The sequence below is a fragment of the Ranitomeya imitator genome, chromosome 3, assembly GCF_032444005.1.
Source record: "Ranitomeya imitator isolate aRanImi1 chromosome 3, aRanImi1.pri, whole genome shotgun sequence".
NCBI lineage: Eukaryota > Metazoa > Chordata > Amphibia > Anura > Dendrobatidae > Ranitomeya > Ranitomeya imitator.
The window spans coordinates 686,515,485-686,587,573 of NC_091284.1; the positions used below are offsets into that span (position 1 = coordinate 686,515,485).

A 72,089-nucleotide genomic window follows, 5' to 3' on the forward strand; every position below is an offset into this window, starting at 1 on the left:
ATGCGAGACATCAGCAGCAGCTGAAGAGACATGCCCTTTTGGTTAAGTTGCCATGATCAGTATTAGGTAAGTTTTTGATGTTGCAGATTTTCTGCAACATTTCTACACCTTTTAGCTAAATTAGGTTACATGTCTATTTTTCATTATTCACTTTATAGATAGCCAGGCTCGGACTGGGCCATAGGGGCACAGGGGAATCCCCAGGTGGGTCCCTGTCCAGATCTGGGCCCCTGTCCAGATATGAGTCCCAACCCCACTATATGGACAGTATTTGGCTTAATCACTTTATTCACTCTGTACAGAAAAAAGAAGCAGCTCATCATTCATTAACCAAGCTACCCAGTTAATTATTATATAGAGATATAGGTCAATTTGTGAGCAAGGGTAGTGTAATATATGTATACAGGTGAAAAGTGGGCCCCCCCTAAAGTCAATGTTACTGGTGGGCCCTTTGCAACCCAGTCCTGCACTGGACACAGTCACGTGTGGATTAATTTTAGACGCATGCACTATAAATGCACTATTACTGTATATATATATATATATATATATATATATATATATATATATACAGTCATGGCCGAAAGTGTACTAGAAAATGAAGTATTTTTCCCAGAAAATTATTACACATGTTTGTGCAAAAGAACTGTAACAAGTCCTAGACCAATTTCTCCATTAGAATTCTTCCATGTAAAAAGACGGCCTCATATCTTATAATTGTGAAGCTAGCAATTCTGCAGATCAGGGATATTCTGGGACTCAACTCATCTGTGAAAGATAAAAAAAAGACATTGTAAACATATTATATATCATATAATGCTATACATGTAATATATTAGTTCTGGGAGCAGTTAGACATCTTTCACACAATTTCCTGATGTTTCAAACTGCATGAAAAACATGTAAAAATGGCGACATTTTTACTTCTAACATTCAAATTTACATCATTTTTTCATGTGTTCTGAATGGTGGTTTTTATGCATTTTCTACATGTAGTTTTCTTGTTTGTTTTTTTTTTAGCATGCGGAAAAATGCTAGAAAAAAATTGAGGTAAACTTGATTCATTCCAAACCGTGTTTTATAAGTCACTAAAGACGTTCAACTGATAACGACCCAGTGCTATTGGTCGTAAAGGCCCTTGGGTACGGGCTTTAATGCTGCGTCATTGTAAATTTACAGTATGGGGTAAGGGCTACTTCTCCAGTCTAGCAGGAGTAGGGTGAGTCTCTGGTGACTCCAAAGAGAAGACAGAATCGGTTTATTATCACTTCTGTCTTCACTTGTCAGCCACATAACATTCATTTGGCCGCCACAGCAGAGATGCCGAGTCCTAGCATACCCAGAGCAGCTGTGCTATTAACTTATGTTTTTCACTGTAACATGGAATCTTAATGTGAAACATTAACAGTACAAAAATAATAATTTTCAGTCGCAGGGGTGGCACTAAATGAGTTCAGTCGCTGCTATGCGTATAGAGAGCAGTGGCTGTATCCGCACCCTGACACTGACTGACAGCCGGGTCTAATGCTGATCCTGTATGCCGGTGATGCGGTTACCGCTGCTGTTCTCTGTACACAGAGTGGGGACTGGACCCGCATTGGCACCGCCCCATGACTGAAACTCCAGTAATGACGGGAGGTATAAAGTCAATTTCCTTCTGGCTGCGGGGCACTTACTGTCGGCACCAGGCAGATTCAAAGCTCTATAAACGTGCAGATTAACCCCATATCTGCAGGTTAATAGCGTTATTTCACCTGTCATGTTCCCTTTAAGTAGTTTATTATTCATACATATAATACATGGAAAGATAAACTACTTAATGTCTGTACTGTTTTCTCTTGTGGAGGCTCATCCTAGTTCAGTAGCGCAGCATTTTAAGGTACCTTCACACTAAACGATATCGCTAGTGATCCGTGACGTTGCAGCGTCCTGGCTAGCGATATCGTTCAGTTTGACATGCAGCAGCGATCAGAATCCTGCTGTGATGTCGTTGGTCGGGGCTAGAAGGCCAGAACTTTCTTTGGTCGCTGGCTCTCCCGCTGACATCGCTGAATCGGCGTGTGTGACACCGATTCAGCGATGTCTTCGCTGGTAACCAGTGTAAATATCGGGTTACTACGCGCAGGGCCGCGCTTAGTAACCCGATGTTTACCCTGGTTACCATCCTAAAGGTAAAAAAAACAAACGCTTCATACTTACCTTCCGCTGTCTGTCCTCCGGCGCTGTGCTTTCCTGCACTCACTGTGAGCACAGCGGTCACCGCTCTGCTTTCCGGCCGCTGTGCTCACAGCCAGTACAGAGAAGCAGAGCGCCGGGGACAGACAGCGGAAGGTAAGTATGAAGCGTTTGTTTTTTTTACTTTTAGGATGGTATCCAGGGTAAACATCGGGTTACTAAGCGCGGCCCTGCGCTTAGTAACCCGATGTTTACCCTGGTTACTGGCATCGTTGGTCGCTGGAGAGCGAACTGTGTGACAGCTCTCCAGCGACCAAACAGCGACGCTGCAGCGATCCGGATCGTTGTCTGGATCGCTGCAGCGTCGTTTAGTGTGAAGGTACCTTTAGCCTTGGAAATCCATCTTCATTCATCTTGCTGAGGATCTCCTATCCTTCTGCACATGGAGCCACTGCAGCTGATATCTACATGCCTTCAGGCGAGTAGTGCATTATGCAAATAAGAGGGCGTGAAGGTGTAGAAGGCATAGGTCAGGCCAAGGGTGTACTCAACACCCTCATTTGCATATCAAACACAAGCTGATTTTTAATTGAATATAAAGTTATACTTGTCTAGTAAGATTTAAATAAGGGTTAGGTGCCTTGTATAAATGTTTAGGCAGCTTAATTGCCATTTTGGTTGCAACAGACTGCCTTAAAAAATAACATTTGGCAGCAAAGAAATCTAGCAGAGTAAAATGCAACAAAACCCTGTGTGTGAATACAGCCTTAGACAAACTAGAAATTGAGCCAGATATAAATATGTTCAGAATATCCAAGGAGCATTCCTAGCATAAGCAAGAAGAGATTTCCATTAAAAGGGCTCATTGACACGACAGTACTACAACCAGTGGCGTAACTATAAAGTTATGGGCCCTGATGCGAACTTTCAAATGGGCCCCCCCCAACCATGCAAAAATATTTTCCACACAAATTCAGATTTTCCCTATTCATTTTGCACACTATAGCTTTATTGCAAAGTTGTATAGTGTGACCTCAGTGGTGTAACTATCCGGTGCCCCATCCTGGTATATATCTGTCCCCCGTACTGCCATTGTTATGTAATTTATAAAAGAAAATAAACCATTATACTCATCAGGGGCTTACATAGAAGTCATGGGGATCCATATAAGAAGTATAATGCACCCCCATAGTACTCCTTATAATATAATGCACCCCCATAGTCCTCTATATAATATACTGCACAGTTCATAGTCATCTATATAGTATAATACACGCTCCATAGTCATCCATATAGTATAATACACTCCCCATAGTCCTCCATATAATACAATATTATAATACACTCCCCATAGTCCTCCATATAGTATTATAGACTCCTCAGTCCTCCATATAGTATAATACACTCCTTATAGTCCTCCATATATTAAAATACACTCATAGTGCTCCAGTGTAATACACTGCTCAGTCCTCCATATAGTATACTACACTCTTCTGTCCTCCATATAGTATAATACACTGCTCATAGTGCTCCATATAGTATAATGCACCCCTCATAGTCCTCCACATAGTATAATACTCTCCTCAGTCCTCCATATAGTATTATACACTCCTCATAGTCCTCCATATATTAAAATACACTGCTCAGTCCTCCATATAGTATAATGCACCGCCATCGTCATCCATGTCGTACAATTCACTTCTCATAGTATAATGCACCCTATAGTTCTTCATATATTATAATGTATTCCCCATAGTCCTCGATACAGTATAACGCAGCCCACTTATAGTATCATGCAGCCACCCCACGGAGTATAATGCAGCCGCCACACAAAAGAATAATGCAGCTCCACCATACAATATAATGTAACCCCCATAGAATATAATGCATCCCCCCTCATAGTATAATGCAGCCCCTCCATACAGGTGCAGTGAGAAAGACACGGGCAAATGGTGACTATGGGGCAGGGGAGAAGGACACAAGGGGGCTAGAGGAGACAGGCACAATGGTGACACAGGGGGGCTAGGGAGCAAGGAAGACAGGCACAAGTGGACACATGCGGGCTAGGAGGCAGGGTAGAAGGGGACTAGTGGGCAAAGGAGACTGACAAGGGGACACACGGGGACAAGGGACACAAGCACAAGGGGACAAAGCAGACAGGCACAAGAGGACACACAGGGACTAGTGGGCAAGGGAGACTGACACAAGGCTACACACGGGAACAAAGGAAACAAGCACAAGGGGGCACAAGGGGAATCATGGGGACCAGGAAGAAGAGGAGAATGGCACATGGGGACACATGGGGACTAGGGGGCAAGGAAGACAGGCACAAGAGGACACAAGGGGACTCCGAGAGCAGAGTAGATAGGAACGCAAGTAGACAGAGTTTCAAGGGGACAGGGGAAGATGGGGAGACTTGGGAGCAGGGAAGAAGGGGGCACAGGGATTACGAGGACAGGGTAGATGGGGAAAACACGGTGAGAAAGGGGACGGGGGAGACTTGAGAGCAGGGCAGACGGGTCACATGGGGACAAGGGGCTGGGAATGCATGGGGGGAGCAGGAGGACTCAAGGCATGGGAGATGGGGAGCATTGGGGGACCAGGGGAGGAGTGACAAGGTGCATACGGAGGCCTGGAGGAGCTCAATGACCTGAACCTGGGGACCTACGAGGACATGGGGTATGGGAGAGCAGGGAGGAAATGGGTCTGGTGTCACAGGGGGCCGGTGACGCTGGGGGCTGAAGACGGCGACACACGGGCAGCAGACACACCTCACTGCCGCTGGTCCTGTACACCTCCATGTTCATCCCTGGATCCTCCACATGGCTGAGTGGCTGCGGCATGCCCCTCCTAGGCGGATCGGCCCACGTGCCCCCTGTCAGATCCGGAGCCCAATGTTCCTCAGACTCAGCAGCCACCACAGGCTCTGCCAATATGGCGGCCGCCATGACCTGTGCAGATGCTGCACTGCCTGGGTCCTGCAGAGAGCAGGTTCGCGATGAAGTGATGTCATCATGCACCCACAGTGTCAGAGGTGTTATGACCTGGTGTTTAGGACAATAATGGACAATAATGGACCTGGTGGTTAAGAGCACACGGAATGACCTGATAGTTACTAATAATATAGGATGAGCTCTGAGACATGGGAACTCTTCTGACCGCAATCCCTAATCCTATCACACACACTAGAAATAGCCGTGGATTGCTCCTAACGCTCCCTATGCAACTCGACACAGCCTAAGAAACTAGCTAGCCCTGAAGATAGAAAAATAAAGCCTACCTTGCCTCAGAGAAATTCCCCAAAGGAAAAGGCAGCCCCCCACATATAATGACTGTGAGTAAAGATGAAAATTACAAACACAGAGATGAAATAGATTTAGCAAAGTGAGGCCCGACTTACTGAACAGACTGAGGATAGGAAAGGCAACTTTGCGGTCAGCACAAAAAACTACAAAAGACCACGCAGAGGGCGCAAAAAGACCCTCCGCACCGACTCACGGTGCGGAGGCGCTCCCTCTGCGTCCCAGAGCTTCCAGCAAGCAAGACAAAAATCAAAATAGCAAGCTGCACAGAAAAACAGCAAACAAAGAAAAACAAGCAGGAACTTAGCTTCTGCTGGGAAGACAGGTCACATGAACGATCCAGGAGTGAACAAGACCAATACTGGAACATTGATAGGTGGCATGGAGCAATGATCTAAGTGGAGTTAAATAGAGCAGCCAGCTAACGAATTAACCTCGTCACCTGTGGAAGGAAACTCAGAAGCCGCAGCCCCACTCACAACCACCAGAGGAAGCCCATGGATTGAACCAGCCGAAGTACCACAGGAGGGAGCTTGACAACAGAATTCACAACACAGAGGCAGAGGGGAATGATGGGAGAGGGAGCGTTAGCTGACGCTCTCTCCTCCATCATTGCTTCGAACTCTACCGGCGTCATATAGTTCAATACGGCGGTGGGGAGCCGGGCCCCTGACCTGCCAGGCCCAGTGGTAGTTACGCCCCTGCCTCACACACACACACACACACATTACAGATCACACGCACACACTACAGATCACACACATGGACACACTACAGATCACACACACATACTACAGATCACACACACACTACAGATCACACACTACAGATATCACACACACACACACACACACACACACGATACCAGCTCATACACACATCTCACACTCTCCTCTCTGGTACTGGGGAGGCTGATATAAACGTGCAGCTCCTCAGCTTCTCCTGACTACAGCAGCTCTGTCCTGTCCCGCACCTCCTCCGCTCTCGCCCTCTGTCCTGGGGCTGCAGAGCAGGAGAAGCGGTCTCATCGTGCTGACTGGAGCTGCTTCCTGTCTCTCACATGCCCCGGCTGCTCCCTCCCCCTAGATACCCCTCTCACTGTTGCTGTGAGGAGAAATCTCCTGCACTGCAACTTGGTGTCGGGTGCCTCGGACCTTCCGGGCCCCTGACCCGCCAGGCCCTGTCACAGTGGCGACCGCTGCAACCGTGGTAATTATGCCCCTGACTACAACGGTTAGATTTTCTCTCTGGTTGTGTGACCTGAACTATAATTTGGGGCAGGAATCAGTGTATAATATGGACAAGAACATGCTGATGCCGTACAGTTAGCTGTGTTAATCTTAAAGGGAATTTTTCACAAGGTTTGAACTACGCCATCTGAGAGCAGCATGATGTAGAGTCAGACATCCTGATTCCAGCAATGTGTCAATTACTGGGCTGCTTGCTCTCATTTTGATACAATCAGTGTTTTCTCTTCTGCAGATCTAGGGGTTCTCTGAATGCTGAGTTCTGTATAACGCCACCCACCCCTCTGATTGGCAGTACACTGTGTACACTGTGCATAGGCCAAAAGCTGCCAATCAGTGGTGGGGGTGGGATTATACAAACCTCATGAATATGTACGACTACATGACAGCAGGTTTACTAGCCCTCTGGTGATAGTCTCCTGCTGATAAAACATTGACTTTAACAAAGCTACAGTAAGTGGCCTAGTAGGCGACACATCACTAGAATCAGGGTCTCTGTCTCAAATTAGGTAGTAAATACCTGGTAACAGATTTCCATTAAGAAAAATGATTGTGCAGCGACCTACAAGTTGCATTTTGGTGCGGTTGCCGCACCGTCAAAACGACGCATGCGGAGGCATCCGCATACATTGGCATGGCCTGCGTACTTAATGGTAAAGATAGGATATGCACGCCGCATGCCAGCGTAGTCAGAGCTGACCGGAGGAGGTGCGGCGGTTAGTCAGAGCTGACCGGAGGAGGTGCGGCGGTGGGCGTAGCTTCATGGAGGACGTACGCAGCTCTCCGCAGCACCTCCATCCGCAAATGAGAAACCAGCCTTATTGTGATCAGATTCTCTTGCGTGAGAGCATCACAGCACAGGTATGGAGACGATGGAGAACTTAATTTCTCCATCTTCTCCATGGTCTGTGTCTGCGGTAATTGGACTGCCCTTGGATGCAGTCTCATTTAGACTTGTATGGGCGCGTGATCAAATTATCAGATGCACTCACTCCATGCTGATATTGTTCTTTCAAGACGAATCAGCATAAGAAAAAAAATGCAGATCTTCAGTGCCCCATAGTATAAGATACGGCCTAGTGCTGTCCGATAAAACAACAGATAGCGTGTTACGCGCTTGTGTGAGAGAGCCCTAACAGTCAGTTGAGCCTGACGGGTTTTGCCGAAAGGCTCATTTCATATAAATACAAATTCCAATGTGATTCATTGATATTTACACAGGATACACATGACATTATTGCACAAACTTAAAAGGAACATGTGTGTGGATATTGTCAGAAAGTTTCCACCATCACCAATAACGTCTGCAAAAACATCTATACTTAATAAAGGTCAGCAGCCATACCACGGTTTCTTGTTGCATGCAAATGATACACAGAAAATCAGGGCTGAAAAATCAAACACTAACATTATTCCTATCTTCCTAGATGGATATTGTTGGATAGTGTTTGTAAAAATAACCAATTTTGCAATTTACTTCTTATTGAACTTTGCAACTGTTTCTGAGAAATCAACACTTTCCTTTAGCCTATAAATTGTTAAAAGACCGACCACTGCTGCTGTCTAGCTTGTAAGCAGTGCAATGAAGCTGTCAGGAGGTAACAGCGCTCACCAGCAATCCTGACCAGCTTCAAAACTGTGCTTACAAGCTCAGAAGGACAGAGCTTGTAAGTACATTATACGTTCTGCTGCCTTCAAGGCAATCAGCTGTAAACAAAAGAGAAGTATTAGAATCTCAAAAACAGCTTAAAATGTTCATAATAATTAAATGGATCATGCTTGTAAATTTGCAAAAATTACTAAATTTCTGTTTTTTTTTTAGTCAAGATGGGGTGGAGAGTGTACATTAATGAGAAAAAAATGAACTTTTTTGAATTTACCAAATGGCTGCGATGAATCAAAGACTGAAAAATGTAAAGGGGTCTCAATACTTTCCGTACCCACTGTATATTAGTGAAGATTGCTGAATGGGTCCCAGGACAAGAAGGGACCCTGGTTGGTGCGGCCCTGACACATAATGTCTGATTTCACTAGAGAGGGTTTGTATGTTACATATCAGAATGGCAGACACCTCGTGTCCAGAGTAGTCAGTATTTCCTCTACTTGTACTAATCTGAAGGTTCTCAAACAGCTCATAGAAATAGTGCATCAGTGTTAGTAATAAGAAAAAAAAGACATAAATTGTATTTTTATGGAGCTAGACAAGTTTTTGAAGGTCACATGGATTGGAATGAACATTTTACTGGTCACAGTAAAAGGAAAAATTGGGGTCATCAACACCGCGTTAACAGGTATTTGTGGACTAGGCTTTTACACATACCTAGAGAGCGTTGATTTTCACCCACCTCATGTATGTTATCCTGTGCATCACTTAATTCTTTGAGCAGGTTTTGGTGCTTTCAGTGATGCCAAGTAGTCCATAATAAATGTTGGAAAGTAGGAAAGGGGGATGTAGAATAGTTTTGCATCCCACCCAGCAGAGTATCTTGTCCAGGGATGGCAGGCGGTCAGTGCATGCTCTATACAGTTTGTTACCCTGTAGTTCTTGGCAGAACTTGTTGTCACCATTTGCTCCATATTTTGTCGGACTGCATACATACAATGAAAATAATTATTAATGGAAACTGTGCAGCATCTCATCTAAATGAGTCAAGATCTTGGAAATGTTATATATTAAAGGTTATGTCCAGCTTTATGATGTTGATAACGGGGTAGAGATGAGGGGATTGATCAATGGAGGTTTGAGATTGAGCTGAATTGCTTGAAATTCGCAGTTTCAAGCAAATTCTAACATTAAAACAGTTACCCGGCACCATTTTGAATACTGTTGAAGCATCTGAGAGCTGACTAACATTACTTTGCATTGCCACATGTGCCACTCCATAATGCCGTGCAACTATGATAGCTTATGGAATATCATACCTTGTACAGTGGTGGTCAATACCTGGGCCATCACAGATCAAAAATTCCCAGTGGAGCACAGTTTTTACACTAGTCGTTTTCCATCTCCAAAGTCACTGGGTAAGTCTCTCTCTTTTCGAGTATAAGCTCTTATGATCTGTGGGATTCCCTCTCTCTTCCACCTGGAGGGTGTAAGTTCTTACGGTCAGTGGGGTCCTCTATCTCCCGCCTGTAAAGTGCAAGCTCTTATGGTCAGCGGGATTCACTCTCTATGTCCCACGTGTATTTTCTGACCAATGGCAAGTGTTCCAGTATTGAGATTTACACAAATGTTAATGCCACAAACAGAAGTCCTCGGAAAAATTTGGTAAATTAAAATTTTAAAATATCTCCTCATCTCTAATCCTAAGAGGAGTTCATCAATGTCAGATCGTTGGGTGTCCGACACTCGGTTCTCCCACCAATAAACTGTTTACAGCTGCTGCAAGATGTAATCAGTTGGAATAGCATGTCTCCAATAGCTGTGTAGTATGGCCGTTGACGAAAACTGCATGTCTCATCAATAGCCGATAGATAAGGTACACAGCCATGCTATTCTGGCTCCATTCACTGTTTACATCCAGCTGGAGCTGAGAACAATTGATTGGTGATTCCAAGTATAAGATATGAATATAATAAAGCTGGACAATGCCTTTATTTACAGAGCTCAGCATAAATGAGTACATCCTCTTTCAAAAGTAAGATGTTAATCAATCTCTTACTGAATACAAGAACAATTTCCAAAATTTTTACAAGATTGAGTTTTATAGAATTTCTTTTTTTTACCCATAACATGAAAGTAAGATTAATAATATAATATTTATTACAAAATTTTCAGTTTTACTCAAATTAGTTGATGCAAAAATGAATACACTCCACATAAAAAATACTTGTATTTTGTATGATTTTTAAGAACCACTCCAAGCTTTCTAGGCATGGAATTTACAAGCTGACAACAATATTACAACATCTATTTTTTTTTCTATTATTTAAATTATTTAACCCATTCACAACATGTGCTGTATATATAGCACAAGAGATCAGAAGACTGCATCATCAAGTCTGTTATGGAGACTATTGACACATATAAAAAGTAAAAAAAAAAGTTTTAAAAAATACAAAACAAAAAATAAAATTTAAAAACTGAAAATGAAAACTAAATCTCCGAGCACTAACAAATACTCGGAGACCATCCGAGCGTGCTGGGGAAAACCCGAGCAACGAGTATACTCGCTCATCACTAATCACCACCCTTTGGCCCCATTCTAAATAAAGCAATAAGAAATATGAAAAATACAAATATTTGGTATGGCCGCATTCAGAAACACCGGATCTATCAAAATATAAAAAAATTAATCAGATTGATAGACAACGTAATGAGAAAAATGTTATGTTTTTTTGGTCATATATATGGCACATGTCGTGTCTCCCCTTTCATGTGGGCTACGACGCTGAGCCCACATCTTTTCTGGCACTTGACTGCTGATTTGATCTGCTGAAGTGTGCCCCTAACAGCCGCCGGTGGAATCGTGATCCACCCATGGCTGTTAACATGCTAAATGCAGCTGTCAATCCCTGACAGCAGCATATAACATGCACAAGCCAGAAGAGCATTACAAACCATGCCGATCGGTGTCCCAGACACATGATCACGGGGCACCAATGGGTTGATATGACGACGCTGCTCAGTGGCTGGCATTCATAGCAGAAGAGCATTTCTGCTACACAGAGCAGGGCAAAAGCGCTTTTTTAATCAAACTTTGGCGTTTTTTTCACCACTTAAATAAAAAAACAACCTATACATGTTTGGCACCTACGAACTCGTAATGACCTGGAGACTCATAATGGCAAGTCAGTTTTAGCATTTGGCTAAAATGTTAAAAAGAAAATTGTGGAATTGCACTTTTTTTTTGCAATTTTACCGCATTTGGATTTTTTCTCAATGTTCCACTACATTACAGGTCCTTCTCAAAAAATTAGCATATAGTGTTAAATTTCATAATTTACCATAATGTAATGATTACAATTAAACTTTCATATATTATAGATTCATTATCCACCAACTGAAATTTGTCAGGTCTTTTATTGTTTTAATACTGATGATTTTGGCATACAACTCCTGATAACCCAAAAAACCTGTCTCAATAAATTAGCATATTTCACCCATCCAATCAAATAAAAGTGTTTTTTAATAACAAACAAAAAAACCATCAAATAATAATGTTCAGTTATGCACTCAATACTTGGTCGGGAATCCTTTGGCAGAAATGACTGCTTCAATGCGGCGTGGCATGGAGGCAATCAGCCTGTGACACTGCTGAGATGTTATGGAGGCCCAGGATGCTTCAATAGCGGCCTTAAGCTCATCCAGAGTGTTGGGTCTTGCGTCTCTCAACTTTCTCTTCACAATATCCCACAGATTCTCTATGGGGTTCAGGTCAGGAGAGTTGGCAGGCCAATTGAGCACAGTAATACCATGGTCAGTAAACCATTTACCAGTGGTTTTGGCACTGTGAGCAGGTGCCAGGTCGTGCTGAAAAATGAAATCTTCATCTCCATAAAGCATTTCAGCCGATGGAAGCATGAAGTGCTCCAAAATCTCCTGATAGCTAGCTGCATTTACCCTGCCCTTGATGAAACACAGTGGACCAACACCAGCAGCTGACATGGCACCCCACACCATCACTGACTGTGGGTACTTGACACTGGACTTCAGGCATTTTGGCATTTCCTTCTCCCCAGTCTTCCTCCAGACTCTGGCACCTTGATTTCCGAATGACATGCAAAATTTGCTTTCATCAGAAAAAAGTACTTGGGACCACTTAGCAACAGTCCAGTGCTGCTTCTCTGTAGCCCAGGTCAGGCGCCTCTGCCGCTGTTTATGGTTCAAAAGTGGCTTTACCTGGGGAATGCGGCACCTGTAGCCCATTTCCTGCACACGCCTGTGCACGGTGGCTCTGGATGTTTCCACACCAGACTCAGTCCACTGCTTCCTCAGGTTCCCCAAGGTCTGGAATCGGTCCTTCTCCACAATCTTCCTCAGGGTCCGGTCTCCTCTTCTCGTTGTACAGCGTTTTCTGCCACATTGTTTCCTTCCAACAGACTTACCATTGAGGTGCCTTGATCCAGCACTCTGGGAACAGCCTATTTGTTGAGAAATTTCTTTCTGGGTCTTACCCTCTTGCTTGAGGGTGTCAATGATGGCCTTCTTGACATCTGTCAGGTCGCTAGTCTTACCCATGATGGGGGTTTTGAGTAATGAACCAGGCAGGGAGTTTATAAAAGCCTCAGGTATCTTTTGCATGTGTTTAGAGTTAATTAGTTGATTCAGAAGATTAGGGTAATAGGTCGTTTAGAGCAGAGGTCCCCAACTCCAGTCCTCAAGGCCCACCAACATGTCATGTTTTCAGGATTTCCTTAGTCTTGCCCAGGTAATAATTGCATCACCTGTGCAATGCAAAGGAAATCCTGAAAACATGACCTGTTGGTGGGCCTTGAGGACTGGAGTTGGGGACCTCTGGTTTAGAGAACCTTTTCTTGATATGCTAATTTATTGAGACAGGTTTTTTTGGGTTATCAGGAGTTGTATGCCAAAATCATCAGTATTAAAACAATAAAAGACCTGACAAATTTCAGTTGGTGGATAATGAATCTATAATATATGAAAGTTTAATTGTAATCATTACATTATGGTAAATTATGAAATTTAACACTATATGCTAATTTTTTGAGAAGGACCTATATATGGTAAAATCAATGATGCTGTTCAAAAGTACAACATGTCTGGTAAAAAAACAAGCCCTCACATGGCAATATTGACAGAAAAATAAAAAAGTTATAGCTCTGTGAAGAAGGTGAACAAAAAACAGAAACGCACAAAAACGGAAAGTGGCCCGGGGGTGAATGGGTTAAGAACAACCTCTTTTAGAGCCTGAATGCTGAATGGAAAGTGATGCTGAACTGTTTTCTTCAGGATACTCCATAGGTGTTTGATTGGGTTCCAATCCGTAGATATACTTGACCACTGAATCACTTTCACCCTGTTCTTCTTCAGAAATGCAACATTGTCCTTAGATGTGTGTTTTGAGCAATTGTGATGTTGGAAAAATGCACGTCTACCAAGGGCACGGAGTGATGGTAGCATCTTCTGTCTCAATATATTGCAAGACATCTGTGAATTTAATATACCATCAATGATGCTCTCCTGCAGCCCAACATAAGGACACTGCTATCACCATGTTATACTCTATGCATCATGCATTTTTCTTTGTACTCCTCACCTTTGCAATGTCATACAGTTTTGATGCCATCAGTTCCAAAGTGTTCATATTTTTCAGCATGGGCCCTGGCACAACGTAGGCAGGCTTTTTTGTGCATGGAGTTTAGGAGATGCTTTCTTCTTGGACGACACACAAACATGCTACTCCTCTGCAGTGTAAGCCGTATTGTGTCATGGGAAGCACTCACCCCAATTTGGTTTTCTTCTTCTTTAGCTAACTGCAGTGAACTTGCATGTCGATTTTCTTCAACCTTTTTATCAGATTTTACTGTTTAGATGTTAACTTCCATAGTTGGCCTAGATGTCTGTGAGACGGTTGTAGGTCCATCTTTGCTAAATTTTTTGAATCACTTTTGCTCCAGTTTTCTGACTCATAAATAAAGATTTTCTGACATTCTTGTAGCCTTCATCTTTCTTGAGTAAAGAAATGATTTTCTTTCTCAGACCTTGTGACATTTCTCTTCCATGTGGTGCTATTGCTGACAGCATGAAATGAGAAGGGGTTTACTTTGTTAATAAAACTCTTTTATTGTAAACTGTCTTGTGGACCCCTGTTTAATGAATAATTACACTGACTTGTCTTCAAAATTGTGTTAATTCATAGTCTAAATTTTAGCTTTACACTTAAATCTTTCATTAGGGTTTACTCATTTTTGCAACATGGGCTTGAATTAATTCTTTTTTATGAAAATTACTTTTTTGGGTGTGCAAAATAACAAATCTTGTTTACAATCAATGGCCCACATTTGTTGATTATGAAAGGAAACTAAAAGCTTTCTGACATATCTGTTGGGGTATATTCACAAAGCACTTATTGCTTGGCTTGACACTGTCTTGCTGAACAAATTAACCAATACAGGCAAATGTATAATTATACAGTTGCATATATTCGCTACTGAATAAATAAGTTGAAAGAGTATTAAGACGCTAAATTATTTTTATATGGTGATGTATAAAAAACAAATCACAATTAAGTACACTTTTTAATATTTTTCAGTTTGCCAGATCGATTTGATTCTCACCTTCATAATAAAATGCTCAAGAACAGAGTTTAAAAAAAACTTACATTTATTAACGTATTCTTCTCCATAGATCCTTTTGGTCTCAGCAGGTAACATCTGCCATTTATCATCTATGCTCTTCTTAATAAGAGGCAAAATAGTAATGCTTGTGTTGAAAGCCCCTGGCTCCACTATTGAAACTTTTACTCCAAAATCATTAAGTTCCTGCCTGAAAACATGAATATACATATGTGTAAAAAAAATATTCAAGTGCATAGTAAATGATAAAACAAAAAAGCTAGTGCATATTAACTGTCTATAAACTTTATGGAAACCTTGAAATACAACTCTAAAATTATAGGTTATTCCAGCCTTAAAGGGAATCTGTCACCCCAAAAATCATATCTGAGCTAAGCCCACCAGCATCAGGGTCTTATCTACAGCATTCTGTAATGCTGTAGCTAAGCCCCCGATGTAACCTGAGAGATGAGAAATAAAGTTTAGATTATAGTCACCCAGGGGCTGTCCCCCTGCGGTCCGGGTCCGATGGGTGTCGCAGTCCGGGCCCGGCGCCTCCTATTTTCATACAATGACGTCCTCTTCCTGGCTTCAGTCGTGGCTCCGGCGCAGGCGTACTTTGTCTGCCCTGTTGAGGGCAGAGCAAAGTACTGCAGTGCACAGACGCTGGGCCTCTCTGACCTTTCCCAGCGCCTGCGCACTGCAGTACTTTGCTCTTCCCTCAACAGGGCAGACAAAGTACACCTGCACCGGAGCCGCTGCAAGAAGACAAGAAGAGGAAGGAGGCGCCGTACACGGACCGCAGCGGGACCGCCCCTGGGTGAGTATAATCTAACCTTTATTTCTCATCTTTCAGGTAATATCGGGGACTTATCTACAGCACTACAGACTGGTGTAGATAAGCCCCTGATGCCGGTGGGCTTAGCTCAGATATGATTTTTGGGGTGACAGACTTCCTTTAACCCCTTAGTGACAGAGCCAATTTGGTACTTAATGACCAGGCCAATTTTTGCAATTCTGACCACTGTCACTTTATGAGGTTATAACTCTGGAACGCTTCAACGGATCCCGCTGATTCTGAGAATGTTTTTTCGTGACATATTGTACTTCATGTTAGTGGTAACATTTCTTCGATATTACTTGCGATTATTTATGAAAAAAAAGGAAATATGGCGAAAATTTTTAAAATTTTGCAATTTTCAAACTTTGTATTTTTATGCCCTTAAATCAGAGAGATATGTCATGAAAAATAGTTAATAAATAACATGTCCCACATGTCTACTTTACATCAGCACAATTTTGGAAACAAAATTTTTTTTTGTTAGGGAGTTATAAGGGTTAAAAGTTGACCAGCAATTTCTCATTTTTACAACACCATTTTTTTTTAGGGACCACATCACATTTGAAGTCATTTTGAGGGGTCTATATGATAGAAAATAATGAAGTGTGACACCATTCTAAAAACTACACCCCTCAAGGTTCTCAAAACCACATTCAAGAAGTTTATTAACCCTTTACGTGCTTCACAGGAACTGAAACAATATGGAAGGAAAAAATGAACATTTAACTTTTTTTTGCAAACATCTTAATTCAGAACCATTTTTTTTATTTTCACAAGTGTAAAAACAGAAATGTAACCATAAATTTTGTTATGCAATTTCTCCTGAATACGCCAATACCCCATATGTGGGGGTAAACCACTGTTTGGGCGCACCGCAGAACTTAGAAGTGAAGCAGCGCCGTTTGACTTTTTCAATGCAGAATTGGCTGGAATTGAGATCGGACGCCATGTCACGTTTAGAGAGCCCCTGATGTGCCTAAACAGTGGAAACTCCCCACAAGTGACACCATTTTGGAAACTAGACCCCTTAAGGAACTTATCTAGATGTGTGGTGAGCACTTTGAACCCCCAAGTGCTTCACAGAAGTTTATAACGTAGAGCCGTGAAAATAAAAAATCGCTTTTGTTTACACAAAAATGATCTTTTCGCCCACAAATTCTTATTTTCACAAGGGTAACAGGAGAAATTAGACCACAAAAGTTGTTGTGCGATTTCTCCTGAATACGTCGATACCCCATATGTGAGGGTAAACCACTGTTTGGGCGCACCGCAGAGCTTGGAAGTGAAGGAGCGCCGTTTTACTTTTTCAATGTTGAATTGGCTGGAATTGAGATTGGACGCCATGTCGCGTTTGGAGAGCCCCTGATGTGCCTAAACAGTGGAAACCCCCCACAAGTGACACCATTTTGGAAACTAGACCCCTTAAGGAACTTATCTAGATGTGTGGTGAGCACTTTGAACCCCCATGTGCTTCACAGAAGTTTATAACGTAGAGCCGTGAAAAAAAAAAATCGCATTTTTTCTACAAAAATGATCTTTTTGCCCACAAATTTTTATTTTCACAAGGGTAACAGGAGAAATTAGACCACAAAAGTTGTTGTGCAATTTCTCCTGAGTACGCTGATACCCAATATGTGGGGGTAAACAGCTGTTAGGGCGCACCGCAGAGCTTGGAAGAGAAGGAGTGCCGTTTTAGTTTTTCAATGTAGAATTGGCTGGAATTGAGATTGGACGCCATGTCGCGTTTGGAGAGCCCCTGATGTGCCTAAACAGTGGAAACCCCCCACAAGTGACACCATTTTGGAAACTAGACCCCTTAAGGAACTTATCTAGATGTGTGGCGAGCACTTTGAACCCCCATTTGCTTCACAGAAGTTTATAACGTAGAGCCGTGAAAAAAAAAATTGCATTTTTTCTACAAAAATGATCTTTTTGCCCACAAATTTTTATTTTCACAAGGGTAACAGGAGAAATTAGACCACTAAAGTTGTTGTGCAATTTCTCCTGAGTACGTCGATACCCAATATGTGGGGGTAAACCACTGTTTGGGCGCACCGCAGAGCTTGGAAGAGAAAGAGTGCCGTTTTACTTTTTCAATGTAGAATTGGCTGGAATTGAGATCGGACGCCATGTCGCGTTTGGAGAGCCCCTGATGTGCCTAAACAGTAGAAATCCCCCACAAGTGACCCCATTTTGGAAACTAGACCTCCCATGGAACTTATCTAGATGTGTGGTGAGAACCTTGAATGCCCAAGTGCTTCACAGAAGTTTATAATGCAGAGCCGTGAAAATAAAAAATATTTTTTTTTTCCACAAAAAAGATTTTTTAGCCACCAAATTTTTATTTTCACAAGGGTAAGAAGAGAAATTGGACCCCAAAAGTTGTTGTCCAATTTGTCCTGAGTATTCTGGTACCCCATATGTGGGGGTAAACCACTGTTTGGGCGCACGGCAGAGCTCAGAAGGAAGGAGCGCCGTTTTGGAATGCAGACTTTGATAGAATGGTCTGCGGGTATTATGTTGCGTTTGCAGAGCCCCTGATGTACCTAACCAGTAGAAACCCTCCACAAGTGACCCCATTTTGGAAACTAGACCCCCCAAGGAACTTATCTAGATGTGTGGTGAGAACTTTGAATGCCCAAGTGCTTCACAGAAGTTTAGAATGCAGAGTCGTGAAAATAAAAAATATTTTTTTTTTCCACAAAAAAGATATTGTAGCCCCCAAGTTTTTATTTTCTCAAGGGTAACAGGAGAAATTGGACTGCAATAGTTGTTGTCCAATTTATCCCGAGTACGCTGATGCGCCATATGTGGGGGTAAACCACTGTTTGGGTGCACGGCAGAGCTCGGAAGGGAAGGAGCGCCTTTTTGGAATGCAGACTTTGATAGAATGGTCTGTGGGCATTATGTTGCGATTGCAGAGCCCCTGATGTAACTAAACTGTAGTAACCCCCCACAAGTGACCCCATTTTGGAAACTAGACCCCCCAAGGAACTTATCTAGATGTGTGGTGAGAACTTTTAATGCCCAAGTGCTTCACAGAAGTTTAGAATGCAGAGTCGTGAAAATAAAAAATATTTTTTTTTTCACAAAAAAGATTTTGTAGCCCCCAAGTTTTTATTTTCACAAGGGTAACAAGAGGAATTGGACCCTAGAAGTTGTTGTCCAATTTATCCCGAGTACGCTGATGCCCCATATGTGGGGGTAACCCACTGTTTGGGCGCACGGCAGAGCTCAGAAGGGAGGGAGCACCATTTGACTTTTTGAGCGCAAAATTGGCTGTCGTGTTTGGAGACCCCCTGATGTACCTAAACAGTGGAAAACCCCCAATTCTAGCTCCAACCCTAACCCCAACACACCCCTAACCCTAATCCCAACCTGATCCATAATCCTAATCACTAACCCTAACCATAATCACAACCCTTACCCCAAAACAACCCTAATGTCAACCCTAACCATAACCCTAATCAAAACCCTAAATCCAACACACCCCTAATCCTAATCTCAACCCTAACCTCAAACCTAACCCTAATCCCAATACACCCCTATTCACAACCCTAACCTTAACCCTAATCCCAAACCTAACCCTAATCCCAAGCGTAACCCTAATGCCAACCCTAACCCTAATACCAACCCTAATCCAAACCCTAACCCTAATCCCAGCTCTAACCCTAACTTTAGCCCCAACCCTAGCCCTAACTTTAGCCCCAACCCTAACCCTAGCCCTAGGGCTACTTTCACACTTGCGTCGTTTGGCATTCCGTCGCAATCCGTCGTTTTGGGCAAGAAACGGATCCTGCAAATGTGCCCGCAGGATGCGTTTTTTGCCCATAGACTTGTATTGCCGACGGATCGTGACGGATGGCCACACGTCGCGTCCGTCGTGCACTGGATCAGTTGTGTTTTGGCGGAGCGTCGGCACAAAAAAACGTTCAATGAAACGTTTTTTTGTACGTCGCATCCGCCATTTCTGACCGCGCATGCGTGGCCGTAACTCCGCCCCCTCCTCCCCAGGACATAGATTGGGCAGCGGATGTGTTGAAAAACTACAGCTGCTGCCCATGTTGTGCACAATTTTCACAACGTGCGTCGGTATGTCGCATTGCGACGGCCCCGTACCGACGTAAGTGTGAAAGAAGCCTAACCCTAAGTTTAGCCCCAACCCTAACCCTAAATTTAGCCCCAACCCTAACCCTAAATTTAGCCCTAACCCTAGCCCTAACCCTACCCCTAACCCTACCTCTAACCCTAACCCTAACCCTACCCCTACCCCTACCCCTAACCCTACCCCTAACCCTAATTTTAGCCCCAACTGCTGTTCTCCTGCCGGCCGGCAGATGGAGACAGATGGCGGGCGCACTGGGCATGCGTCCGCCATGTTCTGCTGCCGGCGGCCAGGAGGAGCAGCAAGAGGATCCAGGGACCTAGGTGAGTATGCTAGGGTCCCCGAATCCCCCTATTTCTCTGTCCTCTGATGTGCGATCACATCAGAGGACAGAGAATTACACTTTACTTTTTTTTTTTTTTTGCGGTCGCCGGTAAACAGTTAATTACCGGCGATCGCAAAACACGGGTCGGTAATACCGACCCCGATCATGCTCTTTGGGGTCTCGGCTACACTGCGCATGCGCCCGCCATTTTGAAGATGGCGGCGCCCACCGGGAGACACGAGGAGCATCGGGGGAGCTAGGTGAGCATTGGGGGGCCACCTGGGACCCCTTTTCTCTGTCCTCCGATGTGCGATCACATCGGAGGACAGAGAAATTAAAAAGAGATCGCTTTTTTTTTTGCGATCGCCGGTAAACGGTTAATTACCGGCGATCGCAAATGCGGGGTGGGTTAAAAACCCCCCAAATCATGTTCTCTGGGGTCTCGGCTACCCTCGGCAGCCGAGACCCCGGAGAAAATCGGCCTCTGGGGGGCGCTATGGACTTTTTCCACAGCGCCGTTAATTAACGGCGCTGTGGTTTAAGTACCCTTAGTGGCCGCCGTTAAAAGGCGTATCGGCGGTCGCTAAGGGGTTAAAGAGGTGGCCCACTGTTTGCTTGTTGGTACATTAACATTTTCCACTATAAATCATTATATCCCTGAGGTTATGCCTTCAACTGAAATACACACGGAAAAGTTGACCAGCTGATCAATTTACATGGCAGTTTTTTTTTCTGCCGCACATGGATGAGATTTAAAGGGAACATGTCATGACAAAAAATGCTATTAACCTAAAGATATGGGGTTACTTTGCACTACCACCACAATGAAAGCCCGGCTACCAGGAGTAAATAAACTTTAATCCTTTTTATTCTGAAAGCCTCAGGATTTCAGTCATAGGGGCATGATCAGCGTGGCATCAGTCACTGCTCTGTACATAGTTAGTGGCCTCTGTAACCATACCACAACACTGACTGACAGCTAGCTCAGAACATCAGTACAGAGCTGTCAGTCAATGTCGGAGCATGGTTACAGAGGCCACTTACAGTGTACTGAGCAGTGACTGAAGCTGTACTGGCCACGCTTCTTTGACTGAAAGTCCAAGGCTGCCATGAAGGATTAAGTTCATTTTCTTCTGGTAGCCGGGCTTTCAGTGCACAACTTCAGAATGCTATTAATTTGCAGATTAAGAATAGCATTTTTTTTTTACATGGCAGGTTTCCTTTAATAAAATCACATCCACCACACTTGTTGTAATACATAATGGATTTTCCATCCAGAAAATTAACTGTAAACACATCCTTGTGAACATTTCCTTATAGTGCCATGTAAAAGATTGGGCACCCCTGGTCAAAATTGCAGTTGTAGTGAACAGTTAAGCAAGTTGAAGATGAAGTGATCTCTGCAGGGTCTAAAGCGAAAGATGACACATTTATTTTTGTATTTTAGGCAAAAGAAAATAGTCATTTTTTTAATTTTAAAAATTATAAAAAGGGAAATGGGCCAATTCAAAAGTTTGAGCACCCTTGGAGATTTGTGCGCTCAGATAACTTTGACCAAGGTTTCATACCTTAATTAGCCTGCTGGGTTATGGCTTGTTGATTATCATCATTAGGAAAGTTTGTTTCTGGGGCTGTGGGAAATGGAAATTGTCTTCATCAATCCAGTGAAACAGATTGAGAATGTTTTAACATGGTCGAGATTTATCGACGATATTCTGTTGATCTGGCAAGGCAATGAATTTGATCTCAAAAGAATCACTAGGATCCAAATAATAATGACCACAACATCAAAGTGTCTTGCAAATATAATCAGCACTCCATAGAATTTTTGGATTTATTGCTTTACAGCACTTAAACTAAAATTTTCCACAAGGACGCTGCCTTTAATTCATTCCTGTATGACACTTCAGCTTATCATAGATCAAATAAGGAGAGGATACCTATAGGACAGTTCCTCAGAATAAGGAGGAACTGTTCTAACGATATGGTTTTTTTTCAATAGGCTGAGGAACTGACAACTAAATTCCAAGAGAGGGTACAGTAAAAAGGTCATTCAACAGGGATTTTGCAGCGCAAAGAACAGCAAAAGAGAATATCTCCTGGTACCAAAGAAGAAAAGTAAAGACAACAACTGGGTAATATTTATTTCTTCGTATAAAGATCACTGGGGTGAAATAAGGATGGCAATTGACAAAAATTGGTCCATTCTCACAACTGATCCTGTGCTGGGGAAATATGTTCCAACAATACCTTCTATTACTTATAGAAGAGCAGAAAACCTGAAGGATTCATTGGAATGAAGTCACTATAGGGGAACTACAGTGCACATTGCAGTGCAGTCTTTGGTACCAAAGACCATGAAATGTGGCCAATGCCTGGCATGTCCCAATATATATTAACAAAAAAGAGTGAACCACATATTGAAATCCCTCACTAACCTTTTCTGTGTGAAGATAACACATTAAAAAGACTTTTATGTTTGAACTTTGTGGGTCACTGCCTCTTCACTGCTACCGATGCACTACACTTGACAATGGCAATTAAATAATTTTCTAAGTAATACTTCTAAATAAAACAGTCATACAGTTTACAAGTAACACACATTACCACATACTATTACTGAACAAAGTCCACAATAACATGACCAATATACCAATAATACCACATAAAAGAAATAATGCTACCAAACCATGACCAAATATTATCAATAAATAGTGACCGATTAATACCACCATACTGATTATTATTAAAAATCATTACGCTAACACTAATACTACCCCCATACAAGGACTTTACAGTGGAAGGTATAAGAATTTAGAGTACAGGAAATATAGTGACACACCAGTCATGTCTCCACTTGAAGTAATTAATTTTCTCTTTGCTCCTTTGTTCGGCACAGACCGCTCTGACTTTTTCCTGCCAGAACTTGTCTTTGCAGAACGTAAAACACAGACATCTATCCCTTAGCACTTCTACAGCACCCTTCCCATATTTTCCCCCAATTGTACAGTAAAAATACCTTTCTTTTATCTCTCAGTAATAGTATCCCCAAAAATAAAATACATTTCTCTAGTGATGGTCCCCTTTTTCCTCATGCAGTAATACTTAAGTCCCCTTTCTGCTGAAATGTAGTAGAATTACCCCACAAGTGGCACCCATACAAGAGTATTGTCCACCTATTATTCCCCACACAGGTGTAACGTCCCTCTTTGCCCCCCCGATATTATAGTAATACTACCCTTTGTACATTAATAATGTCCCATACATTAATAATGTCCCGATATGTGGACCCCATATATTAAAAATGTCTCCCCTATGTGGCCTCATACATTAATTTTGCCCCATGTGACCTACATTCCGTAATATTGTCCCCCTATGTGACCTCAATAAATTAATATTGCCCCCTTGTGTCCCCACTGTGATGGCGCTGTATGCCCCAATAGTGTTCTTCACACTAACTTTTAAAAAAAAAATGTAACTCTCTCACTTGTCCCCATTCCCATATCATGTGGCTCTGCTCTCTTCCTCCTTCTCATGGCTGGCTCCCTGCCATGCACTTTCTCTACTGCCACCAGTCATATCAAAGACCCACAACTACAGAGCATGCCAGCGTTACATAGCAGGCAACAAAATGGCGGGATTATGTTATGGGCCCTGCCTGCGACATGACTTCAGCATGCTCTGAAGCTGCAGGCTTCTGATAGGCCGAGCAGTGCACGGCAGGGAGCCAGTGGCTCTCTGCTCCACAGTAGTTTTCAACTGGAGGTGCATCGAGGGATACATCTTCATATGAAAATAGCGCTGTTTCCGAAGGGCCCCCTCACCCATGGGCCCAGTTGGACCCCCTGTGAAAACAATTGTGGCGCCATTGCTTCCTGAGCGATCGTCCTGACATATGCCTTAAATGTTGGCTTCAAATGTAATTGCGCAAAGTTTAGCATACAGTAGAGCTAAAAAGCGGTGTAAACTTGGTGTTCACTTCTCCACTGCAGAATTTTTCTTGGCTCTTATCAGCAACAAGAGAATACATTTTCTTAAAATATTTAAACCCAGCTCTACATGTGGATTACAATCTATTTACCTTAAGGTATCTGAGAAAACTTCCACACAATATTTGGAGATATTGTAACCACCTGGAATAAGAGCCAGTCTGCCAGCAATGCTGGAAACGTTGACTATCCTTCCTTGGGCTTTCCTGACCTGTGGCAGTAATGTCAGTGTCACATCAATCATCCCCAGTACATTCACCTCAAGAACTTTAACAAAGTCATTTTTTTTCTGCCATCCAAGGGGAGCCATTGAACCAGGAATGGCGGCATTATTCACCAGACCCCAAAGTCCTAGAAAAAAATGTAAATGCTTAATATGTAAATGAATTTACTCTAAACTGTTAGCATATTCTCAACTATGAAAACTGTGAGCTGTATGGGTACATTTTACAATTTAGCGTATGGGCTCCAACCCAAAACTTCTTATTGTTACTTTTGCACTTGAACATTATTATTATTATTATTATTATTTATTGTTATAGCGCCATTTATTCCATGGCGCTTTACATGTAAGGAGGGGTATACATAAAAAAACAAGTACAATAATCTTAAACAATACAAGTCATAACTGGTACAGGAGGAGAGAGGACCCTGCCTGCGAAGGCTCACAATCTACAAGGGATGGGTGAGAATACAGTAAGTGAGGGTAGAGCTGGTCATGCAGCAGTTTGGTCGATCGGTGGTTACTGCAGGTTGTAGGCTTGTCGGAAGATGTGGGTCTTCAGGTTCTTTTGAAGGTTTCGATGGTAGGTGAGAGTCTGATATGTTGTGGTAGAGAGTTCCAGAGTAGGGGGGATGCGCAGGAGAAATCTTGTATGCGATTGTGGGAAGAGGAGATAAGAGGGGAATAGAGAAGGAGATCTTGTGAGGATCGGAGGTTGCGTGCAGGAAAGTACCGGGAGACGAGGTCAAAGATGTATGGGGGAGACAGGTTGTGAATGGCTTTGTATGTCATGGTTAGGGATTTGTACTGGAGTCTCTGGGCAATGGGGAGCCAGTGAAGGGATTGACAGAGGGGAGAAGCTGGGGAATAGTGGGGGGACAGGTGGATTAGTCGGGCAGCAGAGTTTAGAATAGATTGGAGGGGTGCGAGAGTGTTCGAGGGGAGGCCACAGAGCAGGAGGTTGCAGTAGTCAAGGCGAGAGATGATGAGGGCATGGACTAGGGTTTTTGCAGATTCTTGGACATCTACTCATACCAAAGATAACAAATTATGTTAAACGATTAAAATGTTCAAAGCAGCAATGTACACTCAGGACACTGAATGTTAGGGCAGATGCAGATGACCATTTTTTTCCATCAGAGAAAATCTGTCCTATTATGTTACTCATACTCAGATTAGAGTTTAATCAGATTATGATCAAAGCGGGATTGACTGTGACGCGCAGAGGCTCCGGCGAATGCGTACGCAGTCAGTGAAGCTGGAAACTACAAACAGCTTCAGTGCACATGCGCGGTGAGCCACTTGTCACGCTGCATGCGCAGAGAGCCAATAGACTATGCACAAGTGTGACTACCCAACCACATATTGCCCCTTCCTAGCCTATTAATATCAGCCCTCAGGTATCTACCTAGCCTGTGCTGGTTATTAATTATAGGGGGGGCCCCCCCACACCATTTTTTGGAGGCTTCCCATTTTAATAACTATTAAAGGTAAACTATACAACTGTGAGATGATATTTATAGCCTAGGAAGCTCCATGATTATTATCTCCTTCCCAGGCTAGAAATATCTGCACCCAACTGGCAGCTTTCCCTCAACTAGTTATTAAAATCTCAGGCAATCCCAAGCCATTTTTTTCTTTAACCCCTTTCTGCCAGCTGACGGAATAGTACGTCAGCTGGCAGATCCCCTGCTTTGAGGTGGGCTCCGGCGGTGAGCCCACCTCAAAGCCGCGACATGTCAGCTGTTTTGTACAGCTGACATGTGCGCGCAATGAGCGCGAGCGGAATCGCGATCCGCCCGCGCCCATTAACTAGTTAAATGCCGCCGTCAAGCGCTGACAGCGGCATTTAACTAGCGCTCCCGGCCGCGCGGCCGGGACTGCTCGCACTGCAGACCCCCGTCACATGATCGCGGGTCAGCAGTGCATCGCCATAACAACCAGAGGTCTCCTTGAGACCTCTATGGTTGTTGATGGCCGATTGCTTTGAGCGCCACCCTGTGGTCGGCGTTCAAAGCAACCCTGCATTTCTGCTACATAGAGGTGATCTGTACTTCACCTCTATGTAGCAGAGCCGATCGAGTTATGCATGCTTCTAGCCTCCTATGGAGGCTATTGAAGCATGCCAAAATTAAAAAAAAAGTGATTAAAAATATAAAAAAAATAAAAAATATATAAAAGTTCAAATCACCCCCCTTTCGCCCCAATCAAAATAAAACAATTAAAAAAAAATCAAACATACACATATTTGGTATCGCCGCGTTCAGAATCGCCCAATCTATCAATAAAAACAAAGGATTAACCTGACCGCTAAATGACGTAGCGAGAAAAAAAATCAAAACGCCAAAATTACGTTTTTTTGGTCGCCGCGACATTGCATTAAAATGCAATAACGGGTGATCAAAAGAACGTATCTACACCAAAATGGTATCATTAAAAACGCCAGCTCGGCACGCAAAAAATAAGCCCTCACCTGACCCCAGATGACGAAAATTGGAGAAGCTACGGGTATCGGAAAATCGCGCATTTTTTTTTTTTTTTTTTAGCAAAATTTGGAATTTTTTTTCACCACTTAGATAAAAAATAACCTAGACATGTTTGGTGTCTATGAACTCATAATGACCTGGAGAATCATAATGGCAGGTTAGTTTTAGCATTTAGTGAACCTAGCAAAAAAGCCAAACAAAAAACAAGTGTGAGATTGCACTTTTTTTGCAATTGCATCACACTTGGAATTTTTTTCCCATTTTCTGTTACATGGCATGGTAAAATCAATGATGTCGTTCAAAAGTACATCTCGTCCCGCAAAAAATAAGCCCTCACATGGCCATATTGACGGAAAAACAAAAAAGTTATGGCTCTGGGAAGGAGTGGAGCAAAAAACGAAAATGAAAAAGCGGAAAAAGCTCCGGGGGTGAAGGGGTTAAGCTATTTAATTATAAGCTAAATACATGAACATTAAACTACACATGCAATGTACTAATTAAATATTTGATTGACATCTTTCTATTTATCTATTCTATGTATATATCTATATTATCTATTCTATTCTGGCAGGTCACACAGTAGTTTTACTGTATTTAGGAGATGAAATGTCTGGTTTTCTAGGAGATGGATGCATAAAAATCAGATGGCACATGCATGGTCCGTGTTCCGTGCCATTTTTTTCTTTCACTCATTGACTTGCATTGTCAAGTCCCATCCGATATACTCGGCAAATCGCAGCATGCTGCAATTTTTTTCTCAGACCGATCTGAGCTGAGAAAAAACATTGCAGATGAGCAGGGAATCATAGAATAACATTAGTCAGAGTGCAATCCAATTTTTTAACTGATTGCACTCGACCTTTTAGCAAATGACCATGTGCCCTTACTGTGATTTCTTAATCTAACTTACCTCTGTCTCCAACAATACGAGAGACCCAGTCAGCTACAGAACTCACATTCTTGCTATCAGAAATATCTAGTATTGTTGTTTGCAGTCTACTTGATGTTTCCTTTTTCAACTTCTCAGCTCCTTTCTCTGTCAGGCAAGATGCCAGAACCTTCATTCCACGCTTATCAAGTTGCTTGGCCAGCAGGTTTCCAAATCCAGTGTCACATCCGGTAATGAAGACGTATTTGTCTGAGAGGTTCTCCAGTATCTGACTCTGTCTGTACCATCTGATTACAAATAACAAACCCAACAGGACCAAAACAAGGAGCCACATGGTGGAAGAAGAAATTCTAAATAAAAAGGAAAATATAAATTTTATTTAAATGTATCTGTCAGAATAAAAAAATCGGATGTGTGAACAACTCCATAGACTTACAATGGTCCAGGTGTGATCTAATGTTTTGTCGGGTCGCACTAGGACCAATAATACGCTCCTGTGCACCTACCTGAATATGGAGTGATTACTATTACTGATGAGCGAGTGTACTCAGTACTTGGGTTTTCCGAGCATGCTCGGGTGGTCTCCGAGTATTTGGGGCGAGCTCGGAGATTATGTTTGACTCGCCGCAGCTGCATGATTTGCGGCTGCTAGACAGCCTGAATGCTTGTGGGGATTTCCTAACAAACAGACAACCCCACAGGTATTCAGGCTGTCTAGCAGTCACAAATCATGCAGCTGCGACGACTCAAACCTAATCTCCGAGCACACCCAAAATGCTCGGAGACCACCCGAGCATGATCGGAAAACCCGATTACCAAGTACACTCGCTCATCACTAATTACTAAACTAAATGCACCAGAATTCTGGAATGATTTGTTACAAAAACTCTTTTAGTATTTCAAGGATGGATATACAGGTGCTTCTCACAAAATTAGAATATCATCAAAAAGTAAATGTATTTCAGTTCTTCAATACAAAATGTGAAACTCATATATTATATAGTCATTACAAACAGAGTGATCTATTTCAAGTGTTTATTTCTGTTAATGTGATGATTATGGCTTGCAGCCAATGGAAACCCAAAAGTCATTATCTCAGTAAATTAGGATAATTAACAAAAAAGCACCTGCAAAGGCTTCCTAAATATTTAAAAAGGTCCCTTAGTGTGTTTCAGTAGGCTCCACAATCAGCCAAGGAGGGTAAGCCATAAAAGGTCATTGCTAAAGAAGCTGGCTGTTCACAGAGTGCTATATTCAAGCATATTAATGGAAAGTTGAGTGGAAGGAAAAAGTGTAGTAGAAAAAGGTGCACAAGCAACCGGGATAACCACAGCCTTGAAAGGATTGTTAAGAAAAGGCCATTCAAAAATTTGGAGCAGATTTACAAGGAGTGGACTGCTGCTGGAGTCATTGCTTCAAGAGACTCCACACCCAGAGGTATCCAGGACATGGGCTACAAGTGTCGCATTCTTTGTGTCAAGCCACGCATGACCAATAGACAACGCCAGAAGTGTCTTACCTAGGCCAAGGAGAAAAAGAACTAGACTTGCACAGTGGTTCAAGGTGTTGTTTTCAGATGACAGTAAATTTTGCATTTCATTTGGAAATCAAGGTCCTAGAGTGTGGAGGAAGAGTGGAGAGGCACAGTCCAGGCTGCTTGAGGTCTAGTGTGAAGTTTCCACAATCTCTCATGGTTTGGGGAGCCATGTCATCTGCTGGTGTAGGTCCAATGTGTTTTTATCAAGACCAATGTCAGCACAGCCGTCTGTCAGGACATTTTAGAGCACTTCATGCTTCCCTCTGCCGACAAGCTTTTTGGAGATGAAAATTTCATTCTCCAGCAGGACTAGGCACCTGTCAACACTGCCAAACGTACCGATACCTGGTTTAAAAACAACAGTATCACTATGCTTGATTGGCCACGAAACTTATCTGACCTTAACCCCACAGAGAATCTATGGGGTATTTTCAAGAGGAAGATGAGAGACAGCAGACCAAACAATGCAGAGGAGTTGAAGGCTGCTATCAAAGCAGCCTGGTCTTCCATAACACCTCAGCAGTGCCACAGCCTGTTCGCCTCCATGCCACACCACATTGATACAATAATTGATGTAAAAGGAGCTCAGTCCAAGTGTTGAGTGCATTTCCTGAACATACAATTCAGTAGACCAACATTTCGGATTTTAAAATAATTTTTCAAGCTAGTGTAATAAAGCAGTAAGATACAATTTTGGATTTTAGCAGGTATACACAGAACCTGTTTTAACCATCAGCAGCTCTCTATGTAATATTCTATTTCCAATTTTTCTTACTTGCACGTGGAGCGCCAGTATTTATCTACATTATCCTAGTGTAATAAAGTATTCTAATTTACTGAGATAATGACTTTTGGGTTTTCATTGGCTGTAAGCCATAATCATCAACATTAACAGAAATAAACACTTGAAATAGATCACTCTGTTTGTAAAGACTCTATATAATACATGAGTTTCACTTTTTGTATTGAACTGAAATAAATTAACTTTTTTTGATATTCTAATTTTGTGAGAAGCACTTCTATTAATTAGAGAGCTTCTCCTATCCTTTGCAATATTAAATAGACAGCACACAGATGCCATCCATATGCTGTGATTTTCACTGACTCATAGATTTGTATTGACACTTTTGATCTGTGATAGTGGGAAAAAATGGACACATCTGCTTGAGACTTGCACAGACGCAGGGTCAATGCAAAACCTCAGATATGTGAACAGCCCCATAGACTATAATGTGTACAAATTGTATCTGTAAAACGTGATACAACACATTCAACACGGACATTTAAATGAGGCATTACGTGCCTTGTACCACATTTATTATGTAGAAGAATTTATCAGTGGTTCCTTATGAAAGGGGTGTGACTTTGCTGGAAAGGGATGTGGCCTTTGCCAAAAATTGTGTGCAAACACCCCTTGGGCCTCTGTCTGGTAAATGGCATAGTATCAGGAAAAAAGTATGCTTTCAGCTAAGCGCATGAATGCAGTGCTCCCTTAACTTGAGCCATTCAAATAACACCCCACCCGAAATACATAATGTGACTACAGACTTGTGAATCCTCACAGCGCACGCACTGCACGCTGTGAGGATTCTCCAGTGTTGAGACAATTTGCATTCATGTGGTCACGAGCCGACTAGACGTGTGTTGCATCCCTCAATATAAGTGAATTGAGCGGGGCTGGACACATCTAGTTGGATTGTGTCTGAAATTATACAAATAACATACTTTCGGTCACATAACCACTGGCTCCGACACTGGAGAATTCTAACAGTATAATGATTCACAAGTCTGCAGCCACATAGAGTGACTGCAGACTTGTACCCCAAGGCCGTACAACCCCTTTCATTAGATAATAGTCTTCATACTATAAGAAATTTAATAATCTACAATCCTTATATTATATTTTGCATTCCAGAAAGCTTATTCACTATTTTACTTTGTTCATCATTAAAACCCTGCTGTTCTGTTCGCATTTGCTATACACTTGTACTGTTCCCGGGTCAATATGACCCGACCTATTCATTCTTGATTTTTAGCTACTCTAAGTGTTTTATTTGAATACTTTTTTCATTATTATACTGTATGTGAACATGGTTGATCATAAACAAATGAAAAATTTAAATTTAAACTTAATAATTTTTTTTTTTTCATAAAAAGGTTACACAGGCTTTTTACAATTATCTTTGATTGTTGGCATTCTGCATGCAAATAACAAAGAAGCTTTACATTACTATTACTAAAACATGAAATTTAACTTTTTGAAAACAATATTTATAAATCAACAAATGAAAAATCATAAAAACTTCAACCTTTTTAGAAAGAAAAAAGAGAAACTGAACATGTTCATGCGTTTTTACACTGAACACAATAATAAGACACATGTCCTTTACACAGATATTTTGAACATCCAGCACATGTCAGATTAGTCTAATGCTAGGTTCCCATTGCGTTAATGGGACCGCGCTAACGGACAGCGTTGCACGGCGAAATTAACGCCGTGCAACGCGTCCGTTAGCGCGCCCATTAACAGCAATGGGGACGCACCTCACTAGCGTGTGTCATTTTTGGCACGCGCTAGCGATGTGCCGGTGTTTTGTGGTGCGCCGCGGACGCTGCTTGCAGCGTCCGAGGCGCGCCCGCGGTCCGTTCCCCGCTCACGCAGATCGGAGATTTGCGAGAGCGGGGACGTTTAACGCGACCCCTTTATATCACATTGCGTTAGTGCAATCCGCTAGCGCTAGGCTCTAAACGGATTGCACTAACGCAATCTGAACCTAGCCTTATTGTCACAGGAAGATGGACAGAAGCTACATCTCTTCCTTTTTTGCTGGTAGCTGTGCTGGTGGAGGCCGTGGATGTGGAGTCTCTTTCTTGAGCATGCTGGACACTTTTTACAATGACTGTTGCTCCTTCACTTTTGGGGGTCACTTTTCTGTCCTCAATATATAACCTAACCAGGGATTTGCCCAATTCCTCAAGAAATAATCTTCCTTTATGCAGCTTATTCCGGTTCCAATCAGGGTCAATTTCTCTCCATAAGACAAATGCATTGTATGCAGAAACGTCCAGTATGTTATAAAATAAAATCATTGGCCACCGATTGGTTTTGCGTTTGCGTGTATATGTTGATATTGCTTGGTCTAAAGTATCAACTGCTCCCTTTGTGGCATTATAATCCAAAATAATGTCAGGCTTTCTGTCTTCTCTATCACTGACGGCATTGTCATGGTGCACTGTGCTCATTAGAATTACCTGCTTGGTTTTTTTTGGAACATAAGAAACAACAGTTGTATTTCCAGAAAGAAAAAAAAAGTAGAACTGTACACCTCTCTCTTGCTAAGGATACCTTGCGGTAGTTCAGGTTTGTTTTTTCTTATAGTACCCAGCATGGTAAGTTGTTTTTTCTTCAACATCTGGCCTAGTTGATAGGATGTAAAAAAGTTGTCACATGCGACATTTTGTCCTTTTAGTCCATGAGTCAAATCGACAACCACACGAATACCCTGATTTTTTTCAGGTCTTTCACCAGGGGTTTTTCCTGTATACACTTGAACATTTGGAGCATATGAACATACATACTCATAACAGTGAAACCCCCAGCCTCTGAATGATAGACAACCAGTCTCCTCTCTCACAAACAGCAAATGGATAATACTAGATAATTACTTGTTTACTGATAAGAACAGTGAAACCACCACCATTTTGAGATGAAGTACACATAAAAAAACATAACTTTTGCAGTCAGAAATAATCAGAGACATGTAGAACAGTGTAAAATGCTATCGGGTCATATTGACCCCAACAGTACAAGTGTAACAATCAGCGTGTAATAAAAGGTAAACAAAACAAAAAAAAAACAAAAAATATATAGAGCTCCACAAATGAAGAGAAGTCAAGATACCACTAGTTTCAAATCCTCATATAAAAAAAATCTACATGGTCTCAAAAATCATTTCGGGTCATATTGACCCGAACAGTACAGCAGGGTTAAAACTTAATTTGAACAAATGCTGCAATCGTGTCTCAGTTGTGTCTAAAAATGTATCTTGCTGTAAAAAAATACTACAATACCATGTTAACTATGAGTTGGCTTGTATAACATGCTGTACAAACATTCTAGCTGTATGTGTGGAAACAACCATAATGTCAGAGGGAAAGATTTTATGCATATGGTGATGGTAACGTGCGTCCTGAATGATGACATTGTGAGACCTTTGTGGTCACATAATGCTGCTGATATTGAATACTGACCATACGGGAACTTATAAAAGATTAATCCTACCTTTTACCTCGGGTTCTTGGGATCGTATATAGTTAGAGAACAGAACTGAGATATTTCAGCAAGCATGAAATAAGTAATGGACTTTAGTTGTTTACATCACACTGTGCAGTTGGTCACGCTGCATTTCCTCGGGGCTGGTTTGGCGCAAAAACTTGGGAGTGGATCCAAAAGGGAGGAGAAGTGTAAAGTGAAAGACTGTATAATCGCACTGAACGAACATTGACCCAAGATTATATGTAATAGGCGCTGCTTGTCTTGGCAGATGTATCCATTTTATGCAAACATACAAGGACACAAAAAACACACTGAAACCTTTATTTCAGCGACGGCACCACCAGTATAACTATGCTGGAAAAAGTCACACAGTCAGGGTAAGATGGATGGGTGCCACATACTTGTTGTATCTTTCATACAAAGTTAATGTTCTACTTTTGGAGCTGCCTCACTGAAATAATCATTAACTTAGATATCAATAGTTCAATAACGTCTAAATGTACAAAGCCAGTTTTTAACCCATTCTTAAATATAGGCAAACAGTATTGTTTTTACTGCCTCATGTGTGAATAAAACACAATCTTCGCTTTCCATCATACAGTAAAAAAATTATCAAAAAAGAAGGTCCTGATAGATCAATGTTCTTCAATAGGCAGTTCAGATGAGCGATTTTTTTTTACACTGATTGAATCTACAAGTAAAAAAAAATTGCAGAATTTGCAGAATTAAATATTTTGCCCTGACCTGTATACAGAGACACGTGTTCACATAATGGGGGCGGCCGAGCTGGTGTGATCCTATCTACATTTATCCTACCCTTAGGGAGCAGAAAGCAGACTACCAAGTTAGATGATTTCTGTAAGTTTTCTCCTGTTATTTTATACTGTTTTGCATAAGTTGTATGTCTTTTTATTATCATATTTTTATAACTTTTCTTACTGTAAGCACTGACCCTTTTTGTATTAAAGTATAAAACTTTAACAAGTTGAACCTTGAATGTTCTAAAAGAATCCATAGCCTAAGGTGTGTGAGCCTTATGAGTGGTAGACATTATTAGTATTAATATTTCCGGGACTTATCGCCCGTGTGTTCGATGAGTGGTGGCAGCGTGTATGAGTGGGTGTGTGGCCTGGGTCGATATGTGATTTATGCTCCCATTACAGCATAGGATAGAGGTTGAATGCTGGACTGAGAGTGGGGAGATAGATTAACCCTTGCAAGCACAACCCAAGTCACGTACTGAGAGCGGATACGTGACGAATTAGTGACACCACAGAGTGGGGATCCGTGACAATTGGTGGCAGAGCGATGGGATAGAATTATTTCTATTATAGCATTAGTACATGGTTTAAGCAATTATTCCCTGTACTAAAGAATTGGTATCCTTGCGAAGGGTGCACCAGTTCTACAAGGTTAATATTATTATTATTTATTGTTATAGCGCCATTTATTCCATGGCACTTTACATGTGAGGAGGGGTATACATAATAAAAACAAGTACAATAATCTTAAACAATACAAGTCATAACTGGTACAGGAGGAGTGAGGACCCTGCCTGCGAAGGCTCACAATCTACAAGGGATGGGTTAGAATACAGTAGGTGAGGATAGAGCTGGTCATGCTGCGGTTTGGTCGATCGGTGGTTACTGCAGGTTGTAGGCTTGTCGGAAGAGGTGGGTCTTCAGGTTCTTTTGAAGGTTTCGATGGTAGATGAGAGTCTGATATGTTGTGGTAGAGGGTTCCAGAGTAGGGGTGATACGCGAGAGAAATCTTGTATACAATTGTGGGAAGAGGAGATAAGAGGGGAATAGAGAAGGAGATCTTGTGAGGATCGGAGGTTGCATGTAGGTAAGTACCGGGAGACGAGGTCACAGATGAATGGAGGAGACAGGTTGTGGATGGCTTTGTACGTCATGGTTAGGGTTTTGTACTGGAGTCTCTGGGCAATGGGGAGCCAGTGAAGGGATTGACAGAGGGGAGAGGCCGGGGAATAGCGGGGGGACAGGTGGATTAGTCGGACAGCAGAGTTTAGAATAGATTGGAGGGGTGCGATAGTGTTAGAGGGGAGGCCACAGAGCAGGAGGTTGCAGTAGTCAAGGCGAGAGATGATGAGGGCATGGGCTAGGGTTTTTGAACTCAGTGTTTATACTTAGACATACTTGCAAACAGTTTCCCCTCCTCGTTTTTCTTTTTTATCTTTTATTTGGCAAAGGCTGTTCATCGATATGGCAGCCCAGTACAAGAAGCAGAGCAAAGAGGCTCTGACTGGCCTCTGTGAGCATAGAGGAAAAGAGACGGCCGACAGAGAGACCTAGCAATGCCAGATCTTGCACCGGAGATGCCTGCTGGAAGTGTCAGCAATGCCAGTGCTGAGGAGCCTATGGACTGTACTTTGCAAATGGACTTACAACGGCTGGGAACAAGTGATCCCAATTTGCGCATGCAGTTTATCCTGCAGCACCGACAGGCTGAGAGAGAGGCTGCAGAACGCCGGGACTGACAGGCTGAGAGAGAGGCTGAAGAACGCCGGGAGGACAGAGCTTTCTAGCTTCAGATGGCTCAAATAGAGCGGGGGTATCAGTCCTCAGATAACCCCCTCCCAGGACATAAATTCCAGGAGACCACGTCAGGAAAACTTCCCTGTGGTGGAGAAGGATATGGACATAGATACTTTCCTTCGGGGGTTTGAAAAAACCTGCAGGCAATACCATCTACCCCGTGAGCAGTGGGCGCAGTACCTAACCCCAGGGTTGAGAAGCAAAGCCCTGGAAGTTTTTGCTGGCCTCCCACCAGAGCTAGATGGGAACTATGAGGCCATAAAAGAGGCCCTGATCAGGAAGTACAACCTAACACCAGAAGTGTATTGGAGTAAGTTCTGGAACCTACAACTTGGATCAATTGACAGCTATGCAGATGTTGTGAGCACCTTGAGGTCCACGTTCCACCAATGGATCAGGGGACTTTCTGTTAAAAGTTTTGAGGATTTAACAGATCTTATGGTCAAGGATCAATTTCTTCATATGTGCCCCATGGATGTACGACAATAATAATATAATAATAATTTTTATTTATATAGCGCCAACATATTCCGCAGCGCTTTACAAATTATAGAGGGGACTTGTACAGACAATAGACATTACAGCATAACAGAAATACAGTTCAAAGCAGATACCAGGAGGAGTGAGGGCCCTGCTCGCAAGCTTACAAACTATGGGGAAAAGGGGAGACACGAGAGGTGGATGGTAACAATTGCTTTAGTTATTCGGACCAGCTATAGTGTAAGGCTCAGGTGTTCATGTAAAGCTGCATGAACCAGTATGTAGCAGTACAGACACAGAGGGCTAATACTGCATAAAGTGTATGAGAACATGATGCGAGGAACCTTTTTTTTTTTTTTTATTATAAATAGGCCACACAGGGATCGTTAGGTTAATGCATTGAGGCGGTAGGCCAGTCTGAACAAATGAGTTTTTAGGGTACGCTTAAAACTGTGGGGATTGGGGATTAATTGTATTAACCTAGGTAGTGCATTCCAAAAAATCGGCGCAGCACGTGTAAAGTCTTGGAGACGGGAGTGGGAGGTTCTGATTATTGAGGATGCTAACCTGAGGTCATTAGCGGAGCAGAGGGCACGGGTAGGGTGGTAGACTGAGACCAGGGAGGAGATGTAGGGTGGTGCTGAGCCATGGAGTGCTTTGTGGATGAGGGTAGTAGTTTTGTACTGGATTCTGGAGTGGATGGGTAGCCAGTGTAATGACTGGCACAGGGTAGAGGCATCGGTGTAGCGGTTGGTGAGTGTGTGTGATTGGGAGCCACAAACTGCGGATCAGGCTGCAAGAATTGCGGACTGCTATGTGGCTAACTGGATGCCTGAGGTGCGGAAGCCATCGGGATTCAGATGAGGGGAGGTAAGCCAAACGGGGACCCTTCTCCCTCTGCCGGCTGATCACCAGTGCTGTCCAAGCCCACCTTCTATGGGGCTCTGGGGAATAGACATTCTCTAAGTGATGCACGCCGGTGCTTCTCCTGCAACAAAGTGGGACATGTTAGCGCTGTCTGCCCTGATAGGGAGAAATGCCCAACCACAACCACAAAGCCGTCGGTGTCCCCATCATCTGTCCTCTTTGTGGCTGGTTCTGATGCGAGGGCAAATGATAACTGTCAATCTGTCACTGTTGGCAATAAAGTCACCATTGGTCTCAGGGACACTGGGGCAGAGGTGACCCTGGTGTCTCCAGCCATGATAACCCCTGCCGATATTATACCAGGAAAGACTATGTCTATAACCGGGATTGGAGGGGTCAGCCCTGCCATGCCCATGGCCCGTGTGTACCTGGACTGGACTGGGGAGCAGGGAAAGGATTGAGAGAAGTGGGAGTATCAGAGGCTATTCCCACCAATGTGTTGTTAGACACGGACCTGAGGAGGATGGATGTCCCACTATGTTCCTCCCTTGCAAGTAAATGATACAGAGAAGGTGGAAGAAAGTGACCCACCTGAGATCCCGTGCAAGGAGGGAAAATGTCCCAATGCACAGGACTGTAAATATGTGGCAGCTGTGACCCGGAGTCAGGCTACGGCTCAGACTCAGGCCCAGAGATTAGAGGATGAGTCTCAGACAGAACTGCCAGAACAGGAGGCCCATACTGTGGTCCCGGAGCCTCCTTATATGGCAGACCCATCAAAGTCCCTAATAACAGACACTGAAGACTGGCAGTCACACTAGGCCAGGGCCTGCAGGCTGACAGTCACAGCTTGCAGGAGGCCCTGCGGCAGAGGTTGAATTCTGGACTGAGAGTGAGGAGATAGATTAACCTTGCAGGCACAACCCAAGTCACATGCTGAGAGTGGATACGTGACGAATTAGTAACACCACGGAGTGGGGATCCGTGACACTAGGTTTTGCGACTTTTGGCATCTTCACGCCAATTTCGCCCAGCTCCTCTGAAATAGGAAGAGTTGGGGAGAGGTGGGGTACGGAGGGGGTGTGATGCCACATCTTGTCTGATTTATCCAGAGCTGTGGCATTTTCTACGTCATAAATCTTATTCCAGTACCTAGCTGGAGAGATTTCTGTTTTAGCACACAGAGGTGCACACTACTCATCAGACTCTTCAGTTTCATGAAAAGGTAGACACCTCTTCCAGAATCAGCAGCATCTGACTTTACCACGCCCTCTAATCAATACTGGTGTGGACAACCCCAGTCTTGGTGAATCAGGTCACATGTGTTTCCTCCCTGTCCTAATCTATCTAAACCCAATATTGCCAGTTCCATATGTGGTTCTACTATTTCTCCCAAGCAGCACACTCGCTATATTAGGCTAATATAGGGGCTTGTGAAAATATCCACTCCCCTTGGCATTTATCAGGTTTTGCTACTTGACAACCTGAAATTTCAAAGTTGTTTTTTTTTTAGGGTTTGCATCAGTTATTGTAAAGAACATGCCTACAACTGTGAACATGTGGTTGTGTTTTTATTGTGAAGCAAACAATAAACAGGCGAAAATAACTAATCTATAGTGTGCATAAGTATTCACCTCCCTAAAGTCAGTATTTTGTAAAGCCTGCCTTTGTGAAAATTACAGCTGCAGGTTGCTTTGTATAAGTCTATATGGGCTTGCCATATCTTGCTGCTGGGATTGTTGCATATTCCTTAAGGCAAAACTGCTCCTTCTCTTTCAAGTAAAGGTACCTTCACACTGAGCGACGCTGCAGCGATACCGACAACGATGTCGATCGCTGCAGCGTCGCTGTTTGGTCACTGGAGAGCTGTCACACAGACAGCTCTCCAGCGACCAACGATGCCGGTAACCAGGGTAAACATCGGGTTACTAAGCGCAGGGCCGCGCTTAGTAACCCGATGTTTACCCTGGTTACCAGCGTAAAAGTTAAAAAAAAAAAACACTACATACTTACCTTCCGCTGTCTGTCCCCCGGCGTTCTGCTTCTCTGCGCTGTGTAAGCACAGCAGCCGGAAAGCACAGCGGTGACGTCACCGCTCTGCTTTCCGGCTGGCCGGCGCTCACAGCCAGTGCAGGAAAGCACAGCGCCGGAGACAGACAGCGGAAGGTAAGTATGTAGTGTTTGTTTTTTTAACTTTTAGGCTGGTAACCAGGGTAAACATCGGGTTACTAAGCGTGGCCCTGCGCTTAGTAACCCAATGTTTACCCTGGTTACCAGTGAAGACATCGCTGAATCGGCGTCACACATGCCGATTCAGCGATGTCTACAGGGAGTCCAGCGACGAAACAAAGTTCTGGACTTTCTGCAGCAACCAACGACATCACAGCAGGATCCTGATCGCTGCTGCGTGTCTAACTGAACGATATCGCTAGCCAGGATGCTGCAATGTCACGGATCGCTAGCGATATCGTTCAGTGTAACGGTACCTTTAGATGGTTCCCTCTGATGAACAGCAATCTTCAAGTCTGACCACAGATTCTCAATTGGATTATGGTCTGGGCAGAGGCGTAGCTAAGGGTTCAACTCAGGGGGTGCGAACCATCTGAGTGGGCCCCTAAACATTGATTACAACTATGGTGGCACACTTTAATCATGGGTATAGGGGAACCTCAGCAGATGATCCTGCTGTAATTGAGAATATATAATGGCCCCAGCATTAGCCCCCACTTTGTATCTCCCTTGGATTCTGGTCTCTGTCCCTTTCTGTGGGCTGCAAATTGCAGAAAATAAAAACAACCAGTAAATGCGTATAGAGTCCACCATATGGGAATAGGTCCCTGAATGAATCCAGGTAACCCTAAAAAGAATACTCTTGTCTGGACAAGACCCTAAAGAGGTGAATGGAAAGAAAGAGGAAAGCAGAAGAAAGGGGGGGGGGGGGTAAAATATCACACAATGAAAGAAGAAAGTGCGCTCCCCCTGTATGTCACCTCTTCTTTTTTTCCCTTCTCCCCATTTGTGGGCCATGTTATTCAGACTGAGTATACATATGCATCTATATGTGATTGTGATTATCTATACTCACATACTGGCTGTTCCCATTTTTATTCTATTTGGCTCTTCATCATATACAGTGGGGCAAAAAAGTATTTAGTCAGTCAGCAATAGTGCAAGTTCCACCACTTAAAAAGATGAGAGGCGTCTGTAATTTACATCATAGGTAGACCTCAACTATGGGAGACGAACTGAGAAAAAAAAATCCAGAAAATCACATTGTCTGTTTTTTTATCATTTTTTTGCATATTATGGTGGAAAATAAGTATTTGGTCAGAAACAAACAATCAAGATTTCTGGCTCTCACAGACCTGTAACTTCTTCTTTAAGAGTCTCCTCTTTCCTCCACTCATTACCTGTAGTAATGGCACCTGTTTAAACTTGTTATCAGTATAAAAAGACACCTGTGCACACCCTCAAACAGTCTGACTCCAAACTCCACTATGGTGAAGACCAAAGAGCTGTCAAAGGACACCAGAAACAAAATTGTAGCCCTGCACCAGGCTGGGAAGACTGAATCTGCAATAGCCAACCAGCTTGGAGTGAAGAAATCAACAGTGGGAGCAATAATTAGAAAATGGAAGACATACAAGACCACTGATAATCTCCCTCGATCTGGGGCTCCACGCAAAATCCCACCCCGTGGGGTCAGAATGATCACAAGAACGGTGAGCAAAAATCCCAGAACCACGCGGGGGGACCTAGTGAATGAACTGCAGAGAGCTGGGACCAATGTAACAAGGCCTACCATAAGTAACACACTATGCCACCATGGACTCAGATCCTGCAGTGCCAGACGTGTCCCACTGCTTAAACCAGTACATGTCCGGGCCCGTCTGAAGTTTGCTAGAGAGCATTTGGATGATCCAGAGGAGTTTTGGGAGAATGTCCTATGGTCTGATGAAACCAAACTGGAACTGTTTGGTAGAAACACAACTTGTCGTGTTTGGAGGAAAAAGAATACTGAGTTGCATCCATCAAACACCATACCTACTGTAAAGCATGGTGGTGGAAACATCATGCTTTGGGGCTGTTTCTCTGCAAAGGGGCCAGGACGACTGATCCGGGTACATGAAAGAATGAATGGGGCCATGTATCGTGAGATTTTGAGTGCAAACCTCCTTCCATCAGCAAGGGCATTGAAGATGAAACGTGGCTGGGTCTTTCAACATGACAATGATCCAAAGCACACCGCCAGGGCAACGAAGGAGTGGCTTCGTAAGAAGCATTTCAAGGTCCTGGAGTGGCCTAGCCAGTCTCCAGATCTCAACCCTATAGAAAACCCTTGGAGGGAGTTGAAAGTCCGTGTTGCCAAGCGAAAAGCCAAAAACATCACTGCTCTAGAGGAGATCTGCATGGAGGAATGGGCCAACATACCAACAACAGTGTGTGGCAACCTTGTGAAGACTTACAGAAAACGTTTGACCTCTGTCATTGCCAACAAAGGATATATTACAAAGTATTGAGATGAAATTTTGTTTCTGACCAAATACTTATTTTCCACCATAATATGCAAATAAAATGATAAAAAAAACAGACAATGTGATTTTCTGGATTTTTTTTTCTCAGTTTGTCTCCCATAGTTGAGGTCTACCTATGATGTAAATTACAGACGCCTCTCATCTTTTTAAGTGGTGGAACTTGCACTATTGCTGACTGACTAAATACTTTTTTGCCCCACTGTATATTTATCCTCAACTTTATGGGGATTTTTATTCTTTATATAAATGGCATTTTCATGTTTGTTACCTTGTATTTACTGATATGAGATGAGAAACATTGGACTGATAGGACCCTGACCCCGGCTACAGGACCACATTACGAGAGAGACACACAGAGAGAGAGAGAGACACAGAGACACACACAGAGAGACAGAGAGACACACAGAGAGACAGAGAGACACACAGAGAGAGACAGAGAGACAGAGACAGCGAGACAGACTGAGAGAGAGAGCGAGAGACAGAGAGAGAGCGAGACAGACAGAGAGAGAGTGAGACAAACAGAGAGTGAGCGAGACAGACAGAGAGAGAGCGCGAGACAGACTGAGAGAGAGCGCGAGACAGACAGAGAGAGCGAGACAGACTGAGAGAGAGCGAGACAGACTGAGAGAGTGAGACAGACTGAGAGAGAGAGCGAGACAGACTGAGAGAGAGAGCGAGACAGACTGAGAGACAGAGCGAGACAGACTGAGAGAGAGAGCGAGACAGACTGAGAGAGAGCGAGACAGACAGAGAGAGAGAGAGTGAGACAGACTGAGAGAGAGAGCGAGACAGACTGAGAGAAAGAGCGAGACAGACTAAGAGAGAGTGAGACAGACAGAGAGAGAGCGAGACAGACAGAGAGAGAGCGAGACAGACAGAGAGAGCGCGAGACAGACTGAGAGAGAGAGCGAGACAGACAGAGAGAGCGAGACAGACTGAGAGAGAGCGAGACAGAGAGAGCGAGACAGACTGAGAGAGAGAGAGACAGACAGAGAGAGCGAGACAGACTGAGAGGGAGACAGACTGAGAGAGCGAGACAGACAGAGAGAGCGAGACAGACTGAGAGAGAGCGAGACAGACTGAGAGAGAGTGAGACAGACTGAGAGAGAGCGAGACAGACTGAGACAGAGCGAGACAGACTGAGACAGAGCAAAACGGATGCAAGAAACCTCAGGGACTTGTCAGGAGGGGAACAGTGTCCTGCCTCCTCCTTACTGCACAGTGCAGTCACCTCCAGCCCCCTGCAGCCTGAGCTCCTACGTCGTCCTATCTCCTGTCCTGCTCCTGTATGCAGGGCTCAGGGAGGGAAGAAGCAGCGTCCTGAAGTCTCTTCAGCAGACACCACACAGCCGGCAATGTGTGTGTGTGTGTGTCTGCAGTATGCTCTGCTGGAGGCAGCAGGTACAGTGTCGCCGGACACATGCTCCTCTACAGAACAGACCACGGCAGTGCAGGGAGATTCTGTCCCTGCTCTACCGCAGAGCTCAACTATATTGGCGTGCATGGTAGCGTAGCTCCAGGTGGGCCCCCTCTGAGCTCCAGGCCCGGGGCGACCGCACCCTCTGCCCCCCTGGTAGCTACGCTACAGGGTCTGGGCTTTGACTAGGCCTCTCCAAAACACTTAGGGTATGTTTCCATGGACCGGATTACATCCGGATTAGCTGCGGATTGAACGCTGCGTACAGCCGCAGCTTCCAGTTGTTACAGCATACTGGAGGGGATTTTATGAAATCCCGTCTCCACTATGCATGTGGAGCGCCCCCAGACACAGGGCCATGGGTTCTCGGTACCGGGCCTCTCTGGTTCGGTTCTGAGGCTGTCACGGTGGCTAGACCCGATCCGCAACCCTGCTAAGGGGCGTCCAATAATGGTGGTGAATTCTGTCAGCGGTTCGTGACGCCACCTGTGGTGTTCGGTCAGGGTGACCGACGCTGCTGTGGGGTCCGCTGGGGTGATGGAATGGCAGCTGGATGGTATACCTTCCCACAGGTGAAGTATGTCCCCAGGGCTTCCCAGTAAGGTGGATGGTAATGGTGTAGGGTGCAGTCAATAACCAGGACACAGGGTTGCAGTCTCTTTACCTCTTTACTGAAGACTTCAGGATCCTCAATCCAGAGCACGTTTAACAGGGCTATCAGAGACCGGCCGGTCCGATGGGCACATCCAGAGTTTCCTTCGCAGATGGAAATCGTTGCCTACCACTAGCGCCTGTGTGTTGTAGTCCTACCCTACTGAGCATTCGGAATAGTCCTCACAACTGCTGTTCTCGTTCGTTCTCTACAGCTCTCTCTCTCTTTAGTTCCAGATGTTACTAGTTTCTCGTCCCCCAGGTATGTTATGGCTAGGACGCACCCGTATGACGGGAAGGGCTGGAGGTCTTCCGGGACCCTAGAGACGCCCCTCTCCCACTGTTGTCCCCTATGTCTTCGTAGGAAATTTAGGGTAGACAGCCAACCTATAATTAACTGTCCTGCGGAGTTCGAAGTAAGGCCTAGAGTCAGTTACTCCCGCGGTGTTCCGGCCACCAGCTACGCGCCTCAGTAGGATGTTGCCTCAGTCTCACGGCACGACTCCTACTGGTACTCCTTTGTGCTTGATCTCGTTTACACTGCTCCACAATATCCTTCCCTTCGTGTCTCTTCCTTAGGATACCGCCGCAAGGTAGTGCAGGCACGGTTCCGTTACGTTCTGCTCTGTTCGCTAGGCACCTGCCAGGTTCCCACGCCTGACAGGGACCCCCCTGTATCTTCTCCCTGCAACACCCCCTGCCACGGGATGTTGCCTGAATCCAACCCAGTCAGCTTCTGACTAACTTCCTCCCCAACCCCTAGTTTTACCAGTGTGAGGAGTGGCCCAATAAATAAAGCCTTTTTCTCCCCCTAGTGGCCGGAGTGTGAAGTGTAATGTGTTCTGGTGATACCTGGTCAGGAGAATTCCTTCAGTGCCATCAGACGTACCATCACTCCCCTTAGTGGCAGAGCGTCATACTGCAATGACCAGGTCTCTGGGGCGCTGCACTCCCGGCCAGTTAAATCCAGTACTCCTGGACTGGGAAGAAGAACAACAATACATTGCAGCAAAAGACATACAAATTTTTTTAAATGCTTAAAACAGGTAATTAGAATAATGCTTCCCTTTATGGGAGGTGAGAACACTTGAACGTTACAAACAAAATTAAATATTTTTAAATAACAGGTTGACTATAAATAACTCTCAGTACCCAGCTGGGTATTCTACCAAGTGCAAACTCTGAACAATAAGTTAATTTTTCCTTTAAGGGCGTATACGCTGAACCCACTAAAGGCCTACCATAAAATACTATATGAATAACTCAACTTTTCTTTCCGTTCTAGCTTCACCAATGCAGGACCGCCTAGCTCCTTGGCTGGGCCTACTGTCATTGTACCGACCATCATTCTACGGTTCTCAGGACGACTCTCTCCCTAACCCCTATGGGTTCACTTCAAGCTTTCCTGTCCTCAATCTTTATTAACATTATCAAACCTTATTAACTTTCAACATCATTAACGTTTCGATCTTTTCTAAGGCAACATGTCAACATTCCCTTTAAGAGGGAACCAAGTCTCTAAGAAGTAGTGCAGATTCTCTCTGTCTGCAAGTCCACTGAAAGCAAGACCTTCTGCGTCATGTCCAGAAGAATTATCTTCGCAGTCTTCTTTCCCCTGTAAAACCAGTAGGGAGCACCTTTAAGAAGGTGCAAACTATCTACAACACAGTTTTGAATCATTCACCATCCATGATCCAGCAGTCTTTGGAAACAATGATAAACAAACAAAAAGAAGAGGGATCTCGGGTAAACAAAGGGATCCCTAGGAGTTAACCCTGGACGGGTTTAAAGGAGCAAACAGGAAACAGTTAACTATTTACATATTCGGTTCCTCGAGGTTTATTTCTGCTCTGGTGGCCTCTGCCAGGGCCGAAGCGGGCAGGCAGACCTCCGGGGTCTGGGAAGCCTTAAATCACGGCCTATTTCCGGCAGTGCGGGAGTCCAGTGGACAATCCGAGGAACAGCAGCAGCGTCTGCCGCTGCTTCAGCCCGTTCTTCCTCCAAGGACTTGGCAGCAACCAGGACAGAGGTACAGCGCTGGATATCCGGCCGGTCCGATGGGCACATCCAGAGTTTCCTTCGCAGATGGAAATCGTTGCCTACCACTAGCGCCTGTGTGTTGTAGTCCTACCCTGCTGAGCATTCGGAAATAGTCCTCACAACTGCTGTTCTCGTTCGTTCGTTCTCTACAGCTCTCTCTCTCTTTAGTTCCAGATGTTACTAGTTTCTCGTCCCCCAGGTATGTTATGGCTAGGACGTACCCGTATGACGGGAAGGCCTGGAGGTCTTCCAGGACCCTAGAGACGCCCCTCTCCCACTGTTACCCCCTATGTCTTCGTAGGAAATTTAAGGTAGACAGCCAACCTATAATTAACTGTCCTGCGGAGTTAGAAGTAAGGCCTAGAGTCAGTTACTCCAGCAGTGTTCCGGCCACCGGCTACGCGCCTCAGTAGGAAGTTTCCTCAGTCTCACGGCACGACTCCTACTGGTACTCCTTTGTGCTTGATCTCGTTTACACTGCTCCACAATATCCTTCCCTTCATGTCTCTTCCTTAGGATACCGCCGCAAGGTAGTGCAGGCACGGTTCCGTTACGTTCTGCTCTGTTCGCTAGGCACCTGCCAGGTTCCCACGCGTGACAGGGACCCCCCTGTATCTTCTCCCTGCAACACCCCCTGCCACGGGATGTTGCCTGAATCCAACCCAGTCAGCTTCTGACTAACTTCCTCCCCAACCCCTAGTTTTACCAGTGTGAGGAGTGGCCCAATAAATAAAGCCTTTTTCTCCCCCTAGTGGCCGGAGTGTGAAGTGTAATGTGTTCTGGTGATACCTGGTCAGGAGAATTCCTTCAGTGCCATCAGACGTACCATCACTCCCCTTAGTGGCAGAGCGTCATACTGCAATGACCAGGTCTCTGGGGCGCTGCACTCCCGGCCGGTTAAATCCAGTACTCCTGGACTGGGAAGAAGAACAACAATACATTGCAGCAAAAGACATACAAATTTTTTTAAATGCTTAAAACAGGTAATTAGAATAATGCTTCCCTTTATGGGAGGTGAGAACACTTGAACGTTACAAACAAAATTAAATATTTTTAAATAACAGGTTGACTATAAATAACTCTCAGTACCCAGCTGGGTATTCTACCAAGTGCAAACTCTGAACAATAAGTTAACTTTTCCTTTAAGGGCGTATACGCTGAACCCACTAAAGGCCTACCATAAAATACTATATGAATAACTCAACTTTTCTTTCCGTTCTAGCTTCACCAATGCAGGACCGCCTAGCTCCTTGGCTGGGCCTACTGTCATTGTACCGACCATCATTCTACGGTTCTCAGGACAACTCTCTCCCTAACCCCTATGGGTTCACTTCAAGCTTTCCTGTCCTCAATCTTTATTAACATTATCAAACCTTATTAACTTTCAACATCATTAACGTTTCGATCTTTTCTAAGGCAACATGTCAACATTCCCTTTAAGAGGGAACCAAGTCTCTAAGAAGTAGTGCAGATTCTCTCTGTCTGCAAGTCCACTGAAAGCAAGACCTTCTGCGTCATGTCCAGAAGAATTATCTTCGCAGTCTTCTTTCCCCTGTAAAACCAGTAGGGTGCACCTTTAAGAAGGTGCAAACTATCTACAACACAGTTTTGAATCATTCACCATCCATGATCCGGCAGTCTTTGGAAACAATGATAAACAAACAAAAAGAAGAGGGATCTCGGGTAAACAAAGGGATCCCTAGGAATTAACCCTGGACGGGTTTAAAGCAGCAAACAGGAAACAGTTAACTATTTACATATTCGGTTCCTCGAGGTTTATTTCTGCTCTGGTGGCCTCTGCCAGGGCCGAAGCGGGCAGGCAGACCTCCGGGGTCTGGGAAGCCTTAAATCACGGCCTATTTCCGGAGGTGCGGGAGTCCAGTGGACAATCCGAGGAACAGCAGCAGCGTCTGCCGCTGCTTCAGCCCGTTCTTCCTCCAAGGACTTGGCAGCAACCAGGACAGAGGTACAGCGCTGGATATCCGGCCGGTCCGATGGGCACATCCAGAGTTTCCTTCGCAGATGGAAATCGTTGCCTACCACTAGCGCCTGTGTGTTGTAGTCCTACCCTGCTGAGCATTCGGAAATAGTCCTCACAACTGCTGTTCTCGTTCGTTCGTTCTCTACAGCTCTCTCTCTCTTTAGTTCCAGATGTTACTAGTTTCTCGTCCCCCAGGTATGTTATGGCTAGGACGTACCCGTATGACGGGAAGGCCTGGAGGTCTTCCAGGACCCTAGAGACGCCCCTCTCCCACTGTTACCCCCTATGTCTTCGTAGGAAATTTAAGGTAGACAGCCAACCTATAATTAACTGTCCTGCGGAGTTAGAAGTAAGGCCTAGAGTCAGTTACTCCAGCAGTGTTCCGGCCACCGGCTACGCGCCTCAGTAGGATGTTTCCTCAGTCTCACGGCACGACTCCTACTGGTAATCCTTTGTGCTTGATCTCGTTTACACTGCTCCACAATATCCTTCCCTTCATGTCTCTTCCTTAGGATAACGCTGCAAGGTAGTGCAGGCGCGGTTCCGTTACGTTCTGCTCTGTTCGCTAGGCACCTGCCAGGTTCCCACGCCTGACATGGACCCCCCTGTGTCTTCTCCCTGCAACACCCCCTGCCACGGGGTGTTGCCTGAATCCAACCCAGTCAGCTTCTGACTAACTTCCTCCCCAACCCCTAGTTTTACCAGTGTGAGGAGGGGCCCAATAAATAAAGCCGTTTTCTCTCCCCTAGTGGCCGGAGTGTGAAGTGTAATGTGTTCTGGTGATACCTTGTCAGGAGAATTCCTTCAGTGCCATCAGACGTACCATCACTCCCCTTATTGGCAGAGCGTCATACTGCAACGACCAGGTCTCTGGGGCGCTGCACATGCAAACATGCATCCGGCAGCCCTTCATTTACAGACATGCGGCGTGTCTTTTTGGAACGCAGCATGTTTGTTTACAGTGCAGCGACACTCCGTCGACACAAGGTAAATAACAGGGTCCTATGTATAGGGTGCAGCGACTCCGGATGTGTGCAATGAACACATCCAGAATCACCGCGTGTACAGAAGGGGGCGGCACTTTGGGCGGAGTGGGTTTTCTGCTCCGTCCAAAGCGTCGTCAATCCGGACCGTGGACACGCACCCTTGCACGTTTCCCCTTAAACCACTAGAGTGTTGCGTTAGTGGAGCACCCCCAGACGCAGGGCCGCGGGTTACTCGGTACTGGTCCTCTCTGTCTCAGTTCTAAGGTCACGGTGGCTGGACCCGGTCCATGACCCTGCCAAGGGGCGTCCAATAAAAGAGGTGATGAAAGTCGGCTAAAGTTTTGTGACGCCACCTGTGATATTCGGTCAGGTCGACCGATGCTGCTCGGGGTCCACTGGGGTGATGTGATGGTAGCTAGATGGTTTACCTTCCCACAGGTGAAGTATATCCCCAGGGCTTCCCAGTAGTGTAGGTGGCGATGGTGTGAGGTGCAGTCAATAACGAGGACACAGGGTTGCAGTCTCTTTACCATTTACTGAAGACTTTGGGATCCGCAATCCAGAGCACTGTTAACAGGGCTGTCTGAGACCGTCCGGTCCAAAGGCACATCCAGAGTTCCCTTTGCAGGTGGAAATCAGTGCCTACCACTAGCGCCTGTGTGTGTGTGTGTTGTAGTTCTTCCCTGCTGCGCATTCGGGATAGTCCTCACAACTTCTGTTCTCGTTCTTTCTCTTTCTCTCTCTCCGTCCCCCAAGTTTATCTGGATAGGACGCACCCGTTTGACGGGAAGGCTCGGAGCTATTCTGGGACCCTAGAGACGCCCCTCTCCACGCTTGCCCCCTATGTCTGCTTAGGTGATGTATGGTAGACAGCCAACCTATAATTAACTGTCCTGCGGTATTTGAAGTAAGGCATAGAGTCAGTTACTTCCTCGGTGTTCCGGTCACCGGCTACGCGCCTCAGTAGGATGTTGCCATTCTCGGGGCACGACTCCTACTGGCTCTCCTTTGTGCTTTGATCTCATTTCTCACTTTCCACAATATCCTTCTCTTCGTGTCCTTTCTTAAGATACCGCCGCAAGGTAGTGCAGGCACGGTTCCGTTGCTTTCTATTCGTTCTGCTAGGCCCCTGTCAGGAACCCACCCCTGACAGGTCCTCCCTGGACTCTCCCAGGCTGCGTTCTCTTCCAACTTCCTATCCGACCCCTAGTTTTACCAGTGTGAGGAGTGGCCTAATACATAGTGCCTTTTGCTCCCCCTAGTGGCCAGAGTGTGAAGTGTAATGTGTGCTTGTGATACCTGGTCAGGTGAACTCCTTTAGTGCAAGCAGACATAACATCACTCTCCTTAGCGGCAGAGCGACATTACTGCAACGACCAGGACTCTGGGGCGATGCATTAGCAGTGTGCTTTGGGTCATTGTCTTGTTGGAAGGTGAACCTCCATCCCAGTCTGAAATCAATGACAGACTGAAACAGGTTTTGGTCAAGAAGATCCCTGTATTTTGCACCATTCATCTTCCACAAGAAAGTGGCCTTTTTTCCTGTCCTGCTGCTGAAAAACATGCCCACAGCATGATGCTGCCACCAACATGTTTCACTGTGAGGATTGTGTTCGTAGGGTGATGAGTCGTGTTGCTTTAGCGTCAGACCTAGACATAGCATCTACCTTGATTGCTAAAAAGTTCAATTTTGATCTCATCTGACCACCGCACCTTTCTCCATATATTTAGGGAGTCTTCAACATGTCTTTTGGCAAACTCAAAACAAGCTTTACAATGTTTGTGTGTAAGTAAAGGCTTTTTTCTGGCCACTCTTCCATAAAGGCAACCTCTATTTAATGCACGACTTATTGTGATCATAAGGACAGATACTGCAGTCTCTGCTTAGGAACTCTGCAGCTACTTCAGGGTTACCTTTGTTCTCCTTGCTGCCGCTCTGGTTAATGCCCTCTTTGCATTGGTGGGCAGCCCCCTCTTGGCAGGTTTATTATGGTTCTATGTTGTTTCCATTTGATGACAATGTATTTGATGGTGATCAAGAGACTTGGATCAGAGACTTGGATATTTTTTATAACCCAACCCTGACTTGTACTTCTTAACAACTTTGTCTCTAACTTATTTGGAGATCCCCTTGGTCTTCATGAAGTTGTTTGGTTAATGGTGCCTCTTGCTTAACCCCTTAATGTCCAATGACAGATATATCCGTCAATGGACGCTTCCCCCTGTTTGGTGCGGGTTCCACTGTTGAGCCTGTACCTTTTTTGGCACATGACAGCTGATCTGATCAGCTGTTATGTGCCTCTAACAGCCGCAGGTGGAATTGCGATCAACTCGCGGCTGTTAACATGTTACATGCTGCTGTCAAACTCTGACAGTTGCATTTAACATGCATGCGCAGGAAGCGCGTCATTGACACCGCCCATCGGAACCCGAATCACATGACTATGGGTTGCCAATGGGTTGGCATGACAACCCAGGGTCTGCAGAAGATCCCTGTGGATGTCATAGACGGATAGCTATGAGCGCCGCCCAGCAGTCGGTGCTCATAGCAAGTGAGCCTTTCTGATACATAGAGCAGGGTTGCAGCCCTGCTCTATGTAGCACAAGCAATCGGATGATCGCAGCTTCTAGTCTTCCATCGAGACTATTGAAGGAAGTAAAAAGTAAAAAAAAATGCTTTTAAAAATATAAAAAAAATAAAAGTTCAAATCACCCCCCTTTCATCCCAAAATCACCCGATCTATCAATATATAAAAAGAATTAATCCAATCTGTAAACGGTGTAGCGAGAAAAGTTTAGAATGCCAGAATTACTTTTTTTGGTTGCTGCAACATTGCAATAAAATGCAATAGTGGATGATCGAAAGATCGTATCTACATCAAAATGATATCAATAAAAACATTAGATCAACGCACAAAAAATATGCCCTCACCCAGCCCCAGATCCTGAAAAATGGCAACTTTTTTTTTTTTTTACAAACTTTGGATTCTTTTTACCACTTAAATAAAAAAGATATGAACACACTGATCACATAGTCATTAAACTGTCTGCTGTGTCAAAAGCACTGCCGGCTATTGAACGCAAGTTGATCCGTGTGTGTTCTCTGAACCGTGCGGAATCACCACATCCAATACATAGTATGGGTGAAATTTATCTTGCGGCGGCTTGTATCTCTACAAGATAGACATGCTGCGGTCTGGAGAGACGCGTCGCATATCCGTCTCTGCAGGTGAGCCCTGGGGGCCTGTGCACACATTGTGGGAATGGGACTTCTTTAAATCCCATCCACTATGCTGTAACAGCTGGATACTGCGGGTTGGACACTGCGCAAGTACGCAACATCCAACCTGCAGCGTATACTGGTCATGTGCACTTACCCTCAAAAAAAGTTTTGATGTAAAGTTTTGACCCTGTCTTTATAATCTCTGTAGAAAATCCCTACCAGTATATAGTTGATGTCTAACATTATTGAGGGTTAGGTCCCTATTGTTCAATAAAACAGCTGAGGTTCATGTGTTTTGCCTAAGGGCTTATTACATGAATAAACATCTCAATGTGATACACTCATACTTACACATGATTTACATGACGTTATCGCACAAGCATAGGAGAATCATGTGGTAGTATGGATGCTTATAGTCATAAAGTGTCCAAAGCTCCACATGTGAATAAAATATTTGCGCATAATACAGGTCAGCAGCTAGGCCACAACCCTCTATTATACAGGTCCTTCTCAAAAAATTAGCATATAGTGTTAAATTTCATAATTTACCATAATGTAATGATTACAATTAAACTTTCATATATTATAGATTCATTATCCACCAACTGAAATTTGTCAGGTCTTTTATTGTTTTAATACTGATGATTTTGGCATACAACTCCTGATAACCCAAAAAACCTGTCTCAATAAATTAGCATATCAAGAAAAGGTTCTCTAAACGACCTATTACCCTAATCTTCTGAATCAACTAATTAACTCTAAACACATGCAAAAGATACCTGAGGCTTTTATAAACTCCCTGCCTGGTTCATTACTCAAAACCCCCATCATGGGTAAGACTAGCGACCTGACAGATGTCAAGAAGGCCATCATTGACACCCTCAAGCAAGAGGGTAAGACCCAGAAAGAAATTTCTCAACAAATAGGCTGTTCCCAGAGTGCTGTATCAAGGCACCTCAATGGTAAGTCTGTTGGAAGGAAACAATGTGGCAGAAAACGCTGTACAACGAGAAGAGGAGACCGGACCCTGAGGAAGATTGTGGAGAAGGACCGATTCCAGACCTTGGGGAACCTGAGGAAGCAGTGGACTGAGTCTGGTGTGGAAACATCCAGAGCCACCGTGCACAGGCGTGTGCAGGAAATGGGCTACAGGTGCCGCATTCCCCAGGTAAAGCCACTTTTGAACCATAAACAGCGGCAGAGGCGCCTGACCTGGGCTACAGAGAAGCAGCACTGGACTGTTGCTAAGTGGTCCCAAGTACTTTTTTCTGATGAAAGCAAATTTTGCATGTCATTCGGAAATCAAGGTGCCAGAGTCTGGAGGAAGACTGGGGAGAAGGAAATGCCAAAATGCCTGAAGTCCAGTGTCAAGTACCCACAGTCAGTGATAGTGTGGGGTGCCATGTCAGCTGCTGGTGTTGGTCCACTGTGTTTCATCAAGGGCAGGGTCAATGCAGCTAGCTATCAGGAGATTTTGGAGCACTTCATGCTTCCATCGGCTGAAATGCTTTATGGAGATGAAGATTTCATTTTTCAGCACGACCTGGCACCTGCTCACAGTGCCAAAACCACTGGTAAATGGTTTACTGACCATGGTATTACTGTGCTCAATTGGCCTGCCAACTCTCCTGACCTGAACCCCATAGAGAATCTGTGGGATATTGTGAAGAGAAAGTTGAGAGACGCAAGACCCAACACTCTGGATGAGCTTAAGGCCGCTATTGAAGCATCCTGGGCCTCCATAACATCTCAGCAGTGTCACAGGCTGATTGCCTCCATGCCACGCCGCATTGAAGCAGTCATTTCTGCCAAAGGATTCCCGACCAAGTATTGAGTGCATAACTGAATATTATTATTTGATGGTTTTTTTGTTTGTTATTAAAAAACACTTTTATTTGATTGGATGGGTGAAATATGCTAATTTATTGAGACAGGTTTTTTGGGTTATCAGGAGTTGTATGCCAAAATCATCAGTATTAAAACAATAAAAGACCTGACAAATTTCAGTTGGTGGATAATGAATCTATAATATATGAAAGTTTAATTGTAATCATTACATTATGGTAAATAATGAAATTTAACACTATATGCTAATTTTTTGAGAAGGACCTGTATTCAAACTGCACACAAAAATATGTGGCTGAACAATCAAATTTTAAAGGGGTATTCCCATCTCCAAAATCCTGTCCCAATATGTAATAAGTGTAATAGTAAGAATAATATTAGTTAATGTAGTATAAAAATGTTTTTTACAAAACAAATATTATACAGATATTATCAAAAGTTAATTTATTTCAGTTCTTCAATACAAAAAGTGAATCTAATATATTATATAGAGTCATTACAAACAGAGTGATCTATTTCAAGTGTTTATTTCTGTTAATGTTGATGATTATGGCTTACAGCCAATGAAAACCCCAAAGTCATTGTCTCAGTAAATTAGAATACTTTATAATACCAGCTTGAAAAATGATTTTAAAATCCAAAATGTTGGCCTACTGAAATGTATGTGGAGCGCCCCCAGACGCAGGGCCACGGGGTACTCGGTACCGGGGCCTCTCTGTCTTGGTCCTGGGGTTGTCACGGTGGCTAGACCCGGTCCGTGACCCTACTAAGGGGCGTCCAATGAAAGGCGATGAAAGTTTGTCAAGTGTTCGTGACGCCACCTGTGGTATTCGGTCAGGGTGATCGACGCTGCTTAGGGGTCCGCTGGGGTGATGGAATGGCAACTAGATGGTATACCTTCCCACAGGTGAAGTATATCCCCAGGGATTCCCAGAAGTGTAGATGATGATGGTGGATGGTGCAAGGCGCAGTGAATAACGAGGACACAATGGGTGCAGTCTCTTTACCTTTAATGAAGGCTTCAGCATCCACAGTCCAGGGTGCCGGATCACAGGGTAGGCAGAGTCCGGCCGGTCTGATGGCAATTCCAGAGTCCCCTTGTCCAGGTGGAAATCAGTAGCCTTCCCCTTGCGCACAGTAACGTAGTAGGTCCCTACGTGCATTAGCCCTCAGAGGGTCCTCACTCTTGTTACTCTTCTCTCGGTCCCCCAGATGGATAGGACCAACCCGTATGACGGTGGTGGCCTGAGGCTATTTTATAGGGACCCTAGCGTCGCCCCTCCTCCGTGTTGTCACCTTGTCTGCTTAGGTTCTTAGGTCGGGCAGCCAACTTGAAGATGTCTTTCCTGCCGGTCTCTGAAGTAAAGCATAGAGTCTATTACTGCCTCGGTGTTCCGGCTACCGGATCTGCGCACAGTGGGAGGCAGCCTGCTCCTAGCTGGTTTCCCACTGGTGTTATACTCCTGTTGCTACGACTTCGGTGCTCACTCACTACGACACACTTCCTTTCTTGTCCTTTCCTTGGAGGCTGCCGCAATCAGGTGCAGGCGCAGCTCCTGGTCCTTCTTTCCTTCCTGGGCCGAGCCCAGTCTGCTCCTCTCCTCTCCTCCTGACTGTCTCCTTCTCCCTCCAGTCAGAACTGAACTCACTTCCTAACCAAACCCCCAGTTTTACCCAAGTGTGAGGAGTGGCCTAATAGATAGAACCCTTAGCTCCCCCTGGTGGCCGGCGTGTGAAATGTGTGTGTGGCTGTGATACCTGGCAGAGTGAACTCCTTTGGTGCCATCAGACGTAACATTGCTCCCCCTGGTGGAAGAACGACATTACTGCAACGACCAGGACTCTGGGACGCTGCATATGTTCAGTAAATGCACTCAATACTTGGTCGGGGCTTTTTTGCATGAATTAATGCATCAATGCGGTATGGCATGGAGGCGATCAGATGCACACTGAAAGAGACCATGCTGGGGACCTCACAATAAAGGTACCTTCACACATAACGATTTCGTTAACAATATCGTTGCTTTTTGTGACGTAGCAATGATATCGTTAACGAAATCGTTATGCGTGACAGCGACCAACGATCAGGCCCCTGCTGGGAGATCGTTGGTCGTTGGGGAATGATCAGGACCTTTATTTCGTCGCTGATAACCAGGGTATTTTGTTCACTGGTAACCAGGGTAAACATCGGGTTACTAACCGCAGAGCCGCGCTTAGTAACCCGATGTTTACCATGGTTACCGTTGTAAAAGTTAAAAAAAACAAACAGTACATACTTACATTCGTCACCGCTGTGCTCTGCTTTACGGCCGGCCGGCGCTGACACAGTGCAGGGAAGCTGACGCCGGGGGACAGACTCCGGAATGTAAGTATGTACTGTTTGTTTTTTTTATCTATTGCAACGGTAACCAGGGTAAACATCGGGTTACTAAGCGCGGCCCTGCGCGGTTACCCGGGGACTTCGGCATCGTTGGTCGCTGGAGAGCTGTCTGTGTGACAGCTCTCCAGCGACCACACAATGACCTAAATAGCGACGCTGCAGCGATCGGCATCGTTGTCTATATCGCTGCAGCGTCACTAAATGTGACGGTACCCTAAATGTTGCCGTTATTATCATTGCTAGAGATAGGGAGTACAATTTTCACCATTGCACAATGTGCAAAGTTTTAAAAAAATTACCCAAGGAATCTGTATCAGACCAACTGAAAGATGCCATGATGGGGACATCACAATACTTTTTGCAGTTATTACAAAAGATAGGGAGTACAAGTTTCACCATTGCACAATGTGCAAAGTTTTCAAAAAGTTAAAAAAAACATACCCACGTGGGGTATACTCACAGTGGGGGAAATAAGTATTTGATCCCTTGCTGATTTTGTAAGTTTGCCCACTGACAAAGACATGAACAGTATATAATTTTAAGGTTAGGTTAATTTTCACATTGAGAGATAGAATATCAAAAATAAAATCCAGAAAATCACATTGTATAAATTTGTTTGCATTTTGCAGTGAGAAATAAGTATTTGATTCCTTACCAACATTTGAGAGTACTGGCTCCAACAGACCAGGCGCTCATAATCAACTTGTTACCTGCATTAAAGACAGCTGTCTTAGGCTGGTTTCACATTTGCGTTTTTTTGGGTGCGTTTTTGCGGTAAAAAACGCAAAAAAACGCATGGTGAAAAAACGCATCTAAACGCGTGCAAACACTGCGGTTTTTTGACGCATGCGTTTTTGCATGTGGTGAAAAAAACGCGGCGTTTTGACGAGTTTACATGCGTTTTTTCATGCGTTTGCGTTTTTTAAACGCATGCTGAGAAATGTGTGACAGCTGCCAATCATCAAAATAAAGTAAAAAACCCACTATAAACAGAAATAGTTTGGGTTAGGGTTAGGGGTAGGGTTAGGGGTAGGGATCATAACCCTAACCCTACCTCTAACCCTAAGGGATCCTAACCAAAACCCTACCCCTACCCCTACCCCTAACCCTAAAGAGATTAGGGTTAGGGGTAGGGTTAGGGGTAGGGTTAGGGTTAGGATCCCTTAGGGTTAGGGTTAGGGGTAGGGTTAGGGGTAGGGTTAGGGTTAGGGTTAGGCTCCCTTAGGGTTAGGGTTAGGGGTAGGGTTAGGGTTAGGGGTAGGGTTAGGGTTAGGATCCCTTAGGGTTAGGGGTAGGGTTAGGGTTAGGGTTAGGATCCCTTTATCACCTTTATGTTGGGGGGTGGCATATCAGTGTGTTTTCTGTTTTTTTAATATAAAAACGCATGCGTTTTTAACACAAAAAAAGCATGCACAAAAAAACGCATGCGTCCCCATTGACTCCAATGTATTTTTTGACCCCAAAAAAAACGCATGAAAACGCATGTGTTTTTTTTGGTCCAAAAAACGCCTCTCAAAAATACTACAAGTTGCATTTCTGAAAATGAACGCATGCAGTTAAAAAACGCATGCGTTGCAAAACGCGACCAAACGCGTACAAACAAAAACGCATGCGTTTTCAATGTGAAATATAGGGGAAAAAAACGCTGCAGGCAAAAACGCAAGTGTGAAACCACCCTTAGTCACCTTTATAAAAGACTTCTGTCCACAGACTCAATTAATCAGTCAGACTCTAACCTCTACAACATGGGTAAGACCAAGGAGCTTTTATAAGGATGTCAGAGACAAGATCAAAGACCTGCACAAAGCTGGAGTGTGCTACAAAACCATAAGTAAGACGCTGGGTGAGAAGGAAACTGTTGGTGCAATATTAAGAAAATGGAAGAAATACAAAATGACTGTCAATCGACATCGATCTGGGGCACCATTGCACATTCTCACCTCATGGGGTATCCTTGATCATTAGGAAGGTGAGAGATCAGCCTAAAACTGCACTGGGGGAACTTGTTAATGATCTTAAGGCAGCTGGGACCACAGTCACTAAGAAAACCATTGTTAACACATTACACCGTAAAGTTTTGAAATCCTGCAGTGCCCGCAAGGTCCCCCTGCTCAAGAAGGCACATGTGCAGGCCCGTCTGAAGTTTGCCAATGAACACCTGGATGATTCTGTGAGTGACTGGGAGAAGGTGCTGTGGTCAAATGAGTAAAAAATTGATCTTTGGCATTAACTGGACTCTCTGTGTTTGGAGGAAGAGAAATGCTGCCTACGACTCAAAGAGCATCGTCCCCACTGTCAAGCATGTAGGTGAAAACATTATGTTTTGGGGATGTTTCTCTGCTTAGGGCACAGGACTTCTTCAACGCATCAATGGGAGAATGGATGGAGCCATGTACCGTAAAATCCTGAGTGACAACCTCATGACCCAGTATCAGCAAGGGTCTACTAGGGACCGTTCATGTCAGACTAATTTGATCTGTTTCTATGAAGAGGTAAGTTCCGGATTGGACCAACGGAACCCAGTGGATGTAGTGTATATGGACTTTTCAAAAGCTTTTGATAAGGTGCCACACAAAAGGTTGATACATAAAATGAGAATAATGGGGATAGGTGTTATGAACTGGTGGTTTAGGAGCAACATGGGACGAGCTCTGAAGGAGGTGGTACCTGTACTGACCGCAGTCGCTGAGCTCAACACCACACTAGAAGTAGCCGTGGGATGCTCCTGTCACTCCCAATGCACCTCGTCACAGCCTGAGAACTAAATACCCCTAAAGATAGAAACAGGAAAACTATCTTGCCTCAGAGAAAATCCCCAAAGGATAGATAGCCCCCCACAAGTAATGACTGTGAGTGGAGAGGGAAAAGACATACACAGAATGAAACCAGGATGTAGCACAGGAGGCCAGTCTAGCTAGATAGATAGGACAGGATAGAATACTGTGCGGTCAGTATTAAAAACTACAAAAATCCACACATAGTTTACAAAAGTCTCCACACCTGACTAAAGGTGTGGAGGGTAAATCTGCTTCCCAGAGCTTCCAGCTTAACTGAATTAATCCATACTGACAAGCTGGACAAAACATAGAATGCACAGAACGAATAAGTCCACAACATGTGGACAGAAAAGAGCAAAGCAAGGACTTAGCTTTGCAGAACTGGTCAGGATATCAGGGAACTCCAAGAGAGATGTGAATCCAACCAGGAACCATTGACAAATGGCACTGGCTGAAGAAAGAGCCAGGCATAAATAGCCGAGCAGAAAGACAATCAGTGGAAGCAGCTGCAGACTGCTAAATCCAAGGAGCAGCCATTCCACTTAAAACCACCGGAGGGAGCCCAAGAGCAGAACTCACAAAAGTGCCACTTACAACCACCGGAGGGAGCCCAAGAGCGGAATTCACAACAGTACCCCCCCCTTTGAGGAGGGTCACCGAACCCTCATCAGAGCCCCCAGGCCGATCAGGACGAGCCAAGTGAAAGCACGAACCAAATCGGCGGCATGGACATCGGAGGCAACAACCCAAGAATTATCCTCCTGGCCATAACCCTTTCACTTGACAAGATACTGAAGCCTCCGCCTCGAAAAACGAGAATCCAAAATTTTCTCAACCTCATATTCCAACTCTCCATCAACCAACACCGGGGCAGGAGGATCAACCGAGGGAACAACGGGCACCACATATCTCCGCAACAAAGATCTATGGAAAACATTATGAATGGCAAAAGAGGCTGGAAGAGCCAAACGAAAAGACACCGGATTGATCATTTCAGAAATCTTATAAGGACCAATAAACCGAGGTTTAAACTTAGGGGAAGAAACCTTCATAGGAACATGACGAGAAGACAACCAAACCAAATCCCCCACACGAAGCCGGGGACCAACACACCGACGGCGGTTAGCAAAACGTTGAGCCTTTTCCTGAGACGACGTCAAATTGTCCACATGAGTCCAAATCTGCTGCAGCCTGTCCACCACAGAATCCACACCAGGACAATCAGAAGGCTCAACCTGCCCCGAAAAAAAACGAGGATGAAAACCAAAATTACAAAAGAAAGGTGAAACCAAAGTAGCCGAACTAGCCCTATTATTAAGGGCAAACTCGGCCAACGGCAAGAAAGCCACCCAATCATCCTGATCAGCAGACACAAAGCATCTCATAGTAACATAGTAACATAGTTAGTAAGGCCGAAAAAAGACATTTGTCCATCCAGTTCAGCCTATATTCCATCATAATAAATCCCCAGATCTACGTCCTTCTACAGAACCTAATTGTATGATACAATATTGTTCTGCTCCAGGAAGACATCCAGGCCTCTCTTGAACCCCTCGACTGAGTTCGCCATCACCACCTCCTCAGGCAAGCAATTCCAGATTCTCACTGCCCTAACAGTAAAGAATCCTCTTCTATGTTGGTGGAAAAACCTTCTCTCCTCCAGACGCAAAGAATGCCCCCTTGTGCCCGTCACCTTCCTTGGTATAAACAGATCCTCAGCGAGATATTTGTATTGTCCCCTTATATACTTATACATGGTTATTAGATCGCCCCTCAGTCGTCTTTTTTCTAGACTAAATAATCCTAATTTCGCTAATCTATCTGGGTATTGTAGTTCTCCCATCCCCTTTATTAATTTTGTTGCCCTCCTTTGTACTCTCTCTAGTTCCATTATATCCTTCCTGAGCACCGGTGACCAAAACTGGACACAGTACTCCATGTGCGGTCTAACTAGGGATTTGTACAGAGGCAGTATAATGCTCTCATCATGTGTATCCAGACCTCTTTTAATGCACCCCATGATCCTGTTTGCCTTGGCAGCTGCTGCCTGGCACTGGCTGCTCCAGGTAAGTTTATCATTAACTAGGATCCCCAAGTCCTTCTCCCTGTCAGATTTACCCAGTGGTTTCCCATTCAGTGTGTAATGGTGATATTGATTCCTTCTTCCCATGTGTATAACCTTACATTTATCATTGTTAAACCTCATCTGCCACCTTTCAGCCCAAGTTTCCAACTTATCCAGATCCATCTGTAGCAGAATACTATCTTCTCTTGTATTAACTGCTTTACATAGTAACATAGTAACATAGTAACATAGTTAGTAAGGCCGAAAAAAGACATTTGTCCATCCAGTTCAGTACATAGTTTTGTATCATCTGCAAATATCGATATTTTACTGTGTAAACCTTCTACCAGATCATTATTGAATATGTTGAAGAGAACAGGTCCCAATACTGACCCCTGCGGTACCCCACTGGTCACAGCGACCCAGTTAGAGACTATACCATTTATAACCACCCTCTGCTTTCTATCACTAAGCCAGTTACTAACCCATTTACACACATTTTCCCCCAGACCAAGCATTCTCATTTTGTGTACCAACCTCTTGTGCGGCACGGTATCAAACGCTTTGGAAAAATCGAGATATACCACGTCCAATGACTCACCGTGGTCCAGCCTATAGCTTACCTCTCAAATAGGTTTCCAAGGTCCGATTAGTTCGCTCAGTCAGGCCATTAGTCCGAGGATGAAACGCCGAAGAAAAAGACAAATCAATGCCCATCCTAGCAGAAAAGGCCCGCCAAAACCTAGAGACAAACTGAGAACCTCTGTCAGACACAATATTCTCCGGAATGCCATGCAAACGAACCACATGCTGAAAAAAACAATGGAACCAAATCTGAGGAGGAAGGCAACTTAGGCAAAGGTACCAGATGGACCATTTTAGAGAACCGGTCACAAACAACCCAGATAACAGACATCTTCTGGGAAACAGGAAGATCCGAAATAAAATCCATGGAAATATGCGTCCAGGGCCTCTCAGGGACTGGCAAAGGCAAAAGCAACCCACTAGCGCGGGAACAGCAAGGCTTGGCCCGGGCGCAAGTCCCACAGGACTGCACAAAAGCACGCACATCGCGCGACAAGGAAGGCCACCAAAAGGACCTAGCAACCAAATCTCTGGTACCAAAAATCCCAGGATGACCAGCCAACACAGAACAATGAACCTCAGAAATCACCTTACTTGTCCATCTATCAGGAACAAACAGCTTCCCCACTGGACAGCGGTCAGGCTTATCAGCCTGAAATTCCCGAAGCACCCGCCGCAAATCAGGGGAGATGGCAGAAAGAATCACCCCTTCCTTAAGAATGCCAACCGGCTGAAGGACTCCAGGAGAATCAGGAAAAAAACTCCTAGAGAGGGCATCAGCCTTAACATTCTTAGATCCCGGAAGATACGAGACCACAAAATCAAAACGGGAGAAAAACAGGGACCATCGAGCCTGTCTAGGATTCAGCCGCTTGGCCGACTCGAGGTAAATCAGATTCTTATGATCTGTCAAGACCACAAATTTCTGGCAGCATAATTCTGCCGCTTCCTGACCTTGACACAGGGCCAACAGGGTTTTTTCTGCATGATCCACAGAATTAGGTTCGTCATACAATAGTCCGAGTGCTTGAAAAAATGCGTCTACATTCAGCAATGCCGGATCCCCTGACTCAAGGGAGAATGCCCAGTCCTGAGGGTCACCACGCAGCAAGGATATGATGATTTTGACTTGCTGAATGGGATCACCAGAAGAACGGGGTTTCAAAGCAAAAAACAATTTGCAGTTATTTTTAAAGTTCAAAAACTTGGATCTGTCCCCAAAAAACAAATCAGGAGTAGGAATTTTAGGCTCCAAAGCCGGAGTCTGGACAACATAATCTTGGATACTCTGTACTCTTGCAGCAAGTTGATCCACACGAGAAAACAAACCCTGAACATCCATGCCAGAGCATAAATCCTGAACCACCCAGAGATCAAGAGGAAAAAAAAGACAAAACAGAGCACAGAAAAAAAAATGGCTCAGAATTTTTTTTTCCTTCTTCTGAGATGCATTTAATTCATTTTTGGCCACTTGTACTGCTATGAACTGGTGGTTTAGAAGCAACATGGGACGAGCTCTGAAGGAGGTGGTACCTGTACTGACCGCAGTCCCTAAGCTCAACACCACACTAGAAGTAGCCATGGGATGCTCCTGTCACTCCCTAGGCACCTCGTCACAGCCTGAGAACTAACTGTTGTGAATTCTGTGGTCAAGCTCCCTCCTGTGGTCATGAGTGGTACTTCGGCTGGTTCTGTCTATGAGCTTCCTCTGGTGGATGTGAGTGGGGCTGCGGCTTCTGAGTTTCCTTCCTCAGGTGACGAGGTTAAGTCGTTAGGTGCTTCTCTATTTAACTCCACCTAGTTCTTTGTTCCTGGCCTCCAGTCAATGTCTTGCTTTCTCCTGGATCGTTCTTGTTTTGCTTGTGTTACTTTTGTTTGCTATATTTTCTGTCCAGCTTGCTATATTGGTTTTTCTTGCTTGCTGGAAGCTCTGAGACGCAGAGGGAGCACCTCCGTACCGTTAGTCGGTGCGGAGGGTCTTTTTGCCCCTCTGCGTGGTTGTTTGTAGGTTTTTGTGCTGACCGCAAAGCTATCTTTCCTATCCTCGGTCTATTCAGTAAGTCGGGCCTCACTTTGCTAAATCTATTTCATCTCTGTGTTTGTATTTTCATCTTAACTCACAGTCATTATATGTGGGGGGCTGCCTTTTCCTTTGGGGAATTTGTCTGAGGCAAGGTAGGCTTATTTTTCTATCTTCAGGGCTAGCTAGTTTCTCAGGCTGTGCCGAGTTGCATAGGGAGCGTTAGGCGCAATCCACGGCTACCTCTAGTGTGGTATGATAGGATTAGGGATTGCGGTCAGCAGAGTTCCCACGTCTCAGAGCTCGTCCTATGTTAGTAACTATCAGGTCACTTTGTGTGCTCTTAACCACTAGGTCCATTGTGGTTCTGAATCACCTGTTCATAACAGTACTGGAGGCCCAAAGTACTAATGCTTCTCAATAGAGGGAAAAGAGAACTTCTGAGACCATTTTTTTTTTTGTCTGTACTGTGTTTTGTCTTTCTTTTCCCCTAGACATTTGGGTGGTTCAGGACACAGGTGTAGTGATGGAAATTAAAGATCTGTCTTCTTGTGTGGATCATCTCACTGCAGGAGTACAGAATATTCAAGACTTTGTGGTTCAGAATTCTATGTTAGAGCCAAGAATTCCTATTCCTGAATTGTTTTCTGGAGATAGAGCTAAGTTTCTGAGTTTTAAGAATAATTGTAAACTGTTTCTGGCTTTGAAACCCCGCTCCTCTGGTGACCCAGTTCAACAAGTAAAGATCATTATTTCTTTATTACGTGGCGACCCTCAAGTCTGGGCATTTTCCCTTGTGCCAGGAGATCCTGCATTATGTAAAAAATCGGATTGCTGTATGATGAACCTAATTCAGTGGATCAGGCAGAGAAAAATTTGCTGGCTCTGTCTCAGGGTCAGGATGAGGTAGAGATATATTGTCAGAAGTTTAGGAAGTGGTCTGTGCTCACTCAATGGAATGAATGTGCGCTGGCAGGAATTTTCAGAAAAGGTCTCTCTGAAGCCCTTAAGGATGTCATGGTGGGATTTCCTATGCCTGCTGGTCTGAATGAGTCTATCTCTTTGGCCATTCAGATCGGTCGACGCTTGCGTGAGCGTAAAACTGTGCACCATTTGGCGGTATTATCTGAGCATGGACCTGAGCCTATGCAGTGCGATAGGACTTTGACCAGAGCTGAACGGCAAGAACACAGACGTCAGAATGGGCTGTGTTTTTACTGTGGTGATTCCACTCATGCTATCTCCGATTGTCCTAAGCGCACTAAGCGGTTCGCTAGGTCTGCCACCATTGGTACGGTACAGTCGAAATTTCTTTTGTCCGTTACTTTGATCTGCTCTTTGTCATCCTATTCTGTCATGGCATTTGTGGATTCAGGCGCTGCCCTGAATTTGATGGACTTGGAGTATGCTAGGCGCTGTGGGTTTTTCTTGGAGCCCTTGCAGTATCCTATTCCATTGAGAGGAATTGATGCTACGCCTTTGGCCAAGAATAAGCCTCAGTACTGGACCCAGCTGACCATGTGCATGGCTCCTGCGCATCAGGAGGATATTCGCTTTTTGGTGTTGCATAATCTGCATGATGTGGTCGTGTTGGGGTTGCCATGGCTACAAGTCCATAACTGTTATGATAGGCAATTCAGGAACACAATGTACATAGCGATCAGAGCAGACACAGTGATCTGACAACAACCCAAAATAACAGAACGAGCTCTGAGACGTGGGAACTCTGTAGACCGCAATTCCTAATCCTCTCCAAACACAACTAGAGGCAGCTGTGGATTGCGCCTAACGCTCCCTATGCAACTCGGCACAGCCTGAGAAACTAACTAGCCTGAAGATAGAAAAATAAGCCTACCTTGCCCCAGAGAAATACCCCAAAGGAAAAGGCAGCCCCCCACATACAATGACTGTGAGTAAGATGAAAAGACAAACGTAGGGATGAAATAGATTCAGCAAAGTGAGGCCCGATATTCTAGACAGAACGAGGATAGGAAAGATAACTTTGCGGTCCACACAAAACCCTAAAGAAAACCACGCAAAGGGGGCAAAAAGACCCTCCGTACCGACCTAACGGCACGGAGGTACACCCCTTGCGTCCCAGAGCTTCCAGCAAAACAAATAGACAAGCTGGACAGAAAAAACAGCAACAAATAACAAAGAAGCACTTAGCTATGCAGAGCAGCAGGCCACAGGAATGATCCAGAGAAACACAAGTCCAACACTGGAACATTGACAGGAAGCATGAATCAAAGCATTAGGTGGAGTTAAGTAGAGAAGCAGCTAACGACCTCACCAGATCACCTGAGGGAGGAAACTCAGAAGCTGCAGTACCACTTTCCTCCACAAACGGAAGCTCCCAGAGAGAATCAGCCGAAGTACCACTTGTGACCACAGGAGTGAACTCTGCCACAGAATTCACAACAGTACCCCCCCTTGAGGAGGGGTCACCGAACCCTCACCAGAGCCCCCAGGCCAACCAGGATGAGCCACATGAAAGGCACGAACAAGATCGGGAGCATGGACATCAGAGGCAAAAACTCAGGAATTATCTTCCTCAGCATAACCCTTCCATTTAACCAGATACTGGAGTTTCCATCTTGAAACACGAGAATCCCAAATCTTCTCCACAATATACTCCAACTCCCCCTCCACCAAAACCGGGGCAGGAGGGTCAACAGATGGAACCATAGGTGCCACGTATCTCCGCAACAATGACCTATGGAATACGTTATGTATGGAAAAAGAATCTGGGAGGGTCAGACGAAAAGACACAGGATTAAGAACCTCAGAAATCCTATACGGACCAATAAAACAAGGTTTAAACTTAGGAGAGGAAACCTTCATAGGAATATGACGAGAAGATAACCAAACCAGATCCCCAACACGAAGTCGGGGACCCACACGGCGTCTGCGATTAGCGAAAAGTTGAGCCTTCTCCTGGGACAAGGTCAAATTGTCCACTACCTGAGTCCAAATCTGCTGCAACCTGTCCACCACAGTATCCACACCAGGACAGTCCGAAGACTCAACCTGTCCTGAAGAGAAACGAGGATGGAACCCAGAATTGCAGAAAAACGGTGAAACCAGGGTAGCCGAGCTGGCCCGATTATTAAGGGCGAACTCAGCCAAAGGCAAAAAGGACACCCAGTCATCCTGATCAGCAGAAACAAAGCATCTCAGATATGTTTCCAAGGTCTGATTGGTTCGTTCGGTCTGGCCAATAGTCTGAGGATGGAAAGCCAAGGAAAAAGACAAGTCAATGCCCATCCTACCACAAAAGGCTCGCCAAAACCTCGAAACAAACTGGGAACCTCTGTCAGAAACAATAATCTCTGGAATGCCATGCAAACGAACCACATGCTGGAAGAACAAAGGCACCAAATCAGAGGAGGAAGACAATTTAGACAAGGGTACCAGATGGACCATCTTAGAAAAGCGATCACAGACCACCCAAATGACTGACATCTTTTGAGAAACGGGAAGGTCAGAAATAAAATCCATAGAGATATGTGTCCAAGGCCTCTTCGGGACCGGCAAGGGCAAAAGCAACCCACTGGCACGAGAACAGCAGGGCTTAGCCCGAGCACAAATCCCACAGGACTGCACAAAAGTACGCACATCCCGCGACAGAGACGGCCACCAAAAGGATCTAGCCACTAACTCTCTGGTACCAAAGATTCCAGGATGACCAGCCAACACCGAACAATGAAGTTCAGAGATAACTCTATTTGTCCACCTATCAGGGACAAACAGTTTCTCCGCTGGACAACAATCAGGTTTATTAGCCTGAAATTTTTGCAGCACCCGCCGCAAATCAGGGGAGATGGCAGACACAATTACTCCTTCCTTGAGGATACCCGCCGGCTCAGATAAACCCGGAGAGTCGGGCACAAAACTCCTAGACAGAGCATCCGCCTTCACATTTCTAGAGCCCGGAAGGTACGAAATCACAAAGTCAAAACGGGCAAAAAACAACGACCAACGAGCTTGTCTAGGATTCAAGCGCTTGGCAGACTCGAGATAAGTCAAGTTCTTATGATCAGTCAATACCACCACGCGATGCTTAGCTCCTTCAAGCCAATGACGCCACTCCTCGAATGCCCACTTCATGGCCAGCAACTCTCGGTTGCCCACATCATAATTTCGCTCAGCAGGCGAAAACTTCCTGGAAAAGAAAGCGCATGGTTTCATCACTGAGCAATCAGAACCTCACTGCGACAAAACAGCCCCTGCTCCAATCTCAGAAGCATCAACCTCGACCTGGAACGGAAGAGAAACATCTGGTTGACACAACACAGGGGCAGAAGAAAAACGACGCTTCAACTCTTGAAAAGCTTCCACAGCAGCAGAAGACCAATTGACCAAATCAGCACCCTTCTTGGTCAAATCGGTCAATGGTTTAGCAATACTAGAGAAATTGCAGATGAAGCGACGATAAAAATTAGCAAAGCCCAGGAACTTTTGCAGACTTTTCAGAGATGTCGGCTGAGTCCAATCATGGATGGCCTGGACCTTAACAGGATCCATCTCGATAGTAGAAGGGGAAAAGATGAACCCCAAAAATGAAACCTTCTGCACACCAAAGAGACACTTTGATCCCTTCACAAACAAAGAATTAGCACGCAGGACCTGAAAAACCGTTCTGACCTGCTTCACATGAGACTCCCAATCATCCGAGAAGATCAAAATGTCATCCAAGTACACAATCAGGAATTTATCCAGGTACTCTCGGAAGATGTCATGCATAAAGGACTGAATCAAAACAAGACTTGTTCGGAGCACTACCAATACCAGGTATAGGCACAATGTAAATCAGGGTGCTACACAATGCATGAGACTACAAATACTGAACAAAAGAAGAAAGACACTGCATAAATGCGTGCACACCTACAATATATATATAATAAGATACAACTTTATTGTGTAGAAGCAAAGGACATACAAAATATAAAACCAATTAAAACCTGATCCATAAGGATCAAACACGAGCACACCATTCCCCCCATGCGGTGTTAAACCAGCGAAAGGCAAAAAATGGATACTGGTACAGTAATAATATATATCAGTATCGGAAAGTTAAATACAATATAAGGTATACATTTAAACCTAAAAAAAGTAACTGGCATTAACCATATGTATATATACTCCCACAAAAAGTGACAACACACAGGGCGTCCCCAGAGTTGTCAAAGATCAACAGCACCAAACCCAGTGCTATATAGTAATAACTGGATATAAGCCAGAATCAAAGCCCAACATACAGCAGCACTGGGATTGCTAGCAAAGATGAAGTAGAAGCAGGTATCAGGCCAAAAGCTGGGTATGCCCGCTGTGAAAACACAGCCTGGTGGCAACCTGTTGCTAATGAGGCCAAGCTATATATAAATTATGCTCACAAGGAGTAGAGATCCAAAAAAATGGATCAGCGCGGTCCAGTATCCATTTTTTGCCTTTCGCTGGTTTAACACCGCATGGGGGGAATGGTGTGCTCGTGTTTGATCCTTATGGATCAGGTTTTAATTGGTTTTATATTTTGTATGTCCTTTGCTTCTACACAATAAAGTTGTATCTTATTATATATATATTGTAGGTGTGCACGCATTTATGCAGCATAAAGGACTGAAACACTGATGGAGCATTGGCAAGTCCGAACGGCATCACTAGATACTCAAAATGACCCTCGGGCGTATTAAATGCAGTTTTCTATTCATCGCCTTGCTTAATTCGCACCAGATTATACGCACCACGAAGATCTATCTTTGTGAACCAACTAGCCCCCTTAATCCGAGCAAACAGGTCAGATAACAATGGCAAGGGGTACTGAAATTTAACCGTGATCTTATTAAGAAGGCGGTAATCTATACAAGGTCTCAGCGAACCATCCTTCTTGGCTACAAAAAAGAACCCTGCTCCTAATGGCGACGATGACGGGCGAATATGCCCCTTCTCCAGGGATTCCTTCACATAACTGCGCATAGCGGTGTGCTCAGGTACGGATAAATTAAACAATCGACCTTTTGGGAATTTACTACCAGGAATCAAATTGATAGCACAATCACAATCCCTATGCGGAGGTAGGGTATCGGACTTAGGCTCATCAAATACATCCCAGTAATCAGACAAGAACTCTGGGACCTCAGAAGGGGTGGATGACGAAATTGACAGAAATGGAACATCACCATGTACCCCCTGACAACCCCAGCTGGACACCGACATGGATTTCCAATCTAATACTGGATTATGGACTTGTAGCCATGGCAACCCCAACACGACCACATCATGCAGATTATGCAACACCAGAAAGCGAATATCCTCCTGATGTGCAGGAGCCATGCACATGGTCAGCTGGGTCCAGTACTGAGGCTTATTCTTGGCCAAAGGTGTAGCACCAATTCCTCTTAATGGAATAGGACACTGCAAGGGCTCCAAGAAAAACCCACAACGCTTAGCATAATCCAAGTCCATCAAATTCAGGGCAGCGCCCGAATCCACAAACGCCATGACAGAATATGATGACAAAGAGCAAGGTAACGGACAGAAGAAATTTTGACTGTACTGTACCAATGGTGGCAAACCTAGCGAACCGCTTAGAGCGCTTAGGACAATCAGAAATGGCATGAGTGGAATCACCACAGTAGAAACACAGACCATTCAGACGTCTGTGTTCATGCCGTTCAACTCTGGACAAAGTCCTATCGCACTGCATAGGCTTAGGTTTAATCTCAGGTAATACCGCCAAATGGTGCACAGCTTTACGCTCACGCAAGCGTCGACCGATCTGAATGGCCAAAGACATAGATTCATTCAGACCATCAGGCATAGGAAATCCCACCATGACATCTTTAAGGGCTTCAGAGAGACCCTTTCTGAAAATCACTGCGAGCGCAGCTTCATTCCATTGAGTGAGTACAGACCACTTTCTAAATTTCTGACAGTATACCTCTATCTCATCCTGACCCTGACACAAATCCAGCAAATTTTTCTCTGCCTGATCCACTGAATTAGGCTCATCGTACCGCAATCCGAGCGCCAGGAAAAACGCATCAATATTACCCAATGCAGGATCTCCCAGCGCAAGGGAAAATGCCCAGTCTTGAGGGTCCCCACGCAAAAAAGAAATAATAATTCTCACTTGTTGAGCTGGGTCACCAGAAGAGTGAGGTTTCAAGGCCAAAAACAGCTTGCAAATATTTTTGAAATTCATAAACTTGACTCTATCACCAAAAAACAAATCAGGAATAGGAATTTTAGGTTCTAACATAGGCTTCTGAACCACCAAGTCTTGAATCTTTTGTACATTTATAACGAGATTATCCATTGAAGAGCACAGACCCTGAATATCCATGTCCACACCTGTGTCCTGAACCACCCAAATGTCTAGGGGAAAAAAAAGACAAAACACAGTGCAAAGGAAAAAAAATGGTCTCAGAACTTCTTTTTTCCCTCTATTGAGAAACATTAGTACTTTTGGCTTCCTGTACTGTTATGATAGGCAATTCAGTAACACAATGTACATAGCGATCAGAGCACACACAGTGATCTGACAACAACCCAAAATAACAGAACGAGCTCTGAGACGTGGGAACTCTGTAGACCGCAATTCCTAATCCTCTCCAAACACAACTAGAGGCAGCTGTGGATTGCGCCTAACGCTCCCTATGCAACTCGGCACAGCCTGAGACACTAACTAGCCTGAAGATAGAAAAATAAGCTTACCTTGCCCCAGAGAAATACCCCAAAGGAAAAGGCAGCCCCCCACATACAATGACTGTGAGTAAGATGAAAAGACAAATGTAGGGATGAAATAGATTCAGCAAAGTGAGGCCCGATATTCTAGACAGAACGAGGATAGGAAAGATAACTTTGCGGTCCACACAAAACCCTAAAGAAAACCACGCAAAGGGGGCAAAAAGACCCTCCGTACCGACCTAACGGCACGGAGGTACACCCCTTGCGTCCCAGAGCTTCCAGCAAAACAAATAGACAAGCTGGACAGAAAAAACAGCAACAAATAACAAAGAAGCACTTAGCTATGCAGAGCAGCAG

At 44.5% G+C, this 72,089-nt stretch overlaps 1 protein-coding gene across 3 annotated transcripts; it reads right to left on the reverse strand.

Annotated features, from left to right (window-relative positions):
• Positions 1-270: 270 nt before the first annotated feature.
• Positions 271-33,973, reverse strand: LOC138670812 (retinol dehydrogenase 7-like). Of its 3 annotated transcripts, none has more exons than XM_069758501.1 (6): positions 33,952-33,973; positions 27,842-28,170; positions 24,315-24,573; positions 15,010-15,173; positions 9,070-9,312; positions 271-768 (listed from the first exon to the last, which is right to left on the reverse strand). In XM_069758501.1, the coding sequence occupies exons 2-5, from the start codon at positions 28,152-28,154 to the stop codon at positions 9,092-9,094; spliced, it is 957 nt and encodes a 318-aa protein (XP_069614602.1). In that variant the 5' UTR covers positions 28,155-28,170; positions 33,952-33,973; the 3' UTR covers positions 271-768; positions 9,070-9,091. The 3 variants fall into 3 exon arrangements, with proteins under 3 accessions (XP_069614602.1, XP_069614600.1, XP_069614601.1); XM_069758499.1 differs by lacking the exon at positions 33,952-33,973 and adding an exon at positions 33,647-33,818; XM_069758500.1 differs by lacking the exon at positions 33,952-33,973 and adding an exon at positions 33,640-33,785.
• Positions 33,974-72,089: the final 38,116 nt, after the last annotated feature.

What these genes read in the sequence shown, in the direction of transcription:
- LOC138670812 (XM_069758499.1), bottom strand. Translation starts at nt 33,705, where the DNA reads ATGCTTGCTGAAATATCTCAGTTCTGTTCTCTAACTATATACGATCCC. An exon ending in TCGTATTGTTGGAGACAGAG is followed by an intron (nt 24,574 to 27,841) that starts GTAAGTTAGATT and finishes ATTTTTTTCTAG; the next exon opens with GACTTTGGGGTCTGGTGAAT. An exon ending in GTTTTCTCAGATACCTTAAG is followed by an intron (nt 15,174 to 24,314) that starts GTAAATAGATTG and finishes TCATGTTTTCAG; the next exon opens with GCAGGAACTTAATGATTTTG.